Raw genomic sequence first — 72,089 nt, 5'->3', positions numbered from 1 at the left:
GATGCCCCAGAAACGCAATCTAGGTTGGCAGCTCATTTGAGACACATCCCACGACACTCAATCCCGTTTCATTAGTTCCCGTTCCTCACTCACGCCTACCGTTTCCAGATACGTGGTTGTCCACCAACAAATTCGCGCTGATTTGGGCATAAATTCCCACCGAGTGTAAAATCCACAGCATCTCTCCAAACGAGCCCATGTCTGCTCTATGCACTCATCAGATCTTCCAGTGAACCGGCAGCCGAGCGCGTGTGTCGGTCGAGTGGGCGTCGGTGTCCCGGAGCGCGGAGGAACACACGCGGAGGGGCGCGTGTGTGTGATGAGGTCAGGTGAATTATCAATTAGGCGGAGGGATATAAACTGCTCGCACTATCAGGTATGAGACCGGTGCATTGTAAGTCACCTTAAATGTGCAAACTAAACAGGGGTGCGTTTCCCGAAAGCATCGTTGCCAACTATGGTCGCAAGTTCCGTCGTTACCAATAGAGTTCAATGGACATTGCGATGAACTTGCAACCATAGTTGGCCAACGATGCTTTCGGGAAACGCACCCCAGTTCCACAATTATTGCCCCGGAATACGACGACTTTTCATTAAATGGTGCATGATGTACAGATGATCAGTCATTATTTGTACGTTTTGCACTTGCAGATCAGGCTAGTGGCCTTCTACAAAACAACCTTTTCAAGTCATATTGGAAAGAGTTGAACACACATGAACAAACAGTGGGAAACCCAACTTTCTTTAGGCACCTAGGCTAGGTGGCATGTCAGTGAGACAATATGGCGGACACAATAGATTCAGCGTGTATATAAACAGTAAATTTGTTGATTTTTTTTTCCATAGCTGTGTTGCATGTAGGCTACACAGTCTGATTGTGCAATTACGATACATAGCAGCTAAATTAACAGCACAATCATGAGTTGAATAAACCTTTCAAAAAACAAAACACGCCTGTTGCACATTCTTTATTCATCATAGAAGTAGATTAAAAAACCCTTGCTAAAGATTTTGACTTGAACGCACCAGATGTAGCCTAGTAATTATGACTTCCCAACTTGTAAATATGAACTTCCCTGGAGGACTTGATTATTCCAGTTAGATTTATTAGATCTGAGGGGCTGTTTACATGACAACTAAAACATTTTCTGTTTTGGCTGTTCATTTACACGATAACGGCGTTTTGGGTGCCTGAAAACGCAAACTATTGAAATGTTTTTTGAGAACAATACCTCATCTTCTCCATGTAAACTACAAAAACACAATTCATGAAAACAGGGACATGTGTAGGCTATTACGTGTCCATCTACTGGCACACAGCACATCGCCAACTACTGGCCTGGCAGCAGAATACAGTGTTTTTAGTCGTTTTCGCAGATCTGAATGGGGGTAATTTTGACAACGTTATCATCTGTATGCGAAAAACGCAAAGAAAAAACATTTCTGTTTTTAGTACATTGTTGTTGTAAACGTACCCTAAGAAAGTCTTACTTTTTTGTTGCTATTAGAACAAATGCATAAAATATTCCTTCCTGACAGACATCACTATATAATGCCCTATATACACACATATATATATATATATGGTTTTTGAGCAGCCTTCACATTGATATACTGGTCTTTGAGCTAGACTGCAGTGTTTTATAATCTCACAGACTGTCCAACCATATCTAGCAGGTTCATAAATATTAAAGATAGCTGTGAGGATGGAGGAAATGGAATAACCTGTGCAAAAATAGCTGAATATGCCTCACAAATGTTAATCTGCCTGGTTCTCAAACCCACTGACAGACATCAGGATCAGGTGCTGAGCCCAGGGAGTTTAACCTTGAGTACGTTTGCTTTTGCCAACATGGAGAAGATGTTTAACATGTAAATGAAGAGGGTAAGATCACTACTTGATGGTGTATTGTAACGGCAGACCCCAAACTCTACACAAAAACCCTAGAAATGAAAGAAACAGTCCACAGAAAAGCGAAAAGTCTTGTTTTATGTATCAAAGTATATGATTTAAGCCATGCACAGATGCACTCTCAATAGTAATAATACTACATAAAATCATTCACACAGTAGTTGTCTGTTGAATGTTTTTCACAAGTTTTTAGTTGCTTTAAAGGTCACTAGAAAATTGCATGCTGTCTCTCAGAACTTTTCAATCAGCGATGTTTGCTTTTAACATCAAGTTTTATTGCAGATACAGTCTGGTGGATTTAAATGTCTCTCTTGCTGTGAGGGACAAGGCCAGCACTTTAGCAGCTGCTAACTGTGAAGGTGTCATTAAATGAGGCCAAGTGTCTTCATATAAGCTGTGGAAAACATGGCTTGCAGCGCAAATACAGAATATAGATTTTCTGAAAGCTAATCTTTTGACTGCTTTATTGGCCCTTGATGCCGTTGGCTTTCAAGCTGAGAACCTTGCATGAGCAGCGGGTTGCAGCGTCGGCTGATTTGAGATTTTATTTTGGCCTCAGCACTTAGTTGATCAATATGATAATTGATTGGCCTGCAAGACAGACTGGCTGTGTTAATGAGTTAGTGATTAAATGGTAATGAAAAGGTTCACTGCTGCTTTGGCAAGAGCTCTTGCTGACAGGCTTAAGAAGGAAACAACCTTGAATCAAAAAAACAAAATAGCATTTTAAAATGCCTGATTGAACAAAGACATTTTCAGAAGTTAGCACAATTTGTTTGAAGGAGTCATTGCTAATTTTTGCATGTGGCTGAAGCAAACATAATGTTTTAAAAATGCATAGAACAAAGAAACAACCCCACTATGGGTGTGCAATCATTTTCCTGAAGGTTACAAGACTTTTAGCATGTGAAATTACTTTAAACCTTGCATGAATGTGGACAACAGCTTTTGATGTCATGCTCATACATTTATACATAAATTCAAAGTATTCAAATAAATTATCTTATATTATTATATTTGTTTTACATTTACATTTTTAGTCATTTCGTTATGTGCTTTTGTCATTTTATTCGGTTTTGGGGTTTTCTTTAAATATTGCTATTTAGGTTTAGTTTATTTTTGTTTCAGTTTTAGTTTTAATTTATTTTCAGTTAATAATTTTAGCACCAAGGCAACATTTTTTAGCCAACATTTTTTACGTTTTTCAACTAATATTTCCTATTCATATTATTTTGGCTTTATTTAAATGAACAGAAATAGTTTTAGTTACCAAAAATGACCCTGCTGCACACCATGCAATGTTGAGATTTGTGTTCTTTGTATCCAGACAGTCACAAGAGCTCAATTACAAGCACAAAACTTTGCTTTCTGCTTGAACATTGATCTTGAGTGCACAAACACACACTAAACACATGCATCATCTCTGGCTGTGTTTCAGAGCGGCGGTCGATGGGTTTTCAGGTTGAGTGATGGCAGGTGTTTTACTGGCACACGGTCCTCTTCTCTCTGCTCCTGAAAGCCACGTGTGTCTCTTCATAAGTGCCAGCTGTGAGACGCCAAGACCTAGAAATGGCCAATAACAGATGCAAAAATGACAGAAAGAGAGAGTGAGGAGAAGTGAGGCATGGAATGAAAAACTGAAACGGTCGTTCCTGTTCTGCAGTTCCATATGAACTCCATCTGATTAAAATGAATGCATATGCTTCTGATGTAATTTAAGGAAATATTATTAAAAAAACGATATCAGGCTTTCAGAAATCTGCTCTGGTCAGTTTCAGACGCTTTACTGATGTTTATGAAGCGCTGAAGTTGAGATGAAGTTTGGTTTGCTCATTTCAACCATCTTTTTAAAAGTTGGCATTACCAGTTTTTGTATTTTGAAGGATGTCATTTTTAGAGCAGTAGTACGGTGTTTTTCTGTAGCTCATGTAATGTTGAGATTGTTTAAAAGAAAAATCCAAAATCGAGATAAATTACCTTTCATTTGTAAAGTATTTAATTCATTGCAATGACTGCATTACTACCTTTTTATGTGTTGCATTTTATGTAATGTATATATTTGGGTTGAATTTCCAACAAAAGTAACTAAATCATGAGAGTTGTAACAGAAAAAAAAATGTAAAAAAACAGAAAAGGTACATTTAAAACACAATGCAATGACTAATTCAAAATGCTGGGAAAACACCTGTGAAAAATTCTTTCATATTAACACAGTACATTAGGCAGAAAACACAACCATAAACCATACAACACATTTTTTGCTTTATTAAAATATAATAACTACTATACAAATTAAATCTAGAACTAATTTGAGGCTAAAGGGATCTTGCTTTGTTGCTCCTGAGCTTTCCAACACTGAGAGTGAGACAAAGCAACTACAAAACATCGCAGAATTCATCAAATCTATTGCTAATACATGAGTCCTGGCATGAATGCTGTTTAGTACAGTATGTGTGTGGTATAAGGTCGGTTTTCTAGTCTTCTCCTAATGGTGCTGCTTTTATGCCTCCATATAACAGGAGTATGACAGCTGGTATTTCAGTGGCACAGTAATTGCCCTTGAGAGGCAGAGAATGACACATACTGTATATCTCGATTTCTCTTTCACATCTTACATAAAAGAGCATTTTAGTGCTGCTATTTGCAGCTCAAGTAAAACTGGATGGAAAATGCTTGCAAGAAGACTTTGTTTGCTGGCTGTATCTCTCATTATAACAATAAATTACAGTACAGAAATAGAATGCAACATCAGAGCATAATGCAACCCATTCTGTTTATATGAACACATACTTTTAGATCACTTTTGGATTTGATCTTTTCGCAGTCTTTTCATCTTTCATAGTCCCACAGAAATTAGAAGCAAAACATAAAGCATTTGTTAATCAATGAGAAACACACACATGCACACACTGTAAAACGTGATTTGATCGCGTCAAAAAAATTAATGGTCAAAGACTGTAAAAATGCTACAGTGAAAAACTGTTAATTGGTTAACAGAAAGTTTCCTTACTATATACGGTAAATAACTGTGATAGATCTAATGGTACATTTAATGTAATTTTACTGTAAAATACTGTTAAATTTACAGGTTTTGGAAGGGAAAACGAACAAGTCATTGTATAATTTACAGTGAAAAATTCCCACAATTCCCTGCATGACACTTCCCAATTGATGTATTTTTGTTGAAATAACTGTTTCTTCACAGTTTTCTAGTTATTTTTTCTAATCAGTTATGACATTAGGGTTTTATGTTACATTTAATGTTGTTAAATTAATGTTTATTGTATTTTTAAAATTTCATGTGTGTTACCATGATGGTGTTTAGTGTTTGTGTGAATGGCACAGTGCAGCTTCTATATATTAGAATTAATTCTATTGTGAATGAACTGCTAGTGATAAGCTTTAAATCATCATGTGATTCTCATTACTGCTGTGATTGTTGATTGTCAGTGTATAACTATGGTACAAAACAGATATTAATACTTCAGTAGGTCGGTAAATTAACATTATATCAGATAATTAACTACGGTTTATAACTGTAAATTTAAGTAAAGTCTGTAAAATCTAAAATGTTGCTACCGTATTTTTTGCGGTAAATTTCTGGCAATCACGGCTGCCAGTTTTTTACTGTAAATTTAAACGATTTTTTTTTACAGTGCACTCAAAACATTCTCGATGGAAAAGAGAGCCAATAGTGAATAAAAGAATAAAGAGAAACGGTCTGAGGCAATGACAGCTAACCGTGGCTTCATTAGCCAGTGTGTTCGGCAGCACTAATGGAGACAAATGTGAAAACGCTGCCAGTTCATGCGCAGTTTGTTACTAAAATGAGGAAAAAGCCACAATCCATATGCTTGTTTCAAAGCTTGAATAACGGCGCTGCACCTCTGTATTGAAACCACAGTGATTTATAGGTTTCTACAATGTGTATTTCTTTTAATAACTGCCATCAATTATTAAATAGCTGTAAGGGATTGACCAATGAAAATGATTTCGAATGAAGTCTTATACATCTCATACTCAAACTCATCCATTTGGCTCCTCAAGTTTTAGTTGGTTATTCTGAAAATCAGCCTACAAATCAATGCATTACTTTTTTAGTTTTCCTGTACATCTGTTAAATGGTTGTTAAATAGAAGTCTAACTTTATTCATTTATTTTTCTGTATTTGTGAAATGCTTCTCTGCAATTCCCCCCACTTGTATTGTTCTTCGATCCGTCCGAAATAAAAATGATCATGATGTTTCTGTAAATTCTTAATAAACAATATCATCTGACATGAATGTACTGAACATGCAGAGACATTTCTAGTACTTGAAAATATTGTGAGCATCTCTGCTAGTTTCGGGATTATTCTTCTTTGCTATGAACCTCTGCAGGTCGTAATAACTTGGGTCATGATATTATTGTCTCCAAATTGTGTTTCAGCCTTGGATATGTCTGTGGGGAAATAAACACTGCTTTAATGCTTAAGAAGATGGAAAACAGAATGATGGCTTATTTGACAACTGTTGGGTCAATAAAGAAGAAGCAGTGAACAATAACCCAGTTCTCAGATTAGCTGACAACAATAGCATGTTGCCTCCCCTATAGAGAGAGAGAGAGAGAGAGAGAGAGAGAGAGAGAGAGAGAGAGAGAGAGAGAGAGAGAGAGAGAGAGAGAGAGAGAGAGAGAGAGAGAGTTCAGTTCCTTATAGGATACATATATGTGACCCTGGATCACAAAACCCGTCGCACGGGTATATTTGTGGCAATAGCCAACAATACATGGGTCAAAATTATATTTTTTTTTTTTTTGCCAAAAATCATTAGGATATTAAGTAAAGATCATGTTCCATGAAGATATTTTGTAAATGTTCTACCGTAAATATATAAAACATTTATTTTTTTGAGTGAATGCAGCACAATCGTGAACATAAATGGACAACTTTGAAGGAGATTTTCTCAATGTTCGATTTTTTTCACCCTCAGATTCCCGATTTTTAATAGTTGTATCTTGGCCAAATATTGTCCTATCCTAACAAACCATACATCAATGGAAAATCGTATTAATTCAGTTTACAGATTATGTATAAATCTCAATTTAAAAAAAATTACCCATGTGACTGGTTTTGTGGTCCATGGTCACATATATGACATGTGTGGCATCATCTCAATCAAACAGGTTTCTTAAACAGAACAAACTCACATTGGTTGTGTGAATGTTTGGCTGGTCGAACAGACAAGGTAAAGACGTCACAGTGTTGCAGCATAAAGATCCACTTTTTTTTATTTATAACAATCATTAAATAGTAATAACGGTTTTGAAATCAAATGCTTCTTTGACCAAACGGTGGAAGAAGTGCATGACACTTTACAACACAAAGTTGGTGAGAAAGGTTTTCGGTAACACTTTATTTTACAGTGTATGTTACATGTACTTACCATAGTAATAACAGTAAATTATGCATAATTACATGCAACTAACCCTCAACCAAATCCTAATCCTAACCCTATAGTAAGTAGCCTACATGAACTTGCTTAATATTACTCAGTACTTAAATATATAATTACACTGTAACAATGACACCTTAAAAATAAAGTGTAACCAAAAAGTGCATATATTACACAATACTGAAATGTATAATTACATTGTAACAAGGATACCTTAAAATAAAGTGTAACCAGGTTTTCTTACAGTGCGTAAAATTAATTCATACATTGATAATATTTTTCCCTACAACTTTATGAAATAGCACCTCTATTGTCCAGCAATTGTTTGTGTTTTTGAAATGAATGCCAATTTTATTTACTATGATAGACAGCTAAAATTACCAATATCACTTGCAATTTGTTCTTTGAGGCTCCAGCTGTTGCTCCAATTCTGCATGTCCAGAAATAAAGTCATGCACTGCAAAAAATGCTTTTCTTACTTCTTGTCTGGTTTCCAGTCCAAATATCTACAAATTCTTAAATCAAGATGCATTTACTAGATAAGTCAAATTTGTCACGTTTCATGAATTCACTGTTTTCTTCTTGTCTTGTGTAATTGTTGTTATGTGGGTGTTTGGTGTTTTAAGCCCCAACGGCGCCTTCCAGGCAACGAGGGGATGGGTAGGTTTAAGGTTGAGGGTAGGGTTAGCTGCCTCTAAGGAGCCAGTGGTGTGTGTGAGTGTGTGTGAGTGGGCGTTCCGCTCATTCCAGGTCGATCAGTGATCCAGCTGATCTCAATCCCATCACCAGCTGCAGCATATTCCCTCACCTTTAAATACTCATTGCACTCTTCTCTCTTTGTCAGATCGTTGTTTGATGTCCTCCGTGTGTGTTTGGTCCTGTTCCCGTCAGCGTTTCAGTTTCGTGCTCTTGTTCCTGTTCCGGTTCTGTGTTCACCTGGTCTACGTTCGTTGTCTGGATACTTCACCATTCACCTACTTCATCATCACGTCACTTCATCTACTGGATTGCTGACCATCTTGTCCCTGCGTCACCAGTCTTCCTGAGATCTTCGAACCGTTCACTTTTCTAAATAAGAGTTTACTTGCATTCTTGCTTCTGTCTCATTGATCATGACAAAATGTCAGGTGATACCCTGGTCCTCTTTTGCAAGTAAACATGTCTATTTTATATCAGTTGCTTTCTGAGTAAAATGTCAGTAACATTTTAACTTGTGCATTGTGATCTGTGTGCCACTGCAAAAGTCTGATTTAAATAAAAAAAATGCAGCATAAAGGGGCAGAGTGAGATAGGAACAAGATCCTGACACCGAATCACACAGAAGTGTTCATCGCAGGTTGAGTCTGTGCGACCCACTCCATAACCCTCCTGTGAATCATCTATTCTTAATGTGCATGTCAAACCCACTCAATTATTCTAATTCACCATGGCAACACCATCAATGAATGTCCTTCATAGAATCAAAGTGATACAAAGAATGAAAGTCGCTCATAATGGTCAGAATGTATTTTTCCTTCAAGATTATATGCTTAGCTGCATTTTTTTATATGCATTCAGCAATTCCCCCCTGCTTTTTCCAACCAAATCACACTTGAGAACCAGTTGAGGACCACTGATATATTGTACATTGTCAACACCTATTGAAACAATTTACATTGACAGCTCTTTAAAGTTATGCACTAAAATACCTGTATATACACTGTATTTTTTTGTTGCTTAGTATCAACAAAAGAGAAAATAAAACAGCAAAAAAAAAAACTAGATGAACCAGTGCCAAAACCTGCAAATCTTCCCATCCAAATAGAGACACCAATAAAAATAGCCACATTTTACTCAAACTATTTGTGTTAGAGAAACTCAGGAACACTTTAAAACTATTTCAGTCACGAACACACGGATATAACAGTCTCTAAATCCGTTGAGGAACCCGACACATCGTGTGCTGTGTACCATCACACCAGAGATGATGATGTGCAGAAATGCTAATTTTATTCAGTGTAGGCGCCAAGAGCCACTTCTCCCCGTCTCTCATCTCTAACAGTCACAGAGCTCTGTTATGCCTCGAATGCCTCTGAATATGGAAAGACATCAGCATTCAAATCATCCAGAGCGAACACGATGTTCTCAGCGCGTTGCCATACAAGCAAGAATTGTATACACCTGGGAAATAAGACACAATGCAGTTGTGGTGTGATTCATTACTCAGGGACAGAATGAGTTCCTTATCAGATGAATACGTTTTGGAAAATGTCCTTGACTGTGTTTGGGCAGGTTTTATTATAATTTCTGCAAACATTTCCAGAAAAACTGCAAATCCTGTCCTCACTGGGAAAAATGTATAATTGTCACGATACACACACAGGGAAAAGGTAAGATCCAATCGCAGTATGTATTTGGGAAATCCGTATACTCACAAACTAGTCCAGGCAAGGGTCAAAATCCAATAAGGCAATCCAAAAACAAGAAACAAACCAGAACAAGCAAAAACAGACTTCAGAAGTGGCATGACAATATACAAGGACTCCATGACAATGACTAAACAGACAGGGTATATATACACACAGATACTAACAAGGTGACGGGAAACAGCTGAGTGCAATGATCAATGAGTGACAGAACAGGATGATGGGAAATGTAGTTATGAGTGAAAGACACCATGGGGGAAGAGGACCTCTAGTGGTTACCCAGGGAACACAAACCAGACACTGTGACATAACCCCCCCTCTACGGAGCGGCTACCAGACGCTCCAAGACATAACTGTAAAACAAAACAAGAGTCCAGGAGGGAGGTGGAATGGTGGAAGATCAGGGGGAGGGATGGGGGGCCAGATCCATGAAGGGGAACAGAAACGGGGTGAAGACTTAGCCGGCGGCCAGGGTGAAGCAGACAGTCCATCGGGCGGCCAGGGCGAAGCAGACGACCCATCGGGCGGCCAGAGTGAAGACGACAGTCCCTCGGGCGGCCAGAGTGAAGACGACAGTCCCTCGGGCGGCCAGAGTGAAGACGACAGTCCCTCGGGCGGCCAGAGTGAAGACGACAGTCCCTCGGGCGGCCATTGGGTGGCCAGAGTGAAGACTTTCCCTCGGGCGGCCAGGGCAGAGACTTTCCCTCGGGTGGCAGGGCGGAGACTTTCCCTCGGGCGGCCAGGGCGGAGACTTTCCCTCGGGCGGCCAGGGCGGAGACTTTCCCTCGGGCGGCCAGGGCGGAGACTTTCCCTCGGGCGGCCAGGGCGGAGACTTTCCCTCGGGCGGCCAGGGTGGAGACTTTCCCTCGGGCGGCCAGGGCGGAGACGACCCTTCAGGAGGCCAGGGAGGAGACGACCCTTCAGGAGGCCAGGGAGGAGACGACCCTTCAGGAGGCCAGGGAGGAGACGACCCTTCAGGAGGCCAGGGAGGAGACGACCCTTCAGGAGGCCAGGGAGGAGACGACCCTTCAGGAGGCCAGGGAGGAGACGACCCTTCAGGAGGCCATGGAACAGAGACAGGCTCAGGAACGGACACCGGCTCAGGAACAGGAACAGACACCGGCTCAAGAACAGGAACCGGCTCAAGAACAGGAACAGACACCGGCTCAAGAACAGGAACAGACACCGGCTCAGGCACAGGAACAGACACCGGCTCAGGCACAGGAACAGACACCGGCTCAGGCACAGGAACAGACACCGGCTCAGGCACAGGAACAGACACCGGCCTCCTGAAGGGTCTCCTGAAGGGTCGTCTCCTCCCTGGCCTCCTGAAGGGTCGTCTCCTCCCTGGCCGCCCAGCTCAGGCACAGGAACAGACACCGGCTCAGGCACAGGAACAGACACCGGCTCAGGCACAGGAACAGACACCGGCTCAGGCACAGGAACAGGAACAGGCACCGGCTCAGGAACAGACACCGGCTCAGGAACAGACACTGGCTCGTCTGTGGCCATCTTGTCAGACACCGGCTCAGGCACAGGAACAGACACCGGCTCAGGCACAGGAACAGACACCGACCTCCTCCCTGGCCTCCTGAAGGGTCGTCTCCTCCCTGGCCTCCTGAAGGGTCGTCTCCTCCCTGGCCTCCTGAAGGGTCGTCTCCTCCCTGGCCTCCGGAAGGGTCGTCTCCTCCCTGGCCTCCTGAAGGGTCGTCTCCTCCCTGGCCTCCTGAAGGGTCTTCTCCTCCCTGGCCTCCTGAAGGGTCGTCTCCACCCGGGCCTCCTGAAGGGTCGTCTCCGCCCTGGCCTCCTGAAGCGTCGTCGCCGCCCAGCTCAGGCACAGGAACAGACACCGGCTCAGGCACAGGAACAGACACCGGCTCAGGCACAGGAACAGACACCGGCACAGGAACAGGAACAGGAACAGGAACAGGCACCGGCTCAGGAACAGACACCGGCTCAGGAACAGACACCGGCTCAGGAACAGACACAGGCTCGTCTGTGGCCATCTTGTCCGGAGACACTGGCTCGGCGGCGGCCATCTTGTCCGGAGACACTGGCTTGTGAATAGGAACAGACACCAGCTCAGAAACAGACACAGGCTCATCGGTGGCCATCTTGTCGGGAGACACAGGCTCGGCGGCGGCCATCTTGTCTGAAGACACAGGCTCGGCGGCGGCCATCTTGTCTGGAGACACCGGCTCGGCGGCGGCCATCTTGTCCTGAGACACTGGCTCAGCAGACGTGACCTGAACAGTCTCTGGATCGGCAGGTTGCATCAGTGGAACCGGTAGGGCGAGACACTGGGTCGACGCTGGCAGAGCGAGGCGCTGGGGTGGAGCCGGCAGGGCAAGCAGCTTGGGGACAACCTCTGGGACGACAGCGGGCTGCACGGGGACGACCTCCGGGACGACAGTGGGCTGCACGGGGACGACCTCCGGGACGACAGCGGGCTGCACAGGGACGACCTCCGGGACAACAGCGGGCTGCACGGGGACGACCTCCGGGAAAACAGCGGGCTGCACGTGGACGACCTCCAGGACAACAGCAGGCTGCATGGGGACGGTCTCCGGGACATTAGGGAGACGGTAAGTCTTCCTCTTCCTCCGTCGTGTCCGCGAGCGACTGGATGCTGCTCTCTCCCTGGAATTCACCGGGAGCACAGCACTCTCCTCTCTGATGCGAGCACATAGAGCAAAACAGTCAAATAAAGTCATGCGAGGCTCCTCCTCTTCGGCTCGCAAAATCCCACTCTGCTGCCTCCTCTCCCTCTTGGTGGTTGAGGAAGAGTTACGAAAACCCATACCGCTGGATCTTGACATGATGGAGTCCTTCTGTCACAATACACACACAGGGAAAAGGTAAGATCCAATCACAGTATTTATTTGGGAAATCCGTACTCACAAACTAGTCCAGGCAAGGGTCAAAATCCAATAAGGCAATCCAAAAACAAAAAACAAAACAGAACAAGCAAAAACAGACTTCAGAAGTGGCATGACAATATACAAGGACTCCATGACAATGACTAAACAGACAGGGTATATATACACACAGATACTAACAAGGTGACGGGAAACAGCTGAGTGCAATGATCAATGAGTGACAGAACAGGATGATGGGAAATGTAGTTATGAGTGAAAGACACCGTGGGGGAAGAGGACCTCTAGTGGTTACCCAGGGAACACAAACCAGACACTGTGACAATAATGTCAGGATAAATAGCGTTTTGGATTTTTCAGTGACTCTGTCTGTGGGTTACATTGTTGCACCAGTAAGTGGCGACAAGTGACTATCTTTATGAGTTATATAGAATTCATAAAATTTTGAGTTATAGGTTCAAAAATATTGATTTAGGAAAGAATAAAGTGAATGGCTGCATCCGAAACCACATGCTTCCTTACTATAGCAGCCGAAAAACAGTACATGACAAAAGAAGTATGTCCGAATTCACAGAACTCATAAAAGAGAAGGCAAAAATAATGACCTACTATTTCCAATGAGATTCTGAAGTGTGCATATGAACTATCTCAACCGTTAAATAACAGATTGGAGATAAAAACAATATTTAATATCTATATAAAAAATAATATTTAAATAAACACAAAAAACAGAGATGAAAAATTAACATAAGTAAAAAATTTACTTTTGCTATGGTTAAATGTTCAGTGATATCTTCCAAAGATTTGGAATTTTTTTTCTCTATATAGTGTTGACACGGCAACTAGTAAATACACCAAGTTTCATCATGCTAGCATGTGTAGTATTTAAAACAAGTGTGTTATAACTGGCCCAGCGTAAGATTGTGCCCCGCTCACCCCAACCTCGCCATGTGTCAATACTCTGCTAACACAGGGCCAAGCCACATGCATATTAGCAAGATAATATCATATGAGCATATGTGAGCAATTAAAGAGACGTGTCACCATTTCTCCAGTGTAATAATTCCACGCTGAGTCCAGAACACAACTGTACATCACAAACGGTTTGCTAACAAATCTTGCACTAGCCTATCCACATTTTTCCAGTGTTGAGAAAAATCAAGTCCAACATTTTAACTGCCTCGTCTCAACCTGCTTAACATTCACAATGAGCTCGCATATAGCCCTAACTCACACTGTGATCACAGTATGAAAATGGTGTGACGTCACTGTGATCATTGCATGTTGACTGGGTATTATACTGTGATTAATCAACTGTCACAGTATGGCTACTGAAGTATGGCTATTTCTATTAGTTAAAGGTGTCTTGCCTTAAAGAAAATGCAGATATTGTATATGCCATGCTCTGTACCATGAAATGTGAATAAATAAATAAATAAAAACCTAGAAGAGAAATCAAATAAATCAAAGAAAATACAGAACAAGATGGAGCAAAGGAAACCAATTAGCCTGTGTGGCACAGCGACCCCAGAACCAAGTCAATTACCCAGACCATTTTGTCCCGAGGCCACCAGAATCTTTCATCATTTGATTCGATAGCGGTGGAAATGCCACCCAACTCATCCATCTCTCAAAAGAAATGAACGCCTTCATTTATCTCCTTCCTCTTGACTTCTTCCCAGTTTTGTTGTTCACTCATTTTGCCGCCATCGATGCAGACTTTAAAATGTCAGAAGATGCTCTAGAATGAAAATGAGTGAACATCATATGTTACATTTATTTACTGAATTATTTAAATGATTTAAAACGCCTAAAACAGAGGTTTTTTTTTTTTTTTTGCACATCATCTTGCACCGAGTGCAGAGAGGCAAATGGCTAATTATTAGTTTAGGAATATGATTAAGAGCCAGTGCAATGTAAATATATTTCAGCATTTCCAACAACCGTGTTTTTGTGGTGTATGCTATTGTGCTAGTGTAACAGAGGCCAGCTAGTAGTTGCTGTGCGAGTAAACCTCACTCCTCTGATCTCAATAGGCGCTCTAGCGACAGACGCTAGAGGCTGCAGTCTTTAGCCTCCTTGTTAGAGCGCCCGACTCTCATGCCGGAGACCCAGGTTCGAGACCCGCACGGAGGGGGGTGTGAAGGACCCGGGTGAGAGGGGTTACACTGTCATATGCTTGTATCTGGAGACATGACATGAGCACTTGACATTTAGTCTCCACAGCTTGCTTTGATAATTGCCACTTAATACAATGTGAGCACTTTTTAAAGAGGACCTATTATGCAAAATTCACTTTTACGTGGTGATTAAACATTTTATAGGGCAATATGTTTTTATTTATGTTTATATGATACATTTCTGAAAATACTCAAATGAGCTGTTCTAAAGCACAGGCATTTTAACAAGTTCTCCTGCTTTTTCTTCTTTATTCCCATATGTACAGGCCTTGTGTTGGGCAGGTCACACACACACACACACACACACACACACACACACACACACACACACACACAGACAGACACGCGCATGCACACACGCACAAAAGAAAGGTTCATTCTGTGAAACTGTCAGAGAGAACTTCAGTCAGGCACCACAGAGGACTAACTAAGGGAAAATCCTCCATGGCTCCAGGCTGTTAGCCCGCCATACTGATTACGTATGGCTAACATCTCACATATAATGGGTAAAATGGGAAGATTTTACTCTTCTGCCATCAAGAAGCTTTGTTCAAATCAAGTATTATTGTGCCACAGCTTATTCTTAAATGGGTCATACCATGAATAATTTAGTTTTTAAGGATGAGGGCTGATCGCACAACCTGTTCATGTTTACATCTGAGCTTCTACCACGTGACAGATTCATTTGTGCTGCATTGTTTGTATATCAGAGTAGTACATGATATAAGAAAGTTAGCGGGGGGGGGGGGGGATTAAGGTAATGTAGTGCACTCCAGGTGCTCTCTTAATGGGCGAACTGTGCTCCACTTCCAGCAGCGTGAGAGATGGGAACTGATGATTTAGTTCATGGTGTTTAAAATTAGCCGTGACATCCATCTGTGGCGCCACGTCCTTCAGCCGTGTGTGTCTGTATCCTAGTGCACTACAAAAGAGCATCCACAGGGGGGAGCATCACCTGGAGAGCCAAGAGGTCTGTGTAATACCTGGAGACTGGAGAGAGACATCTGTTAGCAGGCTCATTTGTCTCAAAGTTAGTTGCTAATGTAGTGCTGCTGCTGCAGAGCAAGTATGGACTTTCTACTGCTTATAGACACACAGACACGCTACTTTGAGCATGTAAGATCTGCTGCTGCTGCTGCATAAATAGACATACATAAATCCCCTAGCAGATCTAGGCAGGTGGAGCTGGGGGAGATGGAGGGGCGGATCTGTCTGTCTGTCCTCCAGAAAGTTGATTATTTTCACGTTTTAAGTCTTGTCAGTTTAAACATTCAAGTGATTCTAAGCCATTCAAGCACAAAAGCTGCGAAAGAGAACTACTCACGCGCTGTGATAGATCGTTTCTATGCACAAACACACCTGGGGAGTGCACACAGAAAGCCACCTTTCTTTCTTGAGCAAATACAGACAATATTATGTCAATATTCCCGCCTTGACAGTCGGTTATGTCTTAAAGGGTTAAAGGCGCCTGTGTATTCGGCAAGTCGTCGCCTAGTCGCTGTTGTGTACGTCCTGTGTTAGTTTGCCCAGTTCATGTGTTCGTCTGTTACAACAACGGCTCTATCATATGTCTATGACTGTGACTTTCTGATTGGCATTGGAGAAATTGTTAGGGGTCTTTGCATCGGGAAAGACAGAGGACAGAAATATTTTGATTCGTTACCTTTGCGTTGGGTACCGCCGGAATTGTCCTGCGTGCCAGTCTGGCAAATCACAACTTGTGCTTGCTGCGAACGCAAGTTATTAAAGGTGTCTCAACTGTACACAGTCTACCCTAAATGACCTTAAAAATAAATGGTCTGATATAAAGGTGGACATTAAACCAAAGTTGTCATTGCCATAGACTATGGGTTGTATCAATTTGTATATGCTTTTATATGTTCTCAATTGCATAATGGATAGAATATTCCCATAAGGCTTGTGTGACAATATATTGTGATGATTAAGGGTAAATTAAGTGAATGAAGCACACGCCCCCTTTGTCTGAACGAATGAATGGATGTGTAATTAAATCAATGCGTACAGGTGAAGGGGGAGGAGTGGAGGATTATTTATTGAGGTGTGGAGTTCTGCTCGGGAGAGAGGTGGGACAGCTCTCACTTGGGTACCCGTTTGACGGCCGCTCGCGGTAACTAGTACCACCGGCGGTGAAGATAGCCAGCCAGTGGGGAGGTAAATGTAGACAGATAGGGACTCTGCTTGGATTTAGGAGAGCTCTGGACACATGTACTCTGTTATCAAGTTAAAGGGACTGGAGAGACCGATCCTGTCTGTTTGAGGACGGTCCCTGATTCCTGTGTGCATCTATTGGATGCGAGCCCGTCTACGTGGACCTGTCGAAAATTGAGGATTTCTGGTAGCCCGCCCCTCCTTATCGGACGTGAGCTGGACTGTTTCACGGGACATTGTAATCAACAACCCAAGGGGGGTAACACGTTTTTTTAAGAGCCTATCATGTTTTAAAATTAATAAAGAATTTTGTACGTTTCACATACCATCCGAGTGTGTTTGATCTCTGCTTCCCTAGCATTTTGTTCGGTTGTTACAATATGTCAATTATTTTATAAAGTGCAAATTAATAGCAATGCTTCCCACAGGTGGTGGTGCGATAGACTTGTAGAACAATTCATTGTGTAATGTTTGCAACTTCACTTCATTGCCTGTAAGTCGCCAACGGACAAAAACAATGAGAAATGTACGTATGCCAGTCATGAAATCCGGGGTTATTCAGCTTCCCGCATCTACTACCTGCGCATATCGACGGCACAACGGGGTTGTAGGTTGCCAGGTTGAGCTCACAAATGGGTTGAAATTTGTATGATGTGTTGATTGCCCGAGTAGGATGGGTTTAATACAAGATCTGGCAACTGGACAACCTTGGAAAAATATATTGACGTGATTATTCATATAACGACGTTTGGGCCATACAAATTACGGGAGTTTCACGGGAGAAATAACAAAACGGGAGAGGGGCGGGAGATGGTTGTGAAATACGGGAGACTCCCGGGGAAAACGGGAGTGTTGACAAGTAGACTGTGGATTTTCATGAAAGAAAAAGACGCTGCAGAAAACGGGCGAGGCCAGGCGGTGTTCGAGTAGCCTACAACTGAAAAGACTGCTCTTTGCATCGAAGGAGCCTGTTGGTTGTATGACAACCCTGAACTGTCATTTGGATGAGGGTGACACACGGGAGTGGATTTTCAAACCTCTCCCGTCCCACTCCCACAAAAAAATCCTGTCCCGTCCCAATCCCACGAAAAAACATCCAATCCCGTCCCAATCCCAGAAGAATGACTCCTATTCCCTCCCACTCCCGTGTTGTGTTTTTTTGACCGGAATCTGTCAGTTACAGTAAAAAAAAAAAAAAATACAATACAGTAGGCTACAGATAGTGGTCTTCACTATTTTTTTCATGAGAGCTGCACTGATAGTACAAAGTCAGAAGGAGAGCCATTTTACCGCAAAGCATAAAAAGTTATATCCAGTCAAAAATACCATGTCTGCTTATCAATCTGTCACCCCTGAACAGTCAATATGCAATGTAATAAATACAAAAGGGTGAGGAAAAAAACAGTCTTTATGATTCACCAGTCAAATTTGTAACTGAGACAAGATGATTTCCCTTAATGAAAAAAAAAGAGGATTTCCAGAATACATTCATCCCAGAATGACCTTAAGCAATTTTTTTTCTACAATAGCCTATCATGCATCCAACCATCCAAGAAAGAACACCATAACTGGCATCTCCACAGAGACTGGATGTTTACATGCACAACTTTTGTTTCATTCGGACTGAATTCATTCCGATTGATGAATCTGAATGTATTAGTTTACATGAACGCTAAACATCGTGATGTGATACATGATCGGGTTGATGTGCGCGTTTATAAGTCAAAAGATTCAAATCGGAATAGATTTTTTGACATGCGCATACTGCACAAATATACAAAGTTTCCCACTGTTGTTGCTTAATAACCATTCTCATACATTGGTTCGTGATTTGTTTTAAACAGCAGACTTAATATTTAGCCAATTCTGGTCATAATTTGGAGACTATGAACATATGAACCGTTGTGCCGTGCTGTTTGAATTTATCACGCAGTAAAAATGCCCAAAACCAGTCGTCTGTGGATGAGAATCTGAAACAAGGACTGGTGAGCCTTTGTCCTGTTCTAGCCTACTTCACAGATGTTGACTGAAAGGAGAATTATAGAATGACAGGACACTCATTTATATGACACTTTTATCAGGAGCAGCGCGTCATACGTCGTCTTTTAAATCCCAAGGTCAGATAAATCCCATCACATAGAGCCTCTTTCACCTAGCTATCATCATATAGAGACTGTGTCTGTTCCCCGAATTTGGAAATCCAAAAAACGTTTAAACCCATCTAAGGTTAAAAATTTAATTGATGTTCAATTGATGTTCAACAAATAAAAAACAGCTATAATACAGATGAGTAAATGCTAAAGCTTGGGTTGCTGAATATTCGATCGCTTACTTCAAAAGCACTCATTGTTAATGATATGATTTCAGAAAATAACCTAGATGTGTTGTGTTTGACAGAAACCTGGCTAAAACCAAACGATTACATTACTTTAAATGAGTCCACACCGCAAGATTACTGTTATAAACATGAGCCTCGTCTGAAACGCAAAGGGGGTGGTGTTGCTGTAATTTATAGTAATAGTTTCAAAACCACTAAGAAATCAAGTTTTAAATATAATTCTTTTGAAGTGTTAGAACTTAATGTAAAAATATATAGTATAAATGATAAATCACATTTAAGATTTGTGCTGGCTACTGTATACAGGCCACCAGGGCACCATAAAGATTTTATCAAAGAATTTGCGGACTTTCTATCAGAATTAATATTGACTGCAGATAAAGTACTAATTGTTGGTGATTTTAATATACACATCGATAATGAAAAAGATGCATTGGGGTTGGCATTTAAAGACATTGTAAACTCAATTGGAGTTAGACAACACGTGTCAGGACCTACTCATCGTCGTAATCATACTCTAGATCTAATATTATCACACGGAATAGATGTGGATGCCGTTGAAATTCTGCAGCAGAGCGATGACATCTCAGATCATTATCTAGTCTCGTGTAAACTTCATTTAGCCAAGGCTGCAAAGCCGACTCCGTGTTACAAATATGTTAGATCTATCACTTCTGCCACTAAAGATTGCTTTATTAATAATCTTCCTGATCAGTTTCATCATCTCAGCATCCCAGATAGCTTAGAAGAACTCGATATTGCGACAGAAACTTTTAACTCTCTCTTTTCCAGCACTTCAGTTGCTCTGTTGCGCTTAAAGAAGATTAAAGAAAATAGTCCAACGCCGTGGTACAACGAGCACACTCTGGCCCTTAAGAGAGCAGCCAGAAAAATGGAGCGCAACTGGAAGAAAACAAAACTAGAGGTATTTCGCATTTCATGGAAAGAGAGCACGATTGCTTACAGAGAGGTCTTAAAAGCTGCTAGATCTGCTTATTTTTCAAACCTATTAGAAGAAAATAAACATAATCCTAGGTATTTATTTGAAACGGTGGCTAAACTAACAAAAAAGAAAGCTTAAAGCACCGAAGTTTCCAAGGAACACAGCAGTAATGACTTTATGAACTTCTTCATTTATAAGATTGATAATATCAGGGAGAAAATTATAACTATGCAACAATTTGATTGTTTATCAAATATTGTTTCATACTTATGAAAAAAAAATAAAAAAAGAAGTTTAAATTAAGACCATAAAAGTCAAAATTATGAGATACGAGATATGCAAGTCAAAATTAAGACACAAAAAGTTTAAATTGACAGTCGAAACATAAAAAAGTTATATTTATGACATACAATTCAAATTGCAGCACAAAGTTGAATATACGAGAAACTAAGTAAAGTTGAATATACGAGAAACTAAGTAATAAGTATAGAAATGATGACATTAGTTGAAAGTGTGAGATAAAAAAAATCCCTAAGCGTGACATAATTGTGAAATGGTAAAAGATGACTGCAACACCCGTCATTTAATGATCACAGAAGTATTGCTCAGAAATAAATGACCACAATGTCTAAGATCACAGTCTTAGATGGATATTTTACCTCTAATGCATTCTGGGATTGCTGTAAAGGAGGAATGTAATGCTGCTTAAAGGAAGTATGTTATTACTTTTTGTTAGCGGCTGTTTTATAACTGATTCACTGTCAACGTCAAGGTCATGAGTTCAATTTCCAGGCAACACACTGTAAGCTGCTTTGCATAAAAGTGTCTGCCAAACATGTATATGTAACAAAAGAAAAAGCTATTTATGATATTCTGAATGTGTTGAAGCACGTATGACAACTGTCAGGCCAAAGCCAAGGGCGGCCTACTAGAGGAAAATGACAAAATACTGAATTCTCAAGAATTTACATATCAGCAACGCAAGAGTTTCAATAAAGCCAAGGGGGAAATTTGTTCTGATCCAATGTTTTGTTGGGTAGACTGCAGTGAGTTCTGTCAGTACATCCTGTGTGTTACAGGGATGGTAAATATAGCACAAAATCATGACAGCACCATTACACAGAGACAGCAGATGTATTGTGCGTGTGTGGATATGTACTCACATATTTGCATATAACTTTTCATGTCATGATGAAATCCCGCCAGCATTGGCAATACATCACACACATAGCCACAGGAGTTTTGAGGGTGTGAAGATGATGACAGAATTGTTAGTTTTTAGCAAATGATGTACTGAGGGTGCAACTTGATTGGACTGACCAAGATAAGACATGTGAAGAGGTGATTTAATGCCAGATACAAAATACAACCAATTTTTCGCCTCATTTAGTTTGAATGGGATCATGATTAATGCTTACCATTTGAAATCATGTTTTAACTGCAAACAATGTGTCATTTAGTACTGCTTTATGTCATACAGTATACATGCATACACATGTTTTGGAGGGAAGAAACTGAGCAATTGTGCATGAGACTTAAGGTGATGATACACAGGGCAACTTTTTGAGCAATGTTGCTGGGCAATGCTGCCATCAATGGGCAGCCAGATGAGACATAGGGCCCACGACCAATCTAAATTATCCAGATAGAAATGTATTGCCCATTTTCAATGGGAAAGTGCCCAAGCAACAATTGCTCTGCAAGATTGCCCAGCAACATTGCTCAAAAAGTTGCCCTGTGTATCATCACCTTTAGGCCACCGCAGGTCTTGATGACAAATTCCGATTTGTTGACTATATCCAATTTTTTTTGGACAACCAGCTTATATCTTCTTTTAAAAGTGACCCATATCCGATATATGCATTTACACTATAGACTTAGTGAATCATCCCAAGGTAGATGTACTGAGCCAGAAAAGCTTAGGCCGAAAAGGAAGTAAAAATGTCATGATTTGCAATGGACTTCACGCAGATTAAATGATAAAACAAGCTTTTGCTTTCCCGGACAATATTCAAAGGTCAAGAAAACATTGATCTCTTAAGGCGGAGAAAAAAGATGAGATCCCTTCCCCTGTTGTCATGTGATTGCGGTTGGTGTCCACCTGAGTTCACGTCATTCACCGTAGTTTTTTCAATGCGATCCACATTGACCGGAATATCTGATCTGTCTGCTTACATGGCAGACTCAAATGCATGTATACAACTCATATCAGATCTGTTTCCACATATGAATGAGGCCTGAAACTGATCTGAGAATATCTGAATCCATATGCTTTTTCCAGCTTATACGTTCATGGGTTATTTCCGATCTGTGCCACATGAGAGGAAAATTGTAATTGGGTCACTTAAACCATGGAATGTAAATGTGGCCTTAGACTTCTTGTAGTAAGTAAAATGGATAATGGAGATATATCTGTACAATAGTTATCATGGTTGTAGTAACATTAATTAATGAAATGGCTCAAATTTGCTTCAGTATGTCTCTGTGTATTAGGAAACATTCATAACACTCATGCATTTCTTATGCTCCCATCATACTTGATTCATAACAGCATTTCTTCATCTGTCCTTGTATAAAATACCACGCATTTTGTGCCAGATCATTATTGTGATAAACTGGGAGTTTGTTACTGTTAGTGACTGCTGCTTTCGGCATGATGAGTGTTTATCAGCCTTTCAGGAACAGAAACACAATAGAGCAGCAGTACTGAGCAGTTTTCTGTTACTCCTTCTTTAGATGGATCAATAAATGCTGCATCTGCTGTCAGAGGAGAACACAACAACACCAAACCCCAGAGACACACACACACACACACACACACACACACACACACACACACACACACACACAAAGAGAAGACAACAGTCTCGCTACAGAGGAAAAATCATGCTTTCATGGAATAATTAGCAGTCTTAGCATCACTGTAACTGTTTCTCATAACTCGCTCTCATAAGGATTTAAGAGTATTTAAGACGTAGGCCTGGTTTCACAGACAGGGCTTAGATTGAGCCAGGATTAAGCCTTAGTTTAATTTGGACATTTAAGTAGCTTTTATAAACGCCTTAGACAAAAACATGACTGGTGTGCATCTTGAGACAAAACAATGGCACTGATATAATTTAAAGGGGTGGTTCGGGATTTTTGACATCGGACCTCATTTTTAAGTCAGCCTGGTTGTTATTCATCAGTGGAGACATATATTTTTTTTTTAATTATCCAGTCCTTATATTTGGATAGTTAGCCGATGCTAGGCTAGCGCGAGTCAAGGGTAGATGTTAGTCAGCCATTAAAAACCGTTTTACCCACTCCACAGTGCACCAATTGCAAATCAATTATAACACTAGACTATCGATGCAAATGTACGTTGAGAGAATAATGTTAGAAATCAAACTTACCTTTCATCTCAATGATCCCAAAGGAACTAGTTTCTCAGCAGCTGCGGAATTTTACTTTGCTCCAGTTAGTAATGCGGCAAAAAGTAAACACAGAAAAGAAGCGCACTACAGTGTGTGTACCCAGCAAACACATTTACGTTGTGGCAACGTCTCTGGCACGTTGCATTTCTTCTATGCCAACGTCGCTGTCTACGTGCTCGCAACATTGTAACAACGTAGAATTGTAAGACGTGACAGGGCTGTAGCAACGTTGTTGCGCGACATTCAGCAACTGAGAGACGACGTTCTGACAATATTTTTATATGGTGCATTTTGTTAGATAATTATATACTTTTATCGTTTATTGTTTATCTATATTTTTATTTAATAGGGCTATCAACACCTGCAAGTGTACACTTTGAAGAGTAAAAATGACAGAAGGTTTCGTTAATTCAACTTTATTAAAACTGCATTTAATCAAATTGCACTTCCAAAAATCATACATTTGTAAAAAAAAAAAAAAAAAAAAGAATATATAACGAATATATATATAACGAATATACAAATTTATTTTAAGTATAATAAATAAAACATAAAAAGCAAAGGCAGATCAGAACATTTAATGAACAAAACCGGGTCTGTATGGCGGACAGTAGCCGAAAGCCGGTGTCACCGGGGAAACATCCACAAATCCAGAGGAGCAACGAATGAGACTAAATAGCGGAAAAATCAAATGACAAACTAAACAGTGCGAGCGATGCTACATTAATCACATTAGAAATTAAAGTTGTAGGTTGTGTTTGATAGCTGAGGTAGGATAAATTAAACGCAATAGCCTACTCATGTATCCTTGCTCGATGATGAATGAGAACACAATGAGCCCAACAGGTTGGAATTTAAAAAGCAGATTTTCGCGCTTCAGGGCAGTGACGAGTACATTATGTAGTCCAGTGGTTGTCCTGACACCCTAGGCACAACCTTAAGCAATGGCCCTGAACGATGGTTTAATGTCAACATTGTGACAACGCTGTAACAACCTTCACTACACAACGTAGTTATAGCAACCTTTTGGCCATGTTGTTAAAACGTTGTAAGAAGGTTGGCTACGTTGCGCCAATGTTCTGTGTTTGCTGGGTAGTACATGTGTGTACCGGCTCACTCGGGTGCCTAGGTAATCAATATCACTCCGCTGCTGCTGTAGACAAGGCTTATGATTACAGGGAACAAATTATAACTAATGCAATGTGATGAAAGGTAAGTTTGATTTCTAACATTATTCTCTCAACGGACATTTGCATCGATAGTCTAGTGTTATAACTGATTTGTGTTTGGTGCACTGTGGAGTGGGTAAAACGTTTTTTAATGGCTGGCTAACATCTACCCTTGACTCGCGCTAGCCTAGCATCGGCTAACTATCCAAATATAAGGACTGGATAATTTTTTAAAAAAAATGTCTCCACTGATGAATAACAACCAGGCTGACTTAAAAATGAGGTCCGATGTCAAAAATCCCGAACCACCCCTTTAAGATATATGTTTTCAGTGCAAGTTGCTTTCAGTTAAAACAGCTCAAACATGCATTTTAGTGTAGCGTCTGGACGAAGTCATGATGACTTATTCTTCACTGGCTAAACCGACTGTCTGCTAGCGGCCTCTCGTCACCAAGGTCAGATAAATCCCATCACATAGAGCCTCTTTCACCTAGCTATCATCATATAGAGACTGTGTCTGTTCCCCGAATTTGGAAATCCAAAAAACGTTTAAACCCAACTAAGGTTAAAAATTTAATTGATGTTCAACAAATAAAAAACAGCTATAATACAGATGAGCAAATGCTAAAGCTTGGGTTGCTGAATATTCGATCGCTTACTTCAAAAGCACTCATTGTTAATGATATGATTTCAGATAATAACCTAGATGTGCTGTGTTTGACAGAAACCTGGCTAAAACCAAACGATTACATTACTTTAAATGAATCAACCCCGCAAGATTACTGTTATAAACATGAGCCTCGTCTGAAACGCAAAGGGGGTGGTGTTGCTGTAATCTATAGTAATAGTTTCAAAACCACTAAGAAATCAAGTTTTAAATATAATTCTTTTGAAGCATTGGTGCTTAATGTAAAAATATATAGTGTAAACGATAAATCACGTTTGAGATTTGTGCTGGCTACTGTATACAGGCCACCAGGGCACCATACAGACTTAATCAAAGAATTTGCGGACTTTCTATCAGAATTAATATTGACTGCAGATAAAGTACTAATTGTTGGTGATTTTAATATACACATCGATAATGAAAAAGATGCATTGGGATTGGCATTTAAAGACATTGTAAATTCAATTGGAGTTAGACAACACGTGTCAGGACCTACTCATCGTCGTAATCATACTCTAGATCTAATATTATCACACGGAATAGATGTGGATGCCGTTGAAATTCTGCAGCAGAGCGATGACATCTCAGATCATTATCTAGTCTCGTGTAATTTGCATTTAGCCAAGGCTGCAAAGCCGACTCCGTGTTTCAAATATGTGAGACCTATCACTTCTGCTACTAAAGATTGCTTTATTAATAATCTTCCTAATCAGTTTCATCATCTCAGCATCTCAGATAGCTTAGAAGAACTAGATATTACAACAGAAACGTTTAACTCTCTCTTTTCCAGCACTTTAGACACAGTTGCTCCGTTGCGCTTAAAGAAGATTAAAGAAAATAGTCCAACGCCGTGGTACAACGAGCACACTCGGGCCCTTAAGAGAGCAGCCAGAAAAATGGAGCGCAACTGGAAGAAAACAAAACTAGAGGTATTTCGCATTTCATGGAAAGAGAGCTCAATTACTTACAGAGAGGCTTTAAAAGCTGCTAGATCTGCTTATTTTTCAACCCTATTAGAAGAAAATAAACATAATCCTAGGTATTTATTTGAAACGGTGGCTAAACTAACGAAAAATAAAGCTTCAAGCACCGAAGTTTCCAAGCAACACAGCAGTAATGACTTTATGAACTTCTTCACTTATAAGATTGATAATATCAGGGACAAAATTATAACTATGCAACCGTCTACTACAGTATCGCATCAGGCAGTGCATTGTAGTCTCCCTGAGGAAAAATTTGATTCATTCGTTGCTATAGGAGAGGAAGAATTTACTAAACTCATTAAATCATCTAAATCTACAACATGTATGTTAGACCCTATACCGACTAAGCTACTGAAAGAAATACTTCCAGAGGTCATAGATCCTCTTCTTAATATCATTAATTCGTCTTTGTCTCTAGGATATGTACCAAAAACCTTTAAGCTGGCTTTGATTAAACCGCTTGTTAAAAAAACGCAACTTGATCCTTCAGAATTAGTCAATTACAGGCCGATCTCGAATCTACCTTTTCTGTCGAAGATATTAGAAAAGGCAGTATCTTCACAACTGTGTTCCTTTCTTGAAAGAAATGATATCTGCGAGGATTTCCAGTCCGGATTTAGACCGTACCATAGTACCGAAACAGCTCTCGTTAGAGTCACAAATGATTTGCTCTTATCATCCGATCGTGGTTGTATCTCTCTATTAGTGTTACTCGATCTTAGCGCTGCATTTGACACCATCGACCACAACGTTCTTTTAAATAGATTAGAACATTATGTTGGCATTACAGGAAATGCACTAGCATGGTTTAAATCATACTTATCTGACCGTTATCAGTTTGTAGCAGTAAATGATGAGATGTCTCATCGATCACAGGTTAAGTATGGCGTACCACAAGGCTCAGTATTAGGACCGCTGCTGTTCACTCTGTACATGCTACCATTAGGAGATATCATTAGGAAACATGGAATTAGCTTTCACTGTTATGCTGACGATACTCAGCTCTATATTTCTTCAAAACCTAACGAAACTTATCAATTCACAAAATTAACGGAATGCATAGCGGATATAAAAAATTGGATGACTTGTAATTTCCTACTTCTAAATTCTGAAAAAACAGAGTTTCTAATTATTGGACAAAAAACTTCCTCACGTAATAATCTAGAATACTGTCTAACACTTGATGGCTGCTCTGTTAAGTCTTCGTCGTCGGTTAGGAACCTGGGTGTGCTCTTTGATACCAATCTTTCATTTGAAAGTCACGTGTCTAGTATCTGTAAAACTGCATTTTTCCATCTTAAAAATATATCTAAATTACGTCATATGCTCTCATTGACAAATGCGGAACAATTAGTTCATGCGTTCATGACCTCAAGGCTAGATTATTGTAATGCTCTACTGGGTGGTTGCCCTGCACGCTTAATAAACAAACTACAGCTGGTTCAAAACGCAGCAGCTCGAGTTCTTACCAGAACCAGGAAGTATGACCATATTAGCCCAGTTCTGTCAAAACTGCACTGGCTCCCTATTAAACATCGCATAAATTTTAAAATATTGCTGATTACTTACAAAGCACTGAATGGTTTAGCTCCGCAGTACTTGAGCGAGCTCTTAACGCATTATAGTCCGTCACGTCTATTACGATCTCAAAATTCCGGCCAGTTGATTATACCTAGAATATCAAAATCCACTGCTGGCGGTAGATCCTTTTCCTATTTAGCACCAAAACTCTGGAACAGTCTTCCTACCATTGTCCGGGAAGCAGACACACTCTGTCAGTTCAAAGCCAGATTAAAGACACATCTCTTTGACCTAGCTTTCACATAATACATTATAGACTTCTATAATTTAATGTTATGCTGCATAGATTAGGTCAGCCGGAACCGGGAACACTTCCCAAAAATCCTGATGTACTCGTTACATCATGAGAAGAATGGCATCTACGCTAATTTTAGTGTCTGTGTTTATCCCAAGGTTTTCCCGCAGCCTGCCGGATCCAGGCCGTATCCAGATCTGACGAAGGACCTTCACCTGGACCGATGGCAACGCAGTGCTGAAGTGCCAACTAGTCTCTCCCTATGGAGGATCCCACTACCACTCTACAGATAAGGCGTTGTCGGGAAAATTCGTCTTGCGGTCCTACCCCAAAGCAACAAATAAAATAAAATTCCTTATCAAAATTTATAAGGAAAGACAAGTATTTTGTTTAGGCTTGGCTTGTAGGGAATTCCAAACCTGCGTATATTCTAACGCACATAACTATAGAACCCATTCTAAATGCGCATGTGACTGCCATCAGCGTTTCTCGCAGGTTCGCGTTTAGAGTCTGTGTAGAGAGAATGGTGTCGTCTTAGCGGCCCCTAGTTTAATGACAAGTGATCGTTGCGACGGAACCAAATCAATTAAAACTAAGTTTGGATGGAAATAACTTAACTCTGCTGTAAAGCCGAAACAATCTCTGTTACCTTAAATTATACGCTTATCTCTGTAAAGCTGCTTTGAGACAATCTACATTGTTAAAAGCGCTATATAAATGAAGATGACTTGACTTGACTTGACTTCAGAAAGCTTTTAACCTATTGGACTCATTCATGTAAATTACAGGCCTAGCGCCAATGAGTCAGGATCAGATTGGCCCACATTATCTAATTTTGTTGAGTAGTAACCCGTTGGTCTCTGTTCACCCCCGTGTTCTTGTGTTAACATGGCTGTCATATATCAATCTTTTTCATTCACAAACATGGTAAAAGGTCTCCCTGTGTCAGGTATTCCAATGGCAGGTGCTTCACTTAAAGCCTTTTTTCAGTTTCTGAAATGCTGTACATGCTTCTTCATTAAGTGTGATGTTTTCTTTGGAAGGTGGATTTCCTTTTAGTAAGTCATAAAGGGGCTGAGCAATTTCAGTGTATTAGTCTACCCAAGATCTGTTATAGTTACAGAGTCCCAAAAACTTCCTTAGTTCTTGGACTGTTTTAGGTTAAGGGGTCTCTCTGATTGCTTTAGTTCTGTCTTGGGTTATTGTTCTTTCACCTTTGGATATCTTCTGTCCTAAATAGATCACCTCTTTCTGCATGATCTGCGCCTTTTCTAAACTTGCCTTGTGACCCTTGGAGCTCAGGTAATTCAGCAGGGCTCTGACATCCTTCTCATGTTCTTGTGCAGTCTCTGAGGCAATAAGAACATCATCCACATACTGTATGATTTCTGAAGTCACAGGTGGCATCTCTGGAGATGTTAAATGTGTTCTGAGAGCTTGGTGGTAGACAGTAGGGCTGTTGTGGAAACCTTGTGGAAGACGTGTCCATTGATATTGCTGGCCAGCAACAGTAAAAGCAAGCCAGGCCTTAGACTCTGCTGCCAGGGGCACTGACCAAAAGCCTTTAGCTATGTCAATGACAGTAAACCATTCATGCTCTGGTTTCAAGGTGTTAAAAATGGTAGCAGGGTTGGCTACCAGAGGTGTCAATTTATCCACATATTTGTTGGCTTCTCTGTAGTCTACTGTCAGTCTCCACGTGCCATTAGCTTTTCTTACGGGCCAAGTTGGGCTGTTGGATGCACTTTGAGTTTTCTTCAAAATACCACGGTTCTCTATCTGTTGAACAATTGGTAGAATGCCTTGGATAGATTCTTTGCTGACAGGGTATTGTTTTGTGCTCGGTGGTGTTCTCCCTGTGAATGATACTGGGGTCATTTGTAGCAATCCACAGTCATCTTTATCTTCTGACCAGATACTGTGCTGCTGCAAGTCAGTCTTTTCAAGTTTCCTCAAATTCCATGTTGCTTTGCCATCATCAAAAGTTAGAGATGAGTTGAATTTTAGCAAAACATCAAGTCATAGTAAAGGTTGTGTGGTTTTCCCTACCCAAACGTTTGTTTCCACTTCATGAGGCCCAATACCCATAGTAATTGGACTTGTTTTTCTCAGGGTAATACCCCCCCCCCCCCTGCTCCATTTGCGGTGATGTGCTCCTGACTTAATGAAAGTTTAATCTTGTCAGCCAATGATGTAGGTATGACCGTTAGCTCGGCTCCAGTATCCAGTAAAAATTGGACATCAGAGTCATTTATTTTTGCACATACATAAAGTCCATCAGTTTTTTGATGGACTGCCGCTACCAGGTGCTGCAGAGAGGGGTGTTTCAGTTTCCCTGTGGCTCAACAGCATTTAGAAGGGTGTGTTTTTGTTCTTCAGTAAGCTGCTCAAACCTCTTGGTGAGATCATTCCCATCTTTGTTTTCATCCCTCATTCTCTTTTTGCATTCACGAAACCAGTGTCCTTCTTTGTTGCAATATTTGCACTTTCCTTGTCGTTCTTGTCGTTGTGGTTTTGTGTGTGTATATCTCCAACCTCCCTTTTCTTGAACATCAATCCCCATGTTCCTTGTGCTGTGTGTTAAAGATCCAGATTGCAGAGTTCTTAGTTTGACCTCCTGTGTCCTTTCAATTTTTGCTGACCACTCAACAAGCTGATTGAAAGCTGTTCCAACACTGTCCCAGTCGTCATATCGGATTTTGAGGGCTTTTGAGATTTCAGGTTTCAGTCCATTCACAAATGCAGTTTTCAGAGGCATGCTAGTATCCTTGTCTAGATCCTCACTGTCATTTAGACCGGAGTGTTCCAACCAGGTTTGTGTGAAGCGTTCTTCAAACTCTACAACACTTTCTCCAGTCTTCTGCATGCATGAGGTAATTCTAACCCAATTAATCTCTGCAGGTTTCAGTTCGAACAAGAAGGTTTTTACAGCTTCCCATCCAGCCTCAATGTTCTCTTGAGACTCACCTACCCTGGATTCAACACTTACAGTGAGTTTTTTTGATCATTGTCTCTCAGGTTGATATTAAGTATCATTGCTCCATCTAGTGGATGTAAGGTATAGATTTTCTGCAGCCGCTGAAGAACTTGCCATACTTTTCGTGGTTGTTTGTACACATCTGGTAATTCCTTAGACCACTTGTCTAATTGCTCCGGTGAAGCTGGCTGGTATGTCTTGCATGGAACATTTTTCTTAATAGTTTTTTTTACGATGCGGGTTCGTCTTTCGCCTTCCTCCTCATACTCCTCCTCATTGTCTACTTCAATTTCAGTCCTTCTGTTCTTGACAATTACAGGAGCAAGTCTAATCTTTTTGTTCTTCTTGGGGACATGAACATGTATCTCAGGTTCAACATCACTGTCATCAGGGCTCCCAGTCAAGCTGCTGTCACTTTCTCCTAGCAGATAATGACGCTGTTGAACCTTCTTGAGGTCTTTAAATGGATAGAGTGACTCTTTCTCCATCTTGCTGCTAGATTTTATGGAATTTTGCTGTCCAGAAAGCAACTTTAACAGCTTGTCATTATCATTCAAGAGTCTTTCTTTTTCCTTCTTTTCATTTTGAAGTTGTTCAGCAAGTGCTCGAACTTTTGCCTTTTCCGCATTGATCTCTCGATGTAGTTTGTCAGCCTCACACTTTTGCAAATGTTGCCGAATTTGTTTGCCCAGAATAACAGATAATCCATCTCTCTTAGTGTTTGACCTTAAGCGATGTGTCTTTCCGTAAACCCTTTTAATATCCTGCAAGTCCCATAATCCATCTTCTGAATTTTTAATGCCATATTTCTGCCACATGTCATCATAGCACTTCCTCAGTCCCAGCCTTTTGTCCAAATATTCAAACAAGTTGTCTTTCATTTCAGCAATGGTTACATTTGGGGGTTCTGTTCCATGCTTTTCTGTGGTTGGCCTTTTTGCCTGGCCATTATCTTTGATTTGTGTAGACTCAGCCATGGCAGTACAGCAGATGTGCCCCCTCAAAGGTGAAAATGCAGAACAAAGTGTTAAAGCCTTTAAGGTACTTTTTCAGATTTGAAATCTCAGCAGCCTGAGAACTGACCATTTTAGTTACATAGATAAATCATAAATTTACTAACTCAGCTTAGTTTTCAATCCTACATTCAAAACGAAAAAGTTTCCTTGTTTCATTTCTGAAAAACTCCCGACTGATAAGACTTGTTTATTTCTTTCTGAGTCCTAACTAAAAAGGCTGAATTAACTTGGTTCAAATTTGTCCCTTAGACAATATACTTTCAATCTTTCTGCATCTTTCATCAGAAGGCAAATACACTTCTAGTTCCTAACCCTTAGAATGTTTAATTCAAAACTAAAATATTGGCTACTGAATTAGCACCCAGTCAAGAATTACCAATTCTTGCAGCAACATCAGTCCCAACTTTTTCTACAGTTTCTACAATCTCTGGACGAAAGGACTAAATTGTTTATTTAACAATTCCTACAGACTCCAGAGAAAGGACCAAACGTATACTTTATTTCAATAGCTCCTACAATCCCATGAGAACGGACCAAACCTCTTTCTTAAATGATTCTTAGAGACTCAAGAGAACAGGGTCAAGCTATAAAACTTATTTCTATAGCTCCTACAGTTTCAAGAGAATTAACTAAATCATTTAAAAGGTTCCTACAGACTCATGAAAAAGGCCCAAGCCTAAAATTCTCAACAATACACAGTATGTGTGACTACACTACAAATCTTTACTGGTCTACTATTATTCTTTTCAGAAGATGTTCTTTTAGAGAGCTGATAAGTTTCACTCACCAAATTAGGATATTTGAGACCGGATCCAGTTGATTCAAATAAACTGTGTCCACAGATGTAATCTTTTGAACTTCAGATAATCGAAAACTATTCCGTTTACTTCTTGTTGCAGCTAGGGAGTTCTTGGTTTACTCCGTGTTGCAGTTGGTGAGTTCTCTTCTTGTCAGTCTCTCCTGGCTGGCTCGCCAAATTGTTAGATTTTGGTGTATTTGGCTGAGCAGTCGTTTGGGTGGCTCGCCAATGTATTAGATTTCTCCAATACATAAAATAAGTAAGCTTGACCAGAGTTCTTGTGGGGAGAAGAATTTATTGAAGGTTTGTAGTGTAGCAGTCCTTCAGCAGCGATGTTAGCATGTCGCCCTTCAACAATCTTAACCCAAAGTTCTGTCTGTGTGACTGAACTTTATACATGAAGACAAAAGGGCTACAAACAAAGGAAAACTGTTAGGACCTCCCACAGGAGATCTATCTAACTTGCTAATCCACTCTGAGCAATGCTAATTCTTTTTATTCATTCACACCAATCAGTTTCTATGGGCCATACATCTGAATGGGCCATTCATCTGTATGGGCCATTAGGCACACACTTTGCAGACACAGACAGAGTGGATTACATCTGATACACAGTCACAATGTAAATTAATCTGATGACTGAAAATACAAAATCTTTCAATCTCTAAACGCTTATATTCAAGTGTAAGAATGTAGCCTATCTCTATTTTGTATCTTCCAGACATCTTTCTTGGTACCGAATTAAGCTATATATATTACGATAAAATGTATTATAGCCTACTATGTTTACCATCCTTTGGAGTAGAAATGACCAATTCTGGACACCATCATAAAACATGAAAAAAAGTCGGAAGGAGACAAAGAAACTCTCTCCCGCTAAAAGTTCCCCCAAAATAGGTGTGGACTAAGTCTTCCTTAAAGGACAAGATGATGGCTCATTGATATCTCTTTTTACTTACATCTTCTTACACCTTGCTTCTTGGTCTTGTCTTAGTTTTGTATTGTCTTACGTTTTAGTCTTGAATTCCGTGCTCATTCATTTCTATCTCCGGGTGAAATGGACTTAGCCTGAATTTCCGGCAACTTTACTTTCAAGTAAACCTTTAGAACTTCCCGCGAACGACGGGCTCTCCGGAAGAACAGAACGCTTCAAACTCAGGACCCATGCAGTGAGGATCATCACACATACACAAACACACGCATTCAGCACCAAGGATCCATGCAAGTATTATTTCTATCGAGAATTAGATGCGTTTAAGATTGTTTGCCCCTGCTTTAACCCAGCAAACACATTTACGTTGTGGCAACGTCTGTGGCACGTTGCATTTCTTCTATGCCAACGTCGCTGTCTACGTGCTCGCAACATTGTAACAACGTAGAATTGTAAGACGTGACAGGGCTGTAGCAACGTTGTTGCGCGACATTCAGCAACTGAGAGACGACGTTCTGACAATATTTTTATATGGTGTATTTTGTTAGATAATTATATACTTTTTATCATTTATTGTTTATCTATAATATTATTTAATGGGGCTATCAACACCTGTAAGTGTAGCCTACACTTTGAAGAGTAAAAATGACAGAAGGTTTCGTTAATTCAACTTTATTAAAACTGCATGTAATCAAATTGCACTTCCAAAAGTCATACATACATACATTTGTGGAAAAAAAGAAATAAATAAACGAATATACAAATTTATTTTAAGTATAATAAATAAAATCTATTTCTAATCAGTATAAATAAAAGTATAAAAAAGCGAAGGCAGATCAGAACATTTAATCAACAAATCCGGGTCTGTATGGCGGACAGTAGCCGAAAGCAGGTGTCACCGGGGAAACATCCACCAATCCAGTGGAGCAAAGAAACGAATGAGACTAAATAGCGAAAAAAAATGAAAAATCAAACGAAAAACTAAACAGTGCGAGCGATGCTACATTAATCACATTAGAAATTAAAGTTGTAGATTGTGTTTGATAGCTGAGGTAACTGTTAGGCTAAACGCAATACTCACGTATCCTTGCTCGATGATGAATGAGAACACAATGAGCCCAGCAACAGGTGGTTGGAATTTAAAAGGCTGATTTTCGCGCTTCAGGGCAGTGACGAGTACATTATGTAGTCCAGTGGTTGTCCAGACACCCTAGGGACAACTTTAAGCAATGGCCCTGAACGATGGTTTAATGTCAACATTGTGACAACGCTGTAACAACCTTCCCACACAACGTAGTTATAGCAACCTTTTGGCCATGTTGTTAAAACGTTGTTAAAAGGTTGGCTACGTTGTGCCAACGTTCTGTGTTTGCTGGGAAGGTGATTTGATTCTTTGCTGGCTCTCAAAGGTCAATTGTTTTTGATATTTGCCATTCTGTGACCTAATCTCTCTTTCTTTCTTTTTCGTTATTCTGTTTATATGTATTCTTTGTTTTAGTCGTATGTATTTGTAGTTTCATTTATTAAAACCCATTATACGCTTGATTGCTTCTGTCTCCTGCTCACCTAAGAAAGTCTCTTAAATGTGAGATCTTAAGCTACATTACAAGCTTTTATATTGTTGAGTACTTTACAGTATAGTAATCTAATAGAACAGGTAATTTATTCTTCATGACCAGAAAAATAACCCTTCTTGAGAGTTGATAAGAAGAATAATCTACCTTGAGAGTTGATAAGAAGATCGTAGGCTACTGTCGGTTCAGTGGACGAACAGATTATTTGATGTTAAATTAAAAAGGTTATTCTAAAAATTGATCTAGCCTATCTATATATTAATAATTGATTATAATTCGTTGTAATTATATATATAATAAATAATTAAAAAAATAATAATTAAAAAAATGAATGCACTGTCGAACGTTTCCAGGTCATGCAACAAAAATAAGTCAAAATATCTTACTAAAAATCCAACCATGACACAAAACTACCTCAGATTAAAGAAGGACTTGTGTAGTCTGTGGTCTTTTTATTAATTTAATGCTCAAGAATATGATATATGATACATAGTGATACACTGTCAGCCTTTTTCTAAAATAACTGCAGTGTGTTTCAACATGCCAGTGTTTGAAATGTTTTTTTACTGCAGTAAGTGTGCACTCACTGAACCTGAGAGTCTCCGGTGTGAATGGCTTCACTATTCTGCCCTCTGGTGGCAAATACATGTGGACAGATTGCAAACAAGCATAATTGCATGGACATATAATGAAAATAAACTTTATTTTCAAACTTTTTCCAATATAAACTCGGCACACACAATTCAGAGTGATTCAATTACAGTGAAAGAAATGTAAATAGAAAGCAATCATTTTTAAAGGTGCTTCAAGCCACTAGCTAAGTATTTCATGTTGAGTGTTCACAATCATCTGTAAAGGTGTTTCCCTCTAAGCTGCTTGAACAGTGACGGTCTTGAATCCACGGAGGATGGTGGACTGGGCGGTCAACACTAAACTAGCATGAAGCATCTTGGCTCCCGTCATCCTGGGAATGAAACGGATGGGCCTCCTCATGGTTTCTCGAGGCTGGATCGTAAGCCTGAGATATAAAGAACAGGACATTTCAAGACAGGGAAATCAATCACTATTACTACTGCTCATGTTTAGGGTTAGTGATTTACACAAAAAACAATAACGATTCATCTTAAATCTAGATTAAATCAAGGCTTATAATAATTATGTTGCAGCAAATTTAAACAAACTTGAATTTAAAGCATAATTTTGATCCTGGTTTAATTTACATTTAATATAGTTTAACTCTAATTCTGTTGGTCCACTACTTTAAGTCTGAGAGTTTATATTATATAATCGGGCAAATCTGCAGGTTTAACACACAGATTAATGCACACTAAAGTTTCTGTGTTATGCATATGATTACACAATACACAGAGAGAAACTGAAATAACCAGTGATTTTAGTGCTTCTGAAATGCAGGCCGACAAGTGTGTACTGACTAATAGACACAGCTGCAGTGAAACTGAGGTCAAAGATAAACAAGATAAAGATGTCAAAAATGTCAGGAACAACCCCACCCACTTTACAGATATTACTGTATGTACTCGACTGTTAGACGCCCTTCAGAGTCAGGTATGTGAGCTACATTTACCATGGGAATCTTGTGTGTGCTAAAATACCAAAGTTACTATACTATTACTATACTATACTAGACTGTTACTACTGTTAAACAGTACACAATAGATGAATATGGAAACTTTTTTAAACACTGTAAGAATGTTTCTGTTATTTTAATTACTTTTTAAATGATTACTATTGTATTATTTATCTAAGTAAAGTCACTATAGTATTATGGTCACCATGGTAAATTTTTACAATTTAGTTTGAGCATCAGCCCAACACACTGTATCAACCAATGGTGTGTGTTTGGGGCAGAGCTATCCGTTTGACCAATGGCAGACGGGGGTGTGTTTGAGAAACCTTTTCGAAAACAGTAATTTAACTGAATTACATGGTTATTTTTGTGCATTTATTTGGTGATCGATCGCTCTAAACACTGAAATGAAACACTTCACGTACCTCATCTGAACCTTCTCCAAGAGTCCTGAACCCATTACGATGAGGTCACCGCTCACTGCAACGTTGAACGGGTTGGTAAAGGTTACCGTGGCAACTTGCTGTGTGTTAATGAAGACCGAGGACTCGTTCTGAATCTGGAAGAAAACACAGGGTTCTTATGAAATTGCTTTATTTCTTTTATTACTTGTGAATTCAATTATGCCAAAAATCTATTTTTATAATATCCTATGATCTTGGAGTGATGCACGTGTTTAAATTAAACTGTTATCCGGTTGTTTTTTATAGTCACAAAACAAACATTGTTTCTTAAAGTCAACATGAAACTGCATTTGCAACCCATTGTTTAATGAGGCTCTTTGTCCATGAAAGGAGCTCAATATATATATATATATAGGGATGCACGATACATCAGCCACCATATTGGTATCGGACGATATGTCAATTTTTAGTGTTGTTATTTTCGTCCCGATAAGAAAAGTTGGCCGATATATTAAAGCCGATCAATAATGGATTATTTCCTTCAGCTGAGATGCTTCAGATACATATAAGGAAAATACAAACATGTGCAGCGCATGCCTGGAATATCGGCTACATAAAATTATAATGTAAACATCATAATTGTGTGCTTGGGACATGGCTTTTAATGGTGAGACTTTTGTAATCAGGCTCTCAAAAATTATATAATTTTTTTTATTCATCAGCCAATATGCAGTATATAGGCGTGTATATATATATATATATATATATAGTGTCTATGATGGGCCACCAATACCTGTATATTGAGGGCAGGGCTGCTGATGTTAAACTCTTCTGAAACCAGCACTCTCTCCTGAGACTTCACATCCTCTATAACCACAGCCAGGTTAACCAGGCAATCCTCCCTAATCTCATTCAGCATGTAATTGTTGAAGGAGATCTCGTGTTTTACAGTCACAGCTGGTGAAGTACAAAAGACAGGAATCATGGAGTTGATTGCGCAATTCCTAATGAACCATTTCAACACATTTTTGTGGTAGTCAAAATCATGTAGTCCAATACTATCCAGATGGGTCTTATTAGATTGTAAGAAATTTGTTATGCATATGCTAGCTGTGACATCGCAAACCACGGGGCTTCCGTGTGTGCCTGGTTCCTCTCGGGGACCCCGTGTTTTCATTTGGAGCTCTGGCGCATGATGTCATGTCACACATAGCATCACAAGGCGGGCTTGATTCCTCTGGAAATGAGGATTCGACTGCGTTGCTTCCCTCGGGAGTGCCAACGTTAGCCGAGTCAGATCCAGAGCTGACGGCAATGCATCCCGGGCAGCTGAAAGCATCGGTTGGAGTGGCGCCGCCCTCCCCCCAGAGCTGTAGGCTGGACAATTGGTTCCTGGGCGTGGTGCGTGCTGCACTTCCAGCACGCCCCCAGTGCCTTTCTTCCTAGACGTGCATCAGGACTCCACTGGGTCGCGGAAGTCCCCGTTGACTTATCGTGGCTCACGGGTATCCTCCGGCCTTCACTGCCCTCGTTGGCGCAGCGACCAAGGTCACAGGCATGCAGAGCTGTGGGCCGCTTTCGCCTCCGGCCAAACGCCAGGCTAAACAGCACTCCTGAGACGGGCAGCTTGGAGTTAGGGCTCAGTTCTTCTCAAACGCTGGTCCTTCCCTGGCCTACTCTGTCAGGACATGGCTTATGACCGTGCCCCCACACCGGGACGCTATGTCTCCCACGTCCGGGCCGGTCATTCTGCCTTGCTGCCCCATCGAGGGTACGTCTGTGGTTCGCATGACCCCGCTGGTACAGTTCTTGGGAGCTTGGCTAGAGCTTCCCTACCTGTCCCGATGGGTCGTGAGAACCATCAGGCTCGGCTATGCGATTCAGTTTGGACGGTCTCCTCCCTGCTTCCGGGGAGTCCGCTACACCATGGTCGGTGGCAATGTCCCTGTCATGCGTATGGAGGTTGCCACCCTACTAGCGAAGGGTGCAATCGAGACTATCCCTCCAGCCGAAATGAAGCCTGGCTTCTACAGCCCCTATTTCATTGTACCCAAAAAATCCGGAGGGTTACGGCCAATCCTGGACCAGCGCATCTTGAACCGATCCCTTCACAGGCCTCCGTTCAAGATGCTCACGGCCAAACGCATTTTCGAATGTGTGCAGCCACAGGATTGGTTTGCAGCGATCGACCTGAAGGACACCTACTTTCATGTCTCCATTCTTCCTCGACACAGACTTTCTACGGTTTGCTTTCGAGGGACGGGCATATCAGTACGCGGTTCTCCCATTCGGGCTAGCCCTGTCTCGCGTCTTCACGAAAGTCGTCGAGGCAGCCCTTGTGCCACTACGGCAAGATGGGGTTCGCATCCTGAACTATTTCGATGACTGGCTGATCCTAGCTCACTCTCGAGACCAGGTTTGCGAACACAGGGACCTAGCGCTCCGGCACCTAGCCCGCCTGGGCCTTCAGGTCAACTGGGAAAAGAGCAAACTCTGCCCCGTGCAGAGGATCTCTTTTCTCGGTATGGAAATCGTCTCGGTCGTCATGTGTGCGCAGCTAATGAGTGAGCACGCGCAGTCACTGCTGACTTGCCTGAGACAGTTCGAGGGCAAGAGTGCGGTTCCACTGAAGTTATTTCAGAGGCTCCTGGGCATATGGCATCTGCAGCCGCAGCTACGCCGCTCGGGTTGCTTCATATGAGACCACTTCAGCTCTGGCTTCGCGATCGAGTCCTGAGGTGGGCATGGCAACAAGGCACGCTCCGAGTACCAGTTACTCCAACTTGCCATCAGACCTTCACCCCGTGGACGAACCTCAGCTTTCTACGGGCCGGAGTGCCCTTAGAACAAGGTTCCAGGCATGTAGTTGTCTCAACAGATGCCTCCACCACGGGCTGGGGTGCCATGTGCAATGGACATGCTGCCGCGGGCTCCTGGACCCTGGCGCCTTTGGCATGTCAATTGCCTCAAGTTGCTGGCGGTACGTTTGGCTCTGCACCGCTTCCGTGCGTTGCTCAAGAACCAGCACGTACTAGTCCGATCAGACAATACCGCGACAGTAGCGTACATCAACTGACAAGGTGGTCTACGCTCCCGCCGTATGTCGCAACTTGCCCGACACCTCCTCCTATGGAGTCAGAAGCATTTGATGTCGCTTCGAGCCATTTATATCCTGGGAGACCTGAACCGTGCAGCCGACAAGCTCTCACGGTTTTCAGCCTCTTCCTGGAGAATGGAGACTCCATCCCCAGTCGGTTCAGCTGATTTGGGAACAGTTCAGGGACACACAGATAGATCTGTTTGACCCCACGACTCTTCCCATTGCAGCCTGTTTTACTCCCTGACTGAGGGCACGCTTGGCACGGACGCACTGGCGCACAGCTGGCCGCGAGGCCTCCGCAAGTATGCATTTCCCCCAGTGAGCCTTCTTGCACAGACCCGGTGAAAGATCAGGGAGGACGAGGAGCAGGTCATTCTGGTTGCGCCTCATTGGCAAACCCAGACCTGGTTCTCCGAACTAGTACTCCTCGCGGCAGCACCACCCTGGCCAATTCCTCTGAGGAAGGAACTCTCGTCCCGATCTGTGGAACCTCCACGTGTGGCTCCTGGACGGGACGAGGTAGGTTTGAGTACCCTACCACCAGCGGTGGTGGCTACCTTCGTTTCCACTAGAGCATGGTCAACGAGACATGTCTATCTACCCGTTAAAGTGGAACCTTTTCATCACCTGGTGCTCTTCTCGCTGAGAAGACCCCAGAAAATATCCGATCAGTGTCGTGCTTTTCTTCCTGCAAGGAGGGTTGGAGTGAAGGCTGTCTCCCTCCACCCTGAAAGTGTATGTTGCCGTTATCGCCGCACATCACGACGCAGTTGAAGGTAAGTGCGTGGGGAAGCACGACCTGGTCATCAGGTTCCTGAGAGGAGCGAGGAGACTGAATCCTCCTCGCCCTCCTATCGTAACCTCTTCGGACCTCTCAGTGGTTCTAACTGCCATGCAAAGTGCTTCCTTTGAGCCTTTACAAACAGTTTAGCTTAAGTTCCTGTCAATGAAGACCCAGCCTAGGCACTGCTCTGTCCAGTACGTGCCCGTCGTGCTTACGTGGACAGAACGCAGTGTTTCAGGACCTCAGACCTTTGGCATACCAGCAGCAAGGTCGACCATGCCCCCATCATTCCATGAAAAACGTGTCAGACAGAAGTATGTTACATTTCAGTCACATGATGCCATGAGTGCTGTCCAGTTAACAACTTAAAAAAAAGGAAGGTTTTTTTTTTTCAATTTCAAATGTAATTTTGTAAATTATTACGAGTATTTCAATTTTTTTCGCCAACCCCTACAGCAGAGTAACTGTGGAAAACAATTAGTCCTAAGTACATTTTAACTCAGTTTAAGCATTAAGCTTTCTTACTTTCATTCGGGCCGATCGTCAGATCATCATGAGCCTCCCAGAAGGTTCCAGTGGGATTACGGTTGTACTCTTTGTTCTGAGCGTTCACGTGTTTTCTCAGCAGTTTTGGAATTGCCATGTTGTTAGTGATTTTGACGATGAAAGAAAGGTTTTCTCCGACTACAGGTGCTTTCACAAGCTGGAGAGAAACTCCAATGCCCTGAAGAACTGCATGCAAAGACATGAAAAATCACTGTTATATCACTCAAACAATCAAAGGGTATTATTAATGTGGGAAGAAAAACCAAATGCTAAAACGTACCGCCCCTTCCATTAGCACCTTCACCACTTCGAGCTGGAAGAGAGTATTTTTAAAATGAAGATGAATTACAAATTTGTTTAAATATATTTTAAAAAAAAATCAAGATAAAATACATACTTCGATAACGACCCTACAAGCTTGACTAAAATATTAAAATATGAGGAAAATATTTCATACATTTTAAATATGAGGGAGGAAAAAAACTTGCTTATGGTATTTATCTGACAAAATTATTTGCGAACTACAGCTTCAGTTTTAGGTTTTATATTTCTATTCAGAAAAATGCATAGAAAACAAAAGGCTGAGACGGGAAAAAGCATGCATCGACTACAGCATAACCAGTTATTAATATTTTGTTGGTTCTCTCTTGTTTTGTGCATGTGTTTATAATTGTTTTCTTTGACAGCCTGGCCAAAACTTATGGCTGCAGAATTTGGCATGTTTCATTGCGTTACTATCCCAAATAAAACTATGGACTCCAAGCACAACAATGCAATATATGCTAACAAAATATATTTATATTTATATACTTGGTGTTGTTTTCAGAGAGTAAGAAATACTTTTCTCATCTTGATATCTATTAATGCCCCGAGGAACTGCATGAAAAGACATGAATAATCACTTGTTATATTAAACAATCAACGAGCAATATTAATGTGGGAAGAAAAGCCAAATGCTAAAACCTACCAAATCTTTCAACAGTACCTCCACCACCTCGAGCTGGAAAGGAATATTACAAAACAATATGTAAATATAATAAATATCTAAATAAAAATATCATCAGAATTGTATACATAGATAAAACGTTAAAATATGAGGATATATATATATATATATATATATATATATATATACATACAGCGGGGGAAATAAGTATTGAACACGTCACCATTTTTCTCAATAAATATATTTCCAAAGGTGCTATTGACATGAAATTTTCACCAGATGTTGATAACAACCCAAGGAATCAGTACATACAAAGAAACCAAAACAAATAAGCTCAGAAATTAATTTATGTGTAATAATGTGAAATTACACAGGGAAAAAGTATTGAACACTTGAAGAAAGGGACGTGCAAAAAGGCATGGAAAGCCAAGACAACTGTTGAAAACTATTAGTAATTAAAAAGCAATCCAGCCCCCTGTCAGTGGAAATTAATAACAGCTAGAATAGCTCAGTCCCAACGGATGGCCTACAAAAAGGTCTCATTGCCAAGGTGTCACACAAGACACATCTCATGATGGGTAAAAGCAAAGAGCTGTCTCAAGACCTTCGCAACCTAATTGTTCCAACACATAATGATGGCTCTTCTGATTATTCTTTTCACTCCTCTGTCAGAAATCTTGCGAGGAGCACCTGGTCGAGGCAAATTTATGGTGAAATGATTGTCTTTCCACTTCCGTATTATGGCCCCAACAGTGCTCACTGGAACATTCAGAAGCTTAGAATGGCGCCTATAACCAATGCCATCTTCTTGGTGTGAGCATACACAATTGTATTCAGAGAGTAAGAAATACTTTTGATCTCATCATGTAATATGTTAAAAAATATTTATTTATTGTTATTTTCTTTTTTATCTCTCTTGTTAAAGAGCATAAAAAACAAAAAAATATGATTAAACTAGATTTTGGTTGATGTTGAGTTTATTTTAAAATATTTCCTCAAAGTCTTAGTTTAACATCAACCATTATTTGTTATATTTTGCAGATAATGCTGATACTAGAAGAATTACACACTTCTTTAAAATTGGAAAGATAAAATGACTTACCATCACTTCTGAACATAAATGGCATTTTATCTAAATGTGAAAGAAATCAGTTGTTGTTGTTTTTTGTGTAAAAATCTATTGAACAGTAAGTATTTCTCTTATTCTTTCTCAGTGTTCCTCTTACCCATCTCAGTTTTGTATTCTGACGTGATGTCCTGCATGAGCATGGCTGGACCGGGACGTTTGGTGCAGATCAGGGCTCCGACTGAGTCTTTGTCTACACTGGTTGCTAATATCTTCCCATCTCTGATGATTATTCTACGCACATCTGCATTGACTTCTGCGTAAACGAACGGCACATCGTATGGCGCGCTCACCTTCTGCTCATGAACGGCTTTCACAGCAGCAGGACCACAGCGGTACGTTCCTGTGACAGATTCAGTTTATGTTTTAGCATCAACAGCATCATATCCCTGCTGGAATAACAGCATGCTTTGAAGCGATTGGTCTTATTCACATGCAGGGATAAATAGCATTTGAGTTTTCTATATGCATTAGCATTGACTGACCGGCGCTTGTCTCTTGCGGCGTGGGGTCAAGAACCTGCCAGCCGTCATAATCTCCATCCAGATCAGGCCTCTTCATCCAACTCTCCACCCACACATGGAAGTTCCTGAAAAAGCCCAAACACTTTTAACTCACATTTTGTCAGATTAAAAACACTGAACAATTCATTTCAACCGCAATCAATTCAGGTTTATTTGTAAAGATACTGCATCCTAACAAGAAACACAGTAAAAGACTTAGACAAAAAAATAAGTACATTACCATTCAAAAGTTTGGGGTCAGTAAGATGTGTTTGATTTTTTTGGGAAGAAATTAATACTTTTATACAGCAAGGATGCATAACATTGATCAAAAGGGACAATAAAGACATTTATAATGTTACAAAAGATTTCTATTCCAAATAAATGTTGTTCTTTTGAACTTTTTTTATTCATCAACAATCATGCAAAAAAAAAAAAATCACAGTTTTCGCAAAAATATAAAGCAGCAAATCATCATTATTAAATTTTAATGTTTTCTCGAAGGATCATGTGACACTGAAGACTGGAGTAATGATGCTGAAAACTTTGATCACAGGAATAAATTAGTTTAAAACATAATCAAATAGAAAACAGCAATTTTAAATTGTAATAATATTTCACTGTTTTTACTGTATTTTTGATCAAATAAATGCAGCATTGGTGAGCAAAAGAGATTTCTTTCAAAAACACTTAAAAATCTTTCCGACCCCAGACTTTTGAAAAGTAGTGAATGTTTTAGCAACATAACTATAATAAGAAGACTTTTTAGCTTTCAAGGCGTAACTCACCAGACGCTATCCTGACCGATAGACAGCTTTTCCCCCTTCTCCGAGTAAAATTCCTCAATCACCATGTTCGCGTTTGTGTCGTGAGCGGAGTTAAAGTTGGTGACCACTCGAGTTGGAATGCCGAGGGCTCTCATTACTGTGACACAAACAAATGTATTTTATATATCGATCATCAACAGCACTAATTCAGTTACCAATGACCCATTAAAGGAATACTTCACCCAAAAACATAACAATTACACACCCCAAACACAGATTATTTTACTCAACACAATCTGTGAAACACAAAGCCATTGGCTCTTTTGGAGCTTGGCTGTATAAACCACCGTCCATTTTCACTGTATGAAAAGAGCAGCTTGAACTTTCTTCCTAACATCTCCTTTTGTGTTTCACAGAAAATTACAGCATACCGTTTGCAAGATTTTTGGGTAAATTAAAACTTTAAGGACATTTTTTTATTTTTTTTAATGTTTTTTAAAAGAAGCCTCTAATGTTCATCAAGGCTGCATTTATTTGATAAAAAATACAGTAAAAACAGTGATATATTATTGCAATTTAAAATAGCTGTTTTCTATGTGAATATATATTGTAAAATATTCCTGTGATCAAAGCTGAATTTTCAGCATCAAAACTCCAATCTTCAGTGTCACATGATCCTTCAGAAATCACTCTAATATGATGATTTGCTGTTCAAGAAACATTTCTGATTATTATCAATGTTGAAAACAGTTGTGCTGCTTCACATTTTTGTGGAAACTGATGATTTTGATGAATAGAAAGTTCAAAAGAACATTATTTATTTGAAACATTTTGTAACATTATAAACGTCTTTACTGCCTCTTTTAATTAATTTAATGCATCCTTGCTACATATATATATATATATATATATATATATATATATATATATATATATATATATATATATATATATATATATATATATATATATATATATATATATATATATATATATATTATTATTTTTTTATAATAATAATCTGACCCCAAACGTTCTAACGGTAGTGTAAGAACTCATACTGGTCGCACCTGTACACATGACAGCAGCGAACACCCAGCACTGTCCGTATCTCACAGGGCTGAATTGTGTTTCTGACCACTTCCAGAGAATATCTGCGCTGCCGGACCACGTGGAGGGGTTTACACCATCACTGTACTTTCCTGACCAGTTCCCCATTAACACCCCTTTATCATCCTGACAGTTCACCTGATGAGAACGACAGAGAGACTACATGAGCACATGGAGAGAGTGAGTGGAGAGCAGAGAATAAGAGGAGATCCTCCTCACCATAGCTGAGATCACACGCCCGATGTACACCGGATTGTTGCGGTTCAGAAGATCTTTCCTCGCGTCCGCTTGAGATTGAGGACTCAACTGCAGCAACTTCATACAGATGTCCAGTATTCCTTTTTCATACTGAAAATACACGTGTGTCAGGTGTTAATGAGAAGCTTTTTCAGTGCTGTGCCTTCAGATTCAACAGTCTCGTTACAAAAAACGTCTCACCTGATCGAAAGACCAGGGTCTGGAGACGACGTTCCCGGGGCTGCCTTTAAACAGCAGGCCGATGTCATTCCTGATGTATTCATTCCTCAGATCCTCCGACTGCAGGAACACGGAATCAGCTGCAGAATAACAGAAGAGGGTGAGCTTGGTATAATGATAATAAATGAAAGCAATAAGCCGTGCATTACAGTGATTTTACCCCAGCTAAGGGTTTTGTACGCATGTAGGTGAAGTTCTGTAAAATGAAAGACATCACTATTCAACATATTATTACACTATACCGTTCAAAAGTTTGGGGTCAGATAAATTTTTTTTAAATAAATTAATACTTTTATTCAGCGAGGACACATTAAATTGGTCAGAAGTGACAATAAACATTAATAATTTAGCAAAAGATTTCTATTTCAAATAAATGCTGTTCTTATGAACTTTATATTTATCAAAGTTTCCACAAAAATGGGATGAAATTTCCATCAGGGCAAGGATAGGCCTCTGGGAAGTATTTCCCTAAAGCTGCGGTCTTTCAAGACAGCTTTGCTCTTGGCCTTGGCATCAGCTAAACGTGTCAGTGAGCTACATGCACTCTCGGTTCATCCCTCGTGCACTAAATTCTCTCTTAGTGGAGATAAGGTTTCCCTTAAGCCTAATCCGGCCTTCATGACGAAATGCTTCCCTGCGTTCACTTCGGAGGTGTTGGAGCTGTCCGCTTTTCACTCTCCACCTTTTTCCTCCACGGAGGATCAGAGGCTAAATCCTCTGTGTCCCGTCCGTGCTTTACAGACATATATGACTAGGACCAGTGCTTTTCGGAAGAGCGACCAGCTCTTTATTTCATGGGCTCCTCCTCATAGAGGGAGTCCAATATCTAAGCAACGCCTCTCAGATTGGCTTGTGAATGCTATAGCTTTGGCATATGAAGCAAAGGGAGTGCAGCCCCCAGGGGACATCAGAGCTCATTCCACAAGGGGCTTAGCCGCCTCTTGGGCTTTGTTTAGGGGAGTGTCACTGCAGGACATCTGCTCCGCTGCCAGCTGGGCTTCTCCTCATACCTTTGTGTGTTACTACCGGCTGGATGTCACCAGGATCTTGGTAGCACATTCGGTTTTAGGGGTGGGGTCTTCTTAGCCCTTCCCTGCAACCCCATTGGAAGTAAAGAATAAGGAGTGAATGGGCCAGCAGGCCGTGCACATTCCTGTCACCAAGCATGCATTTCCATTCCTTCCTGGCCCTGGGTGTATTTATGGACGTGTGTTACTGGGGTTATTATCGTGTGTATGCCGCATACATGTTTCATGTCCTGCATGTGCACAGCAGTTTGTGTGTGCGTCAGGATTCCAGGTTCATAATAATGGGACGTGTCAGGCACCGCCTCCCTGGGGCGACCGTCCTCCTCTGGATTTCAGAACCTCACTGTGAGTGTATTGGGCAATCGGGGAGCTGTCCATGCCTCTCCCATAGGTGGATCTCGAAACGAGATGATGAAATTGAACAATAGGTTACTATCGTAACCGCGGTTCTCTGAAACATCGAGTGGAGAGATCCACCAGCTTTGCCCCGCTTGCCACACGAGAAGCGAATATACTTACTGGAGAATAGCAGCGGTTGCAGGCATTATATGCCCTCAGGTAAGGGGCTGTGGGGCCTTACCTGGAATTTGCTGCACGCTTCTGTCTGTCTAGCCAGACTTGGTGCAATTGGATGCTTCTGCAGAGGTCAGGTACGGATGCCCTTCCCATAGGTGGATCTCTCCACTCGATGATTCAAAGAACCGGGGTTACGATAGAAACCTATTGATTTAATGGAGTGCACGTCACCGAAAGCCACAGATATGAGCTACATTTTATTGATCATCAGCTAAAATTTCTAAATCAAAGACCGCAATAAGAGAGAGCGGCAACAGCCCTGGTAAAATCATTTAGTCTCTTTACTTTTAATGAAGATGATTGTGTGTTAAGTGTCTGCGACTTTCACTTTGATTTGCGATAGTTTGCACGTTGGCTTGATAAATAGATGCTCATCTGCGGCAACAATCAACAATGCGTGTTGCAGTAGCCTCGTCATATCTGGCTATAATATGACATTTAGCCTATGACACGCTCTCACACATTTATTTTTTAACATTTTTGGGAGAAGTAAAATTTACATATGTAGTTTCAACAACCACATGCATTTACACTTGTCCAGTTTCGTCTGGAACGTGTCTCAGACCTCCTCCTGAAGTGGTTTGAGCGATCGTATTGAAATCCGTCTCACGTTTCGATTTACACCTGGTCTTTTCACGATCGGATAGCTATGCGATCACAGAAAACGCATGAAGAGGTTGAATGTGTACGTTTTGTCGTTATGTTGAACAAAAGAAAATATTTTGAAGAATGTTAGTAACCAAACATTTCTGGTCCCCATTGACTTCCATAGTAGGCTATGAAAAAAAAAGATTCTATAGAAGTCAATGGGGACCAGCAACTGTTTAGCAAAATATCTTCTTTTGTGTTTAACAGAACACAGAAACTCATACAGGTACATACTATTGTTCATTTACAGTTCTTCTCCTGCTCACCTTGGCACCAGGGGTTGCAGAGGAGCGTGAACTCTCCGAGCACATGGGATTTAATGCTCCCGCGGGTCTCGACTCTCAGGTGGAGTGTATAGACTCCTACTGAGGAAGACGCAGGACTGGACAGTGATACGGTCAGCGTACGGCCTGCATTCGGTTCTGGTACCCTCCTCTCCAGAATAGCACTCCATTGAGACGGAGAAGGTTGTCCAGACACAGAGACCGGCACCTCCACAGACAGCGGCCCTGCGGTGAACACAGTGGGGTTCAGACTTAAACACAAAAATAGGGCTCTGGAAGTCAAATACTACTCATGTTCACCATTAAGGAATTACTTTTTATCAATAACCTTTTGAGACTGACTTACTATAAGCTCTGAGCTGTTAAGCAATAGTGTATACGTGTGTAGAACCCATATGACAATCTGTCCTACACTCAAAATACATTGATTGCACTTTATTTTACAGTACATGCACTTTTGTATTATCTAAAAAAAAAAAGAAAAAAAAAGTACAGGGTAATATATGGTAACTACATAGGTTAAGGATAGGTTTAGGGGTAGGTTCAGGGTTAGTACCTAGTTATTGCAATTAATATAATAAGTATAGTATGTACATGGGGAACAAGACTGTAAAATAAAGTGCTATCAATACCTTTTTTTATTTGCATGTATTGGAATTGAAGGGGGTGGATTGAAATCCACTGCTGCTTCAATGTATATGTAATGAGTGATTATAATAATCAAGGTATTAATCAATATTTTTACTAAATATATAATAAGTTGAATGAATTCTCTGGAGATTTTACTTTATTATAGAAGTTGCAAGTGTGATTACTGAAATGTTCTTTTCATGTATTCTTTAATGTCTGTGTTTGATATCTGAATGCAGTAACAGTGCTTGCTCATTTAGCCCGGCTTCCAGAAATTAAATAGGGAAATGTTTTGTGTTTGAGAAAGGTCTTCAATATGTTAAAACATATAGGGGTCATTGAAGCCAATAATTTAAGGGACCATTTCTATGTTAAAGCCTTACTTAGACTAAAATGTATCTCTCTTTGAGAAAGAACGCATTATCTTGATGTTTTGAGACGAGACTCCTGTTTATAGTTAGAGCCTGGCCAAATCCAACCTTGGACAAGCTGTGTGTAGGTGTGTGTGTTAGTCTTCTTGGTTACAGGTTAAGGAACCACTGGCATTATTGGAGATTGACTAAGTTGTTGTTCGGGACATGCTGACACCCAGCAACCCAAATCTGAGACATGGAAGGTCACGACGTGCCTGACTTCAGGGTCCGAGTGTCAGCTGCATAATCTATGGAGATATGCTTCTGTCTATCTGTATATGTGTGAAAATATGTTTATCTATTTCTTAGCCAATCAGAATCATTCAGCCTGTAAGCAATGACGTAGCTTAGACCTTGAAAATGGTATAACTGCTGTGATCTTTGTAACTGTAAGTGGGGCGGCCTACGAACTCCTGTGTGAGTCTTGAAGCTGAACTTCTGCTGATGAAACTGCAAACTATCTTCAGTCAAACTTTTCTTCAATTTTTTATAATTCTGACTCCGGGTCTTCTTTCAAACATCTGGTCCTTGGGTCCTAAACTGTTAACCCCTAACAGAATAAACCAAAATATATTTTTTTTATCAATGACTTATAGTCAATAGATACATTTTTTTAAATGATTTCTATAATTTTTAACTAAAACATTGCCATGTAATTGCAATGCTTAATTATGGAATGAATAAATTACCTCATAAAATAAAAAATGGTAATATACATATAGTACATCTTATGAACACTTTTTTTGCTTTCAGTTCATGAGCACAATCGAGCAGGATTCACTCAAAAAACATTTAGGCCTAAATTTAAGATTTATGCATTTGGTTTTTATATAAAGTTTCCATCTATTTGAATTACACACTCTTAAAATTAACAAACTAATAAACCTAATGTGATGCATATTTGTCAGTCATACTGAAACAGGTAAGATTTATTTAATGGTACTAATAAACTGAATGTGTTTTAAATACACAAAATCCAGATTTATATGTATATATATATATATATATATATATATATATATATATATATGTATATATATATATATATATATATATATATATATATATATATATATATATATATATATATATATATATATATATATATATATATATATATATATATATATATATATAATATTTATAAATTAATAAATTAAATTTCTTTCCTAATGCACAGATTCTAAGCGATTTGAATAACTGCATTTGGAAAATATGATTATTTACTGATAATCGTAATGGAGAGAGAGTGAGATGAGGCTGCATGTTTATTTAGCACAAACATACCTAGAACAATCCGGAAGAACAGTTTTTCCTTCAGTGGATCGAATGGCCGTCCATCATAGTTGATGAGGATGGTGAAGGGCTGTCCTCTGCGCAGCACCAGAGTGCTGGAGCTCAGACCATCAGTCTTGTGCCGGATCTGGTTCTGGACCTGCTGCAGGTGGACATTTCGAAGCTTCAACTCTGTAGAAAAATGAGCAAATGTCAAATTATTTGTGAGGCAGCTGAAAAATTTTGATATAAAAATAGAAATAATTTAAAATAACGAATTACTGAACATAAAATGTTTATGTAGATAATAGAAATTTCAAATTAATAGCAATTAATCGTTTATAAACTATTATAAAAAAACATATATATCTAAAAATGATAGCAGCAATAATCTGCTAAAATTAAATGACATGCATAGAAAATATTAAAGCAGTAAATTCTTTAAAAACACAACCATGTGTTTTTAAAGTAAAATAACTAAAGTAAAATTCAGTTAGTAAAATAACTGAAGCTTACCGTCCATGAGATACTGCTGTGTTGTTGTTTGCTGTTAGATTCAGGTTCTACGTTTATTGTGCTTTATATATGACATTCTTCAGCCCCGCCCTGAGACGTCAGACCACATTCAAGTGAAGTCAACATGAAAAATGTTGCAATCGGAACCAACACCTAAAACAGTAACGCAATCACTCATACTAGAGCACTGTGCGTTTCAGCGGGTGGATGTAGTATGTGAGGTCACACAATGAGTAATGCACATGCATGTCATCAGACATCTGCTTTTATTGGGATAAAGGTGAGATCACAGTCTAAAAAATGCTGAGTTGTTTCATCTTATGAATGATTAAAAAAATGTGTTGCACTTAATATTTGCTTTTGCATTTGATTCTTTGGATCATGGTCTTCTTTTGCAAAGGCTAAAATGTATAAGTTTTTGTAATACAGTGCTTAAGTGTTTGACTGGAAGAACTCAGTGTGTCTAAATAATTAAAATTCTACTCCTCTAATAATAAAGGCAGGTGTTCCTCAAGGATCTATTTTAGGAGCAATTTTGTACTAGCATATACAATACCAGATCTACTGGAAAAAAAGTTTACTTAAGATGCCAATATTCCACACAGAGCTATATATATATATATATATATATATATATATATATATATATATATATATATATATATATATATATATATATATATATATATATATATACACACACACACCAGGAAGGTCCCGTTAATATACAGTTAGTATATATAAAATACTGTGAAACGATTTTGTATTTAAAGAAGCATAAACTAAAGGCAGTATAACAAACATTGCACAGATGTATTATTACAATTTAAATAACAGTTTATGTTTGTTTGTTTTTGCATTACATTATGATAAATGGATGAAGAGGGCTCATGGTGAAAAAATTCTAATCTGAATACAAATTCTACAAAAAATGCTTAAAGGTGCAGTCTGTAAGAATGACAATTAGTGGTCGAAATAGGTACTGCAGTCCAATTCAAAATATCGGAAATCGGCGTTTCTCCCGCTACCTGTTCCTCAGTCTCGACGCTCACACGGGTTGCCAGTTTGAGCACACGCAACCGGAACGAGCGTAATGGACAATGAAAATTGGCAATCACAGATCAAAACAAAACCAAACATTCCGGCCTGGAAACGCACATTTAAAAGTAAAATAACTGGCTGTAGAAGTGTTTTTCAGAGAAACAAGTATGTGAACTTAGCATGTTTCTTCAATATATGCAAACATATTATGGTATTTTTGTGCTTCAGTAGAGTAAAAAAGTTACATACAGCACCTTTAATTTAAGCAAAATTAATGCATTTAACGAAATGCAATCTTTCTTCTGATTATGAGGTGAAATGTTTTGTTCTTAAAAGGTTCCATGTGATTTACCCTCATAGATGACTAATAATGAGCCATGAAGAGGTATAATAGATTTTTTGGGGTGATATTTTCATTGTTGTATAAGTGCTGAAAGGTCTGCATTTACAAAGCCTGACACTGATCTAGTCACGGAAAGGGCTTGAGATCACACACCCACACTGTGAATATGGTGAATATAAGAATCTATCATATACCAGGTCTGCCATGCAGAGGGTGTGGTGCTGTCAGGCCTGGTGACACCCAGAACACTCCTCTACTCTGTCATTATCTGAGTACTTTGGAAAATGGGCACTCTCATTCGGTAGGAGGATTATGAAATACCGGTTCTCTATATGACAAAAGAACCCCAGCACATATTAAGCATTTAAGAGGACTTCACATGAATTAAAGACTGTGAACTGTAAAAAGCCAGCTTGAGAAAACGGTCTTTGAAGTTAGTATGTAGATGTCAGCAAGAATTCATTATAAATGTGTCAGTTTATAATTAAATTGTGGTCTGAACGCAGGGTTATTATAGTTAAACTAAAACTATAAAAAAAATTTTTTTTATAGCAATAAGAAATGAAGAGTGTACATTATGCAGAATGTGCTGATAAACAGCAAAAATATATTTTATTATATTTAATAACACATACACAAGCATGATAAGCAAAAGCATCTAATAAGCACAGGTGACAGTGAGAAAATAAACTATTATTAGCCCAACACATTTTTTGTTGCTTTAAATAATAATAATAATAATAATAATATATATATATATAATATATATATTTAAAAAAACTTTATTTTATTTTAGCTATTGCCAAAGCAACATTTCTCATTTTCATTTAGTTTAACTTGATGTTCTAAAATAACAAAAACTGAAATAAAAAGCTATATAGACATTTGTAAAACAAAAACCAAACAAAATGACTAAAACTTTGAATAAAAACGACAGTTGAATTTCGTGTTCATGATTTAACAACAGGAATTGACTTTCTAAAGAATTTACAGAAGTGTCAAGCAATTTTTTAATGCAGGCACCGTTGCTAGTTTGAGGCCCGTCCCTATATAAACATACACCTTCAGATTTGCCGTCTCATAATGCAGGTTTCTGCAAATGACTCAACAAGGTTACTGATGCACCAGCGGTTTATATTGGCCTTGCTAAACACATAGGCACGTATAACACCAGTCCTATAGTGAACAGCAGCACTGTTCCTCTTTACACATGTGACTGTCAAACTAAAATCACACCAAAAGTGTCTGATGCTTTTGAAAGGAACCAACTGAGTCTTTATCCCACGGATGCTTCTTTCCAGCCTACGGCTTAAAGTTAAGTGAACAATGAATTATTCAGTGAAACCAAGTTTCTATAGACATGACCTATTATGTTTGAGAATCTGTACTTTTCTCAAGAACTGCTGAAACCAAATGTTTAACTTTTTAATATTATTTAATTAACACATCAAGGGAAAAACATTTTATTTTAACCTTCAAAGTATTTCAGCCTCGAGGACTGAAGGCTTTGCTTTTATTATTGACTTTAATTTGACTATTATCATCTTATTGACTTAATAATCCAATACATTTTTTGTTTCGTTTATTTAAAACAGCAAAAAAAAAAAAAATGTGCGCAGTGTAATTTAACATACATTTGTGATTATAAATAAATGTTACAAAACTTAGCATATTGCTGACTTTCAATAGGGTACAATTTTGGCTCAATAATTTTCCATAATTTCTTAATATTTTCTACGTACCTTTTTTTTTAGTCTAAAATACATATCTTTAGCCTAGTATACACATAAACACATTATAGACTTCTTTAATTCAATGTTAGGCTGCATGGTTTAGGTCAGCCAGAACGGGGAACACTTCCCATAAATTCTGATGTACTTGTTACATCACAAGAAGGATGGCTTCTATGCTAATATTAGTCTCTCTGTTTATCCCGAGGTTTACCGCGGTCCGCCGGATCCAGGCCGTATCCAGATCTGATGAAGGACCTGCGCCTGGACACGACGACAGCGCAGACCTGCAGTGTTAACCAGTCCCTCCCCTGTGACGGCCCCCTACATTGTTGTTTTATCTGTACAGAGTCACCATGTGGCTACGCGGATGAGATAAATAATTCTGTATTATAATTTTTTAAGGCCAGACAAGTAGTTTGTTGAGGGTTAATTTGTAAAGAAGGACTACACGCCTGCGCACATATATATTCCAACACGTCTGTGTTTGCTAGGGGTGTAACGGTTCACAAAATTCATGGTTCGGTTCGACACGATACACTGGTATCACGGTTCGGTACATTTTCGATACAGCAAAAAGAAAGAAATGCCAGAGAAATTTCCTTGATTTAAATTTTTATATTTGTTATTTATAAAAACTTACATCATAAAGTATGATCATTTTTTACTTTGAGCAATGATGGAGCTATACTTGACTCTTCTTAGGAGCATATAAAACAAAAACAGCTCCTTGCTCCTTGAAAAAAAAATGAAATGTAAAAATGAAATGTAATATTGTAGTAGTTATAAACAAAGGTTTATTTTATTTCAGATTTACATTTGAGGGCAGCCATTTTTATTCATAATGTCAAAATAAAACCGACGTACTTGAAAGCATTGTACTATTCCTGACAAACTTCCATGGTTGCAGTTAGTGTTACTACAGTAAATCCATGCTGATCTGTGGAAAATGTACGTGTGATATGGGTTTCAGAAGTAGGTGTGGCAAAATGGCTTGATAGAGCCAACGAAGTGCCCCTGGCGCTATGTTTCACGTACAGGTATGACATTCGGTAGACATGTAACAGGACAATATCTACAAAAAAAAGTCTCAGAGGGAGCAATCTGAAGTGAGATATAGATATTTTGACTTGGCTAAGTGCTAATGTATGCGACTAACACCACAAAAAAGGAAATTGTTTTACATTTTATGCATTTGGCAGATGCTTTTATCCAAAGCGACTGACATTGCATTTCAAGGTATATGTTTTACATTCTAATCAGTTCTAGCTTTCCCTGGGAATCAAACCCATGACCTTGGTGTTGTAAGCGCCAACACTCTACTGTTTGAGCTACAGGAAGGCTTGGAAGTTTTTAATTCAGGAGTTTAATGTACAGGAAGGTTTAAATTCAGGCATGCGATGACCGATCTGCCCCAAACTTCACATGTTTGATAAGTCCCGCCTGAATACATCTACATGACAATATTCAGTTATAGTAATAGCGCCACCTGCTGGTAGCAGGAATTGTGCCAAATACAAATGACTGACATAATCCTCCTTTATTTACATACTGCCCACCGCGCTCTGTTTTCCTAAAGCCGCCGGGTGGCGGTGGCACGGGTGCGAGGGCCTTTTCATCGCTGCTTGCAGCTTTAATTTCCTATTATCACTGTTAAGCTGCTTTGAAACAATTCATATTGTTAAAAGCGCTATATAAATGAAGGTAACTTGACTTGACAGTTACCTGAAGCAGGATAATATGTGGATAAGATAATACAAACTGAATTGGACGGTTGGTGTTTAACACCATTACAGCTTCCTTGACTTTATGGCGAGTAACATGTTAAAATACTATAAAATGGCCATTTAAAAAACTATATAAGGTTATTAAAGTTTCATTTAGATAAAAACACTTCAGGGTTGACAAAAAAGTTTGTTGGGTAATATAATTTCCTCTAAGAGGACTAAAACCAGAATAAATGTAATAAGATATGTTTAAGCGATATATCTGGCATGTGGATCATAGATCTTCATTTGAACTTGTGTTTGATTCTGGAACATAATATTCAGCATAGTGTGTATATGATCTGATCCCAGCGATTGTTGAAAATAAAGATGCTGTTTTCACCCACAGTAATGTTCATTTCATACAGTTTTAATACATATGGGAAACTATGGATAATAAATATATTTCAAACATTATTAATGACTCACGCATATATATTCTGGTACTGTATTTAATCAATTAATACATTCATTCTTCCATCAAATCTGCACCAACGTAATGCATGGAAAAAAATTACTCTTGACTATAATGGCAAAAGAAAATTACTCTTGAATTTCAACTTAGTAAATTGTTGCTTATACTGGTCCTTGCATTTCAATTATTAAAAGTTTTGCAATCAGCAGAAGAATAAAATATATAAAGCACTTAACCAATTTATCAATGCTGTGGTGAGAATCAGGAATAAACTATAGACCCACATGACTAATTATTTACAATTGAAAAAAATTGTATTGTATTATTTTGTTTTAAAGGGGTCATATAATGCCATTTTTGTACAAGCTAATATGATTCTTTAGGGTCTAAATTAAAAGTTTGTAATATACTTTAATTAAAAATTCTCATTAGTATTGTAAGAAAACACTAATTTTACCTGGTCAAAAACAGCTCTGTTTTCAGCACGCCGTTTCAGTGCATGTGTCTTTAAATGATAATGAGCTTTGCTCACCCCGCCCCTCTGTTCTGTGGGTACACCGTATTAGACATTCTCTGACTGTATCTAACACAATAACCACGTGTTATTCGTTATAAACGTGGGATTATGAATTATATTGAGAACGTCGTACATAGAAAACATGCCGTAAAGTACCCTGAGTGTAAACCTTAGACGCATTCATCATGAAGCCTGCAGCAAGGTTTGCAAATTTCGCAAAGATTAATATAAATACGAATATAAAGGTTAATAAAACATTACACTCACATCTTCTGGAGGTTCAGCAGGAACACGTTGGTACCGATCCGTTTTTTCTCGTTTGTGAAGCTGTCTGGTGTGAAATGATTCGCGCAAACATGAAAGCACAGACGATCGTGGGGAATCCCCGTGAGGGAATCCCCGCGTCAATCCTTTGGGCATATCGCTTCAAAAACAAAACTCAGCCACTGCTTCTTCAACGGCTCGGATTTAGGAACATCCAAATGACTGCTGTGTTCCTTATTACATCTAAGAACAGAACACCACAATCGCTTAGACGCCATTCTACTCCAGCATATCAACAATGGCGGACTACTATGACGACGGCTGTCACAGCTCGCTCAGGGCGGGTCTTGTGTTGAAACACGGCTGTCAATCACAATAGCGGGAGGGGCGTACGATCTTATGACGTCACAATATCGAACGGCTTGATTTCAGAGAGGGTCAAACATATAAGGAGATTAAAACAAAACCACTGGATGGATTTTTATCATGATAGGATGGTTGTGTACAGGCACTGCCAACAGACATTTCAGTGCAATCAACTTGTAAAAGTGCATGTACCATTATATGACCCCTTTAAGGACTGCAATGTTAAGTTTTATGTAATATGACACCAAAAAGTGCAGCACCAAAACATGCCCAGGTCATATTTCCCCCAATAACAAGTGAAAAAACGAACTATATAAATTGCACATAGAAAATGAAGTTTTGACAGGTTTCATGATTCTCACTCCTCAACCATGATGCAAAAATAGGATTTATTTATAAGGCTTTTGTGTTGTTAAATGTACTCATCATGGCAGTATTTGTTGTACTATCACAAACAGTATCACTTTACAATAAGGTCTCATTTATTTACAATAATTAATGCATTAAACTAACAATGAGAAATATATTTTACAGCATTTATGAACCTTTCTTAATGTTAGTTAATAAAAATGTTAATGTTAGCTCACAATGCATTAACTAATGTGAACAGATGCTACTTTTAATCTTAAAAAGTAAATGTTAAGGTTAATATTCAGATTAATAAATGTTTAATAAATGTATTGTTCGCTGTAAGTTCATGCCAACTAATAGAGTGAACTAATGTTAAACCTTATTGCAAAGTGTTACCAGAGAAACTATCTAGCATTGAGAATGAAGGGAATAATAGGAAAAGCTCAAAAGTAAAATGTGAGGAGTCTGTGAACGTATAACAGTAATGAGAATATGGGGGGAAATTGTCAAAATGGGGATGATCCTAAAAACAAATTAAAATTTTCTTACACAAAATAATTGCTTTCGTGGTCTGAATTTTTTTTTTGAGAAATTCATAAACATGTTCTTTTTCTGTCTTTACATGATGGTTTATCACAGTTATCATGAAGTGCAAGTACATCTGAGTGTAAAAAGTGGAGCGAATATAAGAGTCTAGACGATGTGCAAAGTAGTCATTTAGTTCAACATCTAACCATGTAAGGTAGAACAGTCAAGCATCTGCAATATGTGCCACAAATAATGTATAGTAGGCTAATTAAAACCTTCAATCAAATGAAACACAAACTCTAAAGTGGTCTGTTATTTTGTCTAGGTTCTTCTAACGCAGGAGCCTAGGTCTGTCCCTGCATTACCTCAGTTGGTTTTGGGTTTGTTATAGATGAGAAAGTCTGAGATGTCGTGCCATGTGTTGCTGTCGTGGTAGAGGTAGTTCATGGAGGACTGCAGGGAAGGCTGAAGTGTGTGTGGGTGATACTCAAACAACCAGAGCACGACGCCCCACACCAGCGTGGCAAACAGGGGGAACGGGTCTTTCCTCGGCTGCGGGATGAAGCCCTTTTCCACTGCTAGACGAGACAAGGCGAAGAGAATCCGGGACAGCAGGTACATGTTTATCTGGGCAAAACAACAGAAACCAAATAAGAGATGTTATATAGATAGAGTGCCCACAGCTTGTGAAGTCACACCCAAAATGTATGAACGTCTTTGCATTAGACACAAAATATCAAAGCAAGTGTCATTTTCTAATCCTATAAAGCCTACTGTATCATATTTGATACTATATATTTAAGGCCTTCAAATGATTAACATGATCAAAACTTCAATCAAATACCCAATCAAGTACAATCCTTCTGTCGTCTGATTGATAGTTTAGACTTTTTTAGCAAGTTTAAAGCCTTTTAGTGTAATTGTACAAACGTTCACTTCCAGCTTATGCTTCTCGTGTCTTTTTGCTATGAAAGCTTTACTGATTTCTATAAAGTAAATGCAAGAAAAACTTTGATATTGTTAGTAATACTTACTGGACTGAAGGGACTTGATTATTTTTACTTGATTATCCAAACAATTTTATTCAGAAAATTCACGTACAAATGTGAGTCTCAAATATTATCCATCAGGCTTTTGAGGAAGGTTTATTTGTTCATCTCTCAATCATCAATCTCAATCATTGTATTGTATTGCATTGCATTATATGTTTTAAAGCTGCAGAGCTTTGATCATAAAACCAAGCATTTGAATATACTGATATTCAGTACCTGTCAAATGTTTGGAAACATTACTTTTTTAAAATGTTTTTGAAAGAGAAGTCTCTTCTGCTCACCAAGATCAGAAATACAGCAATATTGTGAAATATTATAAAAAAATAAAAAAGAATTAAATATCTGTTTTCTATGTGAATTCATTGTAAAATGTAATTTATTCCTGTGATCAAATCTGAATTTTCAGCATCATTACTCCAGTCTTCAGAGTCACAACAAGATCCTTCAGAAACAATTTTAATATGATGATTTGCTGCTCAAGAAACATTTATGATTTGACTTTTCAACTGAAATAAGGTCGTTAGGTATCAATGATAGATCAGATAATGAACTGAGCTCCACTAACCTGGCTGTTGATGTTGTTATTTTCTCCAAACACCAGCCAGCCTCCGAGACACGCGGCGAGAAAGGAGTGAGACTGCAGGTGTTTGCCCTGGAAGTGCTGCTGAAGAGCCTGAAGGCCTTTATATGTGAACACAAAGCAGGCTAGATTCCTGGAGTGAGTGAACGTGGCCTGAGCGATCGCCCGAAACTTCTCTCTCAGACTGTTGATGAGCAGAGATATCATACTTTCATATTTGTTATGTTATATATTGTAATAAGTCAGGATGTTTGTCAGTTTATTCGTCACTTCACAGCATCATCAGCAGCGCTCAAAGGATCTGCCTTATGTTGTTGAAGTTTGGTTATTTAAGAAATTTATTATAAATAATAATAAAGACAGATACCCTGTTGAAATACGTGAGATGTGTGGTTTATATAAACTGCAAAGGTAAAGTATAAACTAAAATAATTATGACCGATGTGAAGGGGGAGGAGAATTTACGTGCGTCATGTTTAGTCGATAAAACACTGTTTTCCTCGCTCATGACTCCTCAGGAAGCTCCTCACTCCTCAATCCACATCTCCTCACGGTGCAATTAGAGAATTGAGATGTCCTTCAAGATGGCTGAGCTTGATCGGTTTCCGGGTCATAGGATGGAGGACGGAGGAGCGAGGAGACGAGGAGGGATATTGAGAAGCAACCATGGAGTTGGTAATCTGAAAGGTCAAAGTTCACCTCACCTGCCACTTCTGAAGAGAAACGTCATCACAAGGGCATGAGGAGCACGAATTTTAGCCCCATATCTGGAAAAACAATTAAACTAATTAATAACATGTATTTAAATACATGTTTACATTGTCTTATGTCTAAACCCAGCAAAATGTATACCTTATTCCTGCAGTTTTAAGTATAACATTTAGAAACTTATCTTAAACTTATGTATTAAACTTTAGAAACGAAAAATAAACTTATCTATATCTTTTTCCATACGAAAGATTAAATATAATCAAAAGTGCTTCATGTCCAAAATGTAAACAAGGTTGGAATCACAATGCATGCATTTATTAACAAACATGAATAAAAATGCCGTTGAAAAGACTCACACAGCTCCATTCCTGAAGCCTTTGAGGACAGCCAGAGCAGATTTATATTTGTGCTGCTGCAGGAGATTGTTGACAGTGTATAATAAAGTTTTAAAGAGATCTGAGGCTGCCATGACTCTTCTTTAACACGGACACCTCGCGCTGTAACACACGCGTGCAGCGTTGCACACGGAAACAGTCCTGCTGTTAACGGTTCCGCTTACAGTGCCCGGAACAACAGCGATATATCAAATATACTACATTTTCACTTCAAAAAAATCATCTAGGTAGAATTTTACGGTCTTAATAAGTTCTACCTTAATTTAGAAGCAGTTAATGAGGATTTTATATTCGAGTAGGATCTGCAACTGCCATTACTTACGGTCAGCATGAGAGGGCGCTACTGTACGGCTTATGTTTGTCTAGAATAGATATTTTTTAGTCTATGGTCTAGTAGTCAGTCACACCTGTCATTCAGATGTAATTCACTTGTAGTAATAATAATAATAATAATAATAATAATAATAATAATAATAATAATTAATTCACTTTTACCTGTAAAATCAACTTTTTGTCAACAATCAAATCAAAGTCAACTTTAGGCCTATCTATCTATCTATCTATCTATCTATCTATCTATCTATCTATCTATCTATCTATCTATCTATCTATCTATCTATCTATCTATCTATCTATCTATCTATCTATCTATCTATCTATCTATCTATCTATCTAGGCGAGTACAGTTTATGTTCTCGTTATACTGCAATGTTTCCCTCTGACTTTATGAAAAGCATGTTGTTACTCACCCAGATTTGCAGAAACATGGATAACATTAGTAATCCCCAGACAGCAGCTAATGCTTTTTAATCTCAATTTATAACAGAGCAAACAGAGATTGTGTATCATATTTAATGAGAGAAGTGAAAAGCTGATCTGAACACACAACTGAAGCGTGCGAAGGATTAACTTAGGCTACTCTGCTTAAAATACAGTCAATAACAATGAGCACATTTCCAAAATATACAGAATAGGTTGTCACATCTGCCAATGGCAGGCAAATATAATGTAAATATTTATAATATCAATATGTAATTTGCATTTTATTAAGCCAAGTGGTTTTCATTTTGATTAGGGATGTGCACAAGAAGAACTCGCACATGATCAGCGACGATCGATCATGAAATCGATAGAGCAGTCACTGATGGTTTGGTTTTGACTTATTTTGAATCACTAATGTCTCAGTTGAACACAGTTGCCTGATCTATCATTGATACCTAACGACCGTATTTCAGTTGAAAAGTCAAATCATAAATGTTTCTTGAGCAGCAAATCATCATATTAGAATGATTTCCTAAGGATCATGTGACACTGAAGACTGGAGTATGCTGAAAATTCAGATTTGATCACAGGAATAAATTACATTTTACAACATATTCACATAGAAAACAGATATTTAATTTTTTTATATATAATATTTCACAATATTGCTGTATTTCTGGTCTAATAAATGCAGTCTTGGTGAGCAGAATTCGAGACTTCTCTTTCAAAAACATAAAAAAATTAATGTATGAATATCACAGTATATATATTCAAATGCTTGGTTTTATGATCAAAGCTCTGCAGTTTAAAAAAAACTTATAATGCAATGCAATACAATGATTGAGATTGATGATTGAGAGATGAACATATAAACCTTCCTCAAAAGCCTGATGGATCACATTTGAGACTCACATTTGAACATGAATTTTCTGAATAAAATTGTTTGGATAATCAAGTAAACCTGAGTCGCTTCAGTCCAGTAAGTATAACTAACAATATCAAAGTTATTCTTGTATTTACTTTATAGAAATCAGTAAAGCTTTCATAGCAAAAAGACACGAGAAACATAAGCTGGATGTGAACGTTTGTACAATTACACTAAAAGGCTTTAAACTTGCTAAAAAAGTCTAAACTATCAATCAGACGACAGAAGGATTGTACTTGATTGGGTATTTGATTGAAGTTTTGATCATGTTAATCATTTGAAGGCCTTAAATATATAGTATCAAATATGATACAGTAGGCTTTATAGGATTAGAAAATGACACTTGCTTTGATATTTTGTGTCTAATGCAAAGACGTTCATACATTTTGGGTGTGACTTCACAAGCTGTGGGCACTCTATCTATATAACATCTCTTATTTGGTTTCTGTTGTTTTGCCCAGATAAACATGTACCTGCTGTCCCGGATTCTCTTCGCCTTGTCTCGTCTAGCAGTGGAAAAGGGCTTCATCCCGCAGCCGAGGAAAGACCCGTTCCCCCTGTTTGCCACGCTGGTGTGGGGCGTCGTGCTCTGGTTGTTTGAGTATCACCCACACACACTTCAGCCTTCCCTGCAGTCCTCCATGAACTACCTCTACCACGACAGCAACACATGGCACGACATCTCAGACTTTCTCATCTATAACAAACCCAAAACCAACTGAGGTAATGCAGGGACAGACCTAGGCTCCTGCGTTAGAAGAACCTAGACAAAATAACAGACCACTTTAGAGTTTGTGTTTCATTTGATTGAAGGGTTTAATTAGCCTACTATACATTATTTGTGGCACATATTGCAGAAGCTTGACTGTTCTACCTTACATGGGTAGATGTTGAATTAAATGACTACTTTGCACATCGTCTAGACTCTTAAGATTATATTCGCTCCACTTTTTACACTCAGATGTACTTGCACTTCATGATAACTGTGATAAACCATCATGTAAAGACAGAAAAAGAGCATGTTTATGAATTTCTCAAAAAAAAAAAAAAAATTCAGGCCACGAAAGCAATTATTTTGTGTAAGAAAAATTAAATTTGTTTTTAGGACCATCCCCATTATGATAATTTCCCGCCCTATTCTCATTACTGTTACGTTCACAGACTCCTCACATTTTACTTTTGAGCTTTTCCTATTATTCCCTTTATTCTCAATGCTAGATTGTTTCTCTGGTAACACTTTGCAAACAGGTTTCATCGGTTAACATTAGTTCACTGTGTAAGGCTGGTTTGCTATTTTGAACCAATAATCGGAACAAAAGGCAGTTGAAGGATGGCGCGTATTATTCAAATATTTATCTTACTCCAATATAATTAATCTGACTCCATTAAAGTTGTTGTTATTCTTTAACCTCTTATTCTTTAAAGGTAAAAGTCTTTCTTAGAACTGATAGGAAAACGTAGGATTTAACCTGAACGTAGCTTTCAACATAATCAGTGATAAAAGGAAAGAATCTCAAAGCCTTTAAAGCAGGCAGTTATTTATTAAGTTACATGTTTAAATATACAGACAGTAGAATGGATCAACATACTGTATAGAAGACTTAGTTGTTACAAATAATGCACTGTTGTGGAGAAGAGGGTGTAAAAGCCTTTCTTGTAGTATGAGGTAACGCACTGGTGTGACGGGGTTAAAGCCTTTCTCCAAGATCAACACTTACCTTTCCTTCTTATAACCTGAGCAAAGCATTGTTAAACTTTACTGGAATACCAACACCAAAAACGACTGTCTGGAAACCAAAAGATGAGGCAAATGGGTGGAGATCCAGAGGGGGAGAACAACATTAACATCTTCTCAATGCATGTGTAACCTATAGTACCTAGATTGTACATTAGGATAGGATACTTTAATATCTCTATTAAATTCACCACCATTCATTTCAGTTTATAAGCTGTCAGATGAGACCAAACATAGCATAGTTACATATTAGAACACACTATTAAATAAACTATGTAGTTGAAAGCATATGTCATATGAAGCAAATGGTACAGATTTATCATTGAGGTGTAAACGACTCTGTCTCTCCCGACAGGACCATCCTGTGCCTGGAGTGTCCCAACAGCCTTCCATCATATTGATGAAATCCCTGCACTAGATAGTCATTAGCATACTGTGATGATGAAGGCCATCGTGCCACACTTAATTCACATGTATACCTTTAAAAGGCTTTTTGAAGTACTATGGCAGTAAAGAGTTCTGCCCATATTTGCTCAGCCCTACAAATGTATTAGTTAGCATGAACTAACAGCGAACAATACGTCTACAGCATTTATTAATCTTAATATTAACCTTAACATTTACTTTTTAAGATTAAAAGTTGCATCTTTTAACATTAGTTAATGCACTGTGAGCTAACATGAGCATTTTTATTAACTAACATTAAGAAAGGTCCATAAATGCTGTAAAAATATATTTCTCATTGTTAGTTTAATGCATTAATTATTGTAAATAAATGAGACCTTATTGTAAAGTGATACTGTTTCTGATAGTATAAATACTGCCATGATGAGTACATTTAACAACACAAAAGCCTTATAAATAAATCCTATTTTTGCATCATGGTTGAGGAGTGAGAATCATGAAACCTGCCAAAACTTAATTTTCTATGTGCAATTTATATAGTTTGTTTTTTCACTTGTTATTGGGGAAAATATGACCTGGGCATGTTTTGGTGCTGCACTTTTCGGTGTCATATTACATAAAACTTAACATCAATAATGACTATTGTAACACCTGCTTTGCAGAACTTGTGATAAACTAGATCAATGGGCCGATCAGAAGACACAGGAGTCGAAGGAGGCAGAGGTACACACACATGGACTTTTTTTCCTTTTATATATCAAAAATGAAAGTATCAACAAACAAATAAAATAATGGATTTGAATCAACAATGTTTGAAAGAAAATAAATTGTACACAATTCAAAAGTGAATTTACCTTAGTTGCAGATGAAAACAATTACCCAAATTAAATACAAGAAAATATCAACCAAAAGAAAAGTAACAGACGTTTAGTTCCTTTCTTTTCCCCTTTCAGATAGTTGATTTCTATTTTGAGTTTCCTTATAAGCTAGAATTTATTTTATTGCTTTTTAACCTAATTTAGTTACACCTAATTGGCAGATTTATTAGTTATTTACTAGTTTAGATGTATCTCTTTCGTTTCCTAATTTCAGTGAAATTTTTGTGAAACAATCTTTTCACAATCCAAAATACATGACAATTTCTCAACAAAATGTTCACCAACAAAGTAAATTTACAATTGTGCTTTGTTACCCACAATAATAACGAAAGAAAATATGTAGGGGATATAGATCTCTTATCAGATCAAACGATTATTTTCAGTTCAAAGATTCTCAGTCCAAACAACACAAAAAATAGAAATTTCCCCTTTAGTTTTCAGAAAATGTCACTCCCAAAAGGAAATAAAAGATACCGCAATCCTTAAAGTCAAAAAAGAGAAGAACTCCTACAGATAGTCGACCTGCAGGAATGACGCAAATCCAAAGAAAGATGAGAAAAGTAGATCCAAGTTCGGTTTTCACGGGTGGCTCGCCATCTATTTCTTTCACTCGTCACACGTCTCGATGCATCCACACCAAAGAACGCAGTCCACAATACGAAAATCCAACTTCAAAACACATACATGCAAAATCTGGCCTGCACACAACAGGGCAATGTCCTTAGTGATTTCTCTTCACATTAGCATCTCTTAGCACATTTCTGAACAACAATTGACATTGTAATCACTCATTACACATAGTAAATCATCATAGTTTCTACTGTTCAGTCTCATATTAATACTGTACATAAACACTGTTAGCCATATTTATCAAAATAAACATTCAACTCACCGATTCCTCTGTAAATTAACTGTTTTTTTTTTGTTTGTTTGTCTCTCTTTCCAGGTTTCACCAGATGAACCACGCTAGTTTCGTTAGTGTTAGCTTAGCCTAACATCTACAGAATCAACAGGAACTCTACTCAGGTAAGTATCTAAACAAACGCTTCTCAATCAGTGTAGTTGTAACAATAAACTGATTCTCAATGAAATTCTAGGTTTTCTTTCAGGTATTTCACCATTAATTCTCCTAATCACCGTTTCTCCTCTCTGTATTGTTTCTCTGTTTTTCCGATCTGCGCTGCGCACAGGGAGGCGGAGTCAGTGCTGCTGCCTGCTTTTTCCTGATTGGATGCTTAACATCTGCAGCGCTACAGTATACACACTTTCCATTCGTTGCGATTTGCTGCAATAATTTACATATCACTTATATGAATAATAAAATGTATAATTTACATATTATAATAAACATTATAATAAACTATTACATTGTCATGAAGTTTTATTCTATTTGCTGTTCAGTCACATACATATTTAGTTAAATATGTAATTTTAATGGTTTAATTGTTAAATATTTTGGACAAATTAACTTGAGCAAAGACTGCAAATATGCTAATTTGAGTCTGGGTTACACCCTCCCCTCTTAGAACTATGCAAGTCCCTTTGCATATCACCAATGGGTGCATACCCCCGAGTTAGGAGGTGTCCTATTTGAGAGGAATCTTGCAGGGACTCTGAGAGAGCAACATTTAGACCTTGAAGGAGGGATTGTACTATGGTCACAAGGGGATTTCCCAGTTCAGGGTAAGTTAGAATTTTGGGTCTCTCTCTATGTCGGGCAGACCTTCTCAGTTCAATCTCATCCTTCTCTGCATCATTTGTTTCTTCTTCATCAATTAGCTTTTCTTCAGTCGAACTGGATTCCAGGATGGATGATTCTCCATTATGATTCGGATCCTGCAGCTCCAAGGTAGGTGAATGACTCATATCAGCATCCTTTTCTCTTTCAGGTTGGACCTCAGGATTTTCAGGTAAGTCAGCTTTAGGATTCACAGGTTCACTCACAGGTAATTCATCAATGACCTGAAATTCCCTTTCAGGTAATTCACTTTGAGCTCCTCGGTTGATCTCTGAGCTTGCTTCAAGTGATGGAATTACAGCACTTTCCTTGTTTGAGTAAGTCACTCCAGAAGTATGAACCACAAAAGACTCATTCACAATATCAAGTTGAGGCATTGAACAATATTCTTCCTCTTCCTCAGAATTGGAGATTTCCTCTGTTTCCTCAGAATTTCTGCAAGCTGTCCTACTGCGAGTCTTGCGCTTGGGAACTGAACTCTGGGACTCACATTCCCGCATTTCAGATGGAAGAGTTCCACAAGGAAGTAACAAATCCCGGTGTAGTGTCCGGGTGGGTCCTGTTTGTGTCTCAGGGCACACTTTATATACTGGTAAATCACCATGTTGGTCTATGACTACATAGACTACTCCTTCCCATTTGTCAGCGAGTTTGTTCTTTCCCCTGAGTCGAACACTCCTGACCAAAACTCTGTCTCCCTTGTGCAATGTTGACGCTCTCACAGATTTGTCATAGCGGGTTTTATTCCTTTCAGCCATTTTCTTGGAATTTTCACTTGCAATGCGGAAACTTTCTTCAAGATGTGACTTGAGATTCTTTACATATTGTGAATGTGTTATTTCTCCTTTGCTCTTCAAGGGTAATCCAAAAGCCAGATCTACAGGAAGCCTAGGTTGCCGCCCGAACATCAACTCGTAAGGGCTGAACCCCGTGGTCTCATTGCGGGTACAATTGTAAGCATGTACAAGAGGTTTTACGTACTCTTTCCAGTAGCTTTTCTTTTTGTTCTCTAGAGTTCCAAGCATGCTCAACAATGTTCTGTTGAATCTCTCAACAGGATTTCCTCTCGGGTGGTATGGTGTTGTCCTGATCTTTTGCACTCCAGCTATTTCACACAACTCTTTGATTAGATGTGATTCAAAGTCAGGCCCTTGGTCACTGTGAAGGCGTTCGGGATAACCATAATGGCAAATGAACTGCTCCCATAAACACCTTGCAACAGTTTTGGCCTTTTGGTTAGGGGTGGGAATAGCTAGTGCATATTTAGTAAAGTGGTCAGTGATTACTAACACATCCTTGGTGTTGCTTTGATCAGGTTCTAGACTCAGAAAATCCATGCACACAAGTTGCAAAGGACGAGTGGTAGAGATATTCACAAGAGGTGCAGCTTTTTCGGGTAAAACCTTTCTTCGTATACACCGACCACAGGTCCTAACTTTGTGCTCAACGTCTGAGGCCATCTTGGGCCAATAGAACCTGTTTCGAACCAGGTCTAAAGTACGATCAACACCCATATGTCCGAGGTCATCATGCAGAGATTTGAGAACATCTAGATGGAACTTCTCAGGTAAGACAAGTTGGTAAATAGTTTTCCCAGCAAAGTTCCTTCTTCTGTATAGGACTCCATCAAGTAACTCAAGGCGGTCTTTTTCCCTGAGGAGGTAAGGCAATCTGGGAAGAGCATTCCTTACAGTACTCGAAGGGGATTCTCCAGTTTGAAATTGGGCAATAACCTCTCGGATGCAAGGATCGGCTAATTGAGCGCTTTGAACTTCAGCCTGAGAAAGATGAGGAATGATTGGTAGTCCTCCACATTGATCCTCTTGTACATAAGAGTTAGGTACAGCGGTTTCCTGCATTGCCAAAGAACTGACAAATGCAGGAGGGAAGTCATTCGGACACTCTGGCCATTGGATAAGACGACTTTCACAGATGGCTTTTACCACATCATCACTAAGTTCATGCTCATTCGAATTCTTGGTAAGTTGTTCAGTGAAATTAAGGATGCGGTTTTGTTCCTTCAGAGAGTTATCATCAGTCGGAAGCTTCTCGTTGGGTCGACGAGACAACCCATCAGCGTCAATATTCTGCTTTCCGGATCTATATTGCAGGGTGAAATTGTAAGTCGACAGTGCAGCCAACCACCTGTACCCAGTTGCATCAAGTTTAGCAGTAGAAAGAACATAGGTAAGGGGGTTACTATCTGTCACCACTGTGAAAGTGCCTCCATAAAGGTAATCATGGAACTTTTCTACCACTGCCCATTTAAGTGCCAGGAATTCTAATTTATGGGCAGGGTATTTGGACTCACTGCTCGAAAGCCCCCGACTCGCATAAGCGATAACTCTAACTTGTCCATCCTGCTCCTGATACAGAGCGGCACCCAGACCTGATGTGCTTGCATCGGTATGCAGGATGTATGATAATCTGGGGTTTGCAAAAGCCAGAACCGGTGCAGATGTGAGCTCCTCAATGATTAATTCAAACGCATCCTGACAAGCGGTTGTCCATCTGCCATTAAAGAGATCTTTAGGGTTCCGGTACTGGACATTACTCACTGACTTAAAGTTCCGCCGAGTAGGGGGGTACCCTGAAGTTAACTCATTTAAAGGCTTCACCTTCTTGGAAAAATCTTTGATGAAACGTCGGTAATATCCAACAAATCCGAGAAAGGAACGAAGTTCTTTTAAATTTTTAGGAACCGGCCAGGTTTTGACAGCTGCTACTTTATCGGGATCGGTTTTCACTCCTTGGTCTGACACTATATGGCCGAGGTACTTAACCGAGGTTTGTGCAAAGACGCATTTCTCTGGAGCAAGTTTAAGACCATACTCTTTAAGTCTATTTAGGACTCTAGACAGCCTTTCCTCATGTTCTTCCAAATCCTTGGAGAATACTATGATGTCATCTATGAACACTAAGACCTCGCGAAGGTTTATGTCTGCCATACACTTTTCCATAATCCGCTGGAAGGTGCTTGGGGCGTTAGTGACCCCTTGTGGCATCCGATTAAATTCATAAAATCCTAGCGGGCATACAAAAGCTGTTTTTGCCTTGTCAGATTCTTCGACCTCAATTTGGTAATAACCAGATTTTAGGTCAAGTACTGAAAACCACTTAGATCCCGTTAAAGCCATGAATGTGTCCTCAAGTTTGGGGAGTGCATACGCATCCTTGATGGTCTTTTGATTTAATTTCCGATAGTCAATGCATAACCGGATGTCGCCACTCTTCTTTCTGACTACCACAATGGGAGAAGAGTA

The 72,089-nt window shown here is 39.2% G+C and overlaps 3 protein-coding genes across 3 annotated transcripts in view; all 3 read right to left on the bottom strand.

The window, feature by feature from the left end:
- vstm2lb (V-set and transmembrane domain containing 2 like b) overlaps nucleotides 1–211 on the bottom strand; it is a 17,502-nt gene extending 17,291 nt beyond the window's left edge. The window contains exon 1 of the mRNA XM_081380540.1: nucleotides 100–211. Coding sequence (XP_081236666.1) covers nucleotides 100–199 — 100 coding nt within the window. The 5' untranslated portion in view covers nucleotides 200–211. The remainder of the gene's footprint in view (nucleotides 1–99) is intronic.
- A 36,076-nt stretch (nucleotides 212–36,287) lies between these two features.
- On the bottom strand, nucleotides 36,288–52,372 carry LOC308700148 (protein-glutamine gamma-glutamyltransferase 5-like). Its single transcript, XM_081381566.1, has 16 exons — nucleotides 52,325–52,372; nucleotides 51,821–52,000; nucleotides 49,473–49,715; nucleotides 46,916–47,034; nucleotides 46,697–46,825; nucleotides 46,438–46,615; nucleotides 45,389–45,524; nucleotides 44,583–44,686; nucleotides 44,198–44,440; nucleotides 44,074–44,103; nucleotides 42,993–43,025; nucleotides 42,306–42,338; nucleotides 42,005–42,211; nucleotides 38,389–38,552; nucleotides 37,617–37,750; nucleotides 36,288–36,621 (listed from the first exon to the last, which is right to left on the bottom strand). The coding sequence occupies exons 1-16, from the start codon at nucleotides 52,329–52,331 to the stop codon at nucleotides 36,471–36,473; spliced, it is 2,091 nt and encodes a 696-aa protein (XP_081237692.1). The 5' UTR covers nucleotides 52,332–52,372; the 3' UTR covers nucleotides 36,288–36,470.
- Nucleotides 51,901–62,484, bottom strand: pxmp4 (peroxisomal membrane protein 4). The gene is made up of 5 exons (XM_081381567.1): nucleotides 62,345–62,484; nucleotides 61,982–62,044; nucleotides 61,263–61,461; nucleotides 60,011–60,272; nucleotides 51,901–52,000 (listed from the first exon to the last, which is right to left on the bottom strand). The coding sequence occupies exons 1-4, from the start codon at nucleotides 62,455–62,457 to the stop codon at nucleotides 60,012–60,014; spliced, it is 636 nt and encodes a 211-aa protein (XP_081237693.1). The 5' UTR covers nucleotides 62,458–62,484; the 3' UTR covers nucleotides 51,901–52,000; nucleotide 60,011.
- Between the last annotated feature and the right edge of the window lie 9,605 nt (nucleotides 62,485–72,089).

Source organism: Scardinius erythrophthalmus, assembly GCF_964197995.2.
Source record: "Scardinius erythrophthalmus genome assembly, chromosome: 12".
NCBI lineage: Eukaryota > Metazoa > Chordata > Actinopteri > Cypriniformes > Leuciscidae > Scardinius > Scardinius erythrophthalmus.
The sequence above is the reverse complement of the archived record's forward strand: the minus strand, read 5'-3'. Positions and strand labels throughout refer to the sequence as shown.

What these genes read in the sequence shown, in the direction of transcription:
- pxmp4 (XM_081381567.1), bottom strand. Translation starts at nt 62,457, where the DNA reads ATGGCAGCCTCAGATCTCTTTAAAACTTTATTATACACTGTCAACAAT. An exon ending in GGCTTCAGGAATGGAGCTGT is followed by an intron (nt 62,045 to 62,344) that starts GTGAGTCTTTTC and finishes TTGTTTTTCCAG; the next exon opens with ATATGGGGCTAAAATTCGTG. An exon ending in ATAACAACATCAACAGCCAG is followed by an intron (nt 60,273 to 61,262) that starts GTTAGTGGAGCT and finishes TGTTTTGCCCAG; the next exon opens with ATAAACATGTACCTGCTGTC.
- LOC308700148 (XM_081381566.1), bottom strand. An exon ending in CTGCAACCCCTGGTGCCAAG is followed by an intron (nt 47,035 to 49,472) that starts GTGAGCAGGAGA and finishes GTTATTCTGCAG; the next exon opens with CTGATTCCGTGTTCCTGCAG. An exon ending in GCCGCAAGAGACAAGCGCCG is followed by an intron (nt 44,441 to 44,582) that starts GTCAGTCAATGC and finishes AATCTGTCACAG; the next exon opens with GAACGTACCGCTGTGGTCCT.